General features: G+C 33.3%; 3 protein-coding genes and 1 long non-coding RNA gene across 6 annotated transcripts; 3 read left to right on the top strand and 1 right to left on the bottom strand.

The window, feature by feature from the left end:
• Positions 1-26,510: 26,510 nt before the first annotated feature.
• On the top strand, positions 26,511-36,617 carry LOC145637053 (alpha,alpha-trehalose-phosphate synthase [UDP-forming] 1-like). The gene is made up of 20 exons (XM_081688568.1): positions 26,511-26,850; positions 27,090-27,187; positions 27,335-27,711; positions 28,146-28,260; positions 28,628-28,729; positions 29,761-29,911; positions 30,652-30,740; positions 31,329-31,377; positions 31,624-31,724; positions 31,844-32,031; positions 32,142-32,265; positions 32,700-32,870; positions 32,953-33,075; positions 33,170-33,257; positions 33,338-33,468; positions 33,581-33,679; positions 34,154-34,475; positions 35,192-35,658; positions 35,787-36,326; positions 36,408-36,617. The coding sequence occupies exons 1-20, from the start codon at positions 26,511-26,513 to the stop codon at positions 36,615-36,617; spliced, it is 3,885 nt and encodes a 1,294-aa protein (XP_081544694.1).
• A 388-nt stretch (positions 36,618-37,005) lies between these two features.
• LOC145636168 (glutamate receptor 2.7-like) lies at positions 37,006-48,273 on the top strand. 2 transcript variants are annotated; one of them, XM_081687643.1, is made up of 8 exons: positions 37,006-37,880; positions 41,613-42,025; positions 42,285-42,640; positions 42,752-43,292; positions 43,898-44,216; positions 44,546-44,676; positions 44,764-44,943; positions 47,699-48,273. In XM_081687643.1, the coding sequence occupies exons 1-8, from the start codon at positions 37,616-37,618 to the stop codon at positions 48,143-48,145; spliced, it is 2,652 nt and encodes an 883-aa protein (XP_081543769.1). In that variant the 5' UTR covers positions 37,006-37,615; the 3' UTR covers positions 48,146-48,273. The 2 variants fall into 2 exon arrangements, with proteins under 2 accessions (XP_081543769.1, XP_081543768.1); XM_081687642.1 differs by having other exon boundaries at positions 37,007-37,880; positions 44,546-44,943; positions 47,699-48,272.
• A 1,873-nt stretch (positions 48,274-50,146) lies between these two features.
• Positions 50,147-57,169, top strand: LOC145635011 (glutamate receptor 2.8-like). Its single transcript, XM_081686321.1, has 6 exons — positions 50,147-51,038; positions 52,666-53,526; positions 53,853-54,328; positions 54,417-54,732; positions 55,215-55,615; positions 56,761-57,169. The coding sequence occupies exons 1-6, from the start codon at positions 50,768-50,770 to the stop codon at positions 57,067-57,069; spliced, it is 2,634 nt and encodes an 877-aa protein (XP_081542447.1). The 5' UTR covers positions 50,147-50,767; the 3' UTR covers positions 57,070-57,169.
• Positions 57,170-59,750: 2,581 nt separating this feature from the next.
• LOC145635010 (uncharacterized) lies at positions 59,751-62,723 on the bottom strand. Of its 2 annotated transcripts, XR_014113735.1 has the most exons (4): positions 61,265-62,723; positions 60,844-60,973; positions 60,163-60,315; positions 59,751-60,063 (listed from the first exon to the last, which is right to left on the bottom strand). It is a non-coding gene; the product is annotated as an uncharacterized LOC145635010 (long non-coding RNA). The 2 variants fall into 2 exon arrangements; XR_014113734.1 differs by lacking the exon at positions 59,751-60,063 and having other exon boundaries at positions 60,075-60,315; positions 61,265-62,719.
• Positions 62,724-72,089: the final 9,366 nt, after the last annotated feature.

Raw genomic sequence — 72,089 nt, 5'->3', positions numbered from 1 at the left:
CATGTAATTCATTAATGGGAGAGGAAGAAGAAGGATGGTCGTTCTTGTTTCCTCTCACACTATTATCCTTCAGAAGGTCATCTTCAATGTCAATGCCTATATTATACACAGCCTTAAAAGTATTCAAATTGTGTTGATATTTTAAGTGCTTTGAATACTCCCCTTGGATATTTTTGTTAAACATCCTCACAGATTCTTTTTCGGTAGGAGCCTTGACCATATTAGCGGAAGTTTCCCTCCATTTTTTGAAGAAAGACGTGAATCCTTCGTTTTCTTTTTGTTTTAACATCTCAAGTTGTCTGTGGTCTGTTTCGTCTTGAATGTTGCACTTATATCTATCTATGAAAGCGTTTGTTATCGACTCCCAAGAATAGGTTTTCTCTTTTCCAAGGGAAAGAGCCATTGTTGACAAACTGTCTCAAGAGATAAAGAAAACAAAGAATGAAAGATTTTCTTATCAATCCCCTTAATGTTCATTATGGTTTCAAAATATCTTAGATGAAAGTAAGGGTTATCTGTTGCCTTGAATTTTGGGATGTCGTTGGCATTGAACTTATACGGAAGAAGTTCCTTGTCCAGCGAGACCCCTTGTGAACTAATGCCCTGAAATTTATAGTCACTAGATAGCTTGCTCAAGCTTTCTTGCATGAGGTTCATTTGTTGTTGCCTCACAGGGTCATCAATTTTGAGGATTAAAGCCTTTAACACCCCAGTCACGTTAGTCAATTGACTCCTAAGTTCATTAACCTCTTCTTGACTTGCTATTATCTTTTTAGCTTTCCTCTTTTGACAAACACTACTACAAAACTTGAAAAAGAGACCCCTAATAAAAGACCCGTTATTTGAATAACGGGTTTGTTTGGTATAAAAGATCACATATTAATTATAACGGGTCTCTTATATGTATTAGAAAAAAAACCATAGATATAAGAGACCCGTTGTTAAATCTGACGGGTCTTTTACCTTTACTCCTGAATCTTGAATGCAATAAAATGCCTCTTTTATTTAAGTCATTCTCTCTCTTCAAACCCTAACTCTAAACTAAAACCCTCATCCTCTCTTTGAACCTGTTCCGCCGTCACTCTCTCTTCCTTAGCTTCCTGCTTGCTCTTTCTCCTCTTAATTTTCTCAGGTTTCAAAAAAAATGCCAAGTTAATTATATGAAGATGTGGTAAACAAGCCATATGAAGAAATATAAATACTACCGGCACTGATTAATTTCAATGGCGAATACCTCCATTTTTTCTGGTAAATAAGATTTTGTTTCGCTATTTTTCAATTGGTGAGGTATTATTCTTATGGAATAATTTATACTATTAGATCTTCAAGGGATCTTCAAGGCTTTGAAAAATTATTCATCCTAATTTTTTTTTAGACAAATTTTATCCATTGTCTTTGTCATAGTACCGAGTAAATACATATACAATTAGTTCTTCATTGTTATTTTCGATGTTTTATTGCAAATTTCTTTGATTGATTGGATGTTAATTGCGATGAACATACATGCATAGTACAATACTGATTTCATGGTTGCAATAATTGTATGCTTTTATAAATTGGATTTATTGTGGCCTCTAGTTGCTTGTAAAGTGGTGATTTTTTATAATAATTTTTAGTGCTCTTCTATTTTCTTTGTTTTTGTAAATTATAATGGTTCATTATTTTGTTTTGTCAGATTGCTTGATTTCATCTCACAAAATTATCAAACGAAGGGAGAGAATGGAATACTCAAGCCTTTTTTTTTTGAGGGAATGAATACTCAAGCCTTGATGTAATTACAATTGTAAAATTTAGTAACTTTGTTTTTTTTTTTGTTAATTTGCTGGGATTTTATGTTGTTGTTTTTTTTTTTAATTAATTTATTTATTTTTGTTTCAAATCAATTTTTATTTATCCCATTATTATTCCAGTGTTCTTGAAGTGTAACTTACAAAAAAAAAAAACGAAAATAAGTTTAACTTACAATATACTTCTAGTAGAATGAATTTTCTGCCATTTCGCATTTCGTATAAAGCGTAGAATACGAAAAATTCAAAATTTAAAAAAAAACCAATTTATTTTTTTTAAAAAAATTTGAGAGCGAAGAGACCCGTTAACTAACATGACAGGTCTGTTTGATACCCACTAAACATACCCCATTTCTCAAATAACGGGTCTCTTTCCCTTCAAAACTATTAATCTCAAAACACATATAACAGACCCCGTATCACTGACAACAGGTCTTGTTGTCCTAAAAAACAGACCCCTTTCAATGAACGGGTCTCTTTATCAAAGAGGCCCCTGAGATAGAGACCCGTTCTGAGGCAGTTTGTCAAGCATATTACAACGGGTCTCTTTGCCAATTTTTGTAGTAGTGAAATCGGTTTATCAAAAATTAAGATTTGAATAAAAAGGTTGTCCTTGATTAATCGCCCTTCTCTCCTCGACCAAGAACTGTGGAAAAGGAATTTGAGGATATTCATTGTTAATTATTTGAATCAACTCTATTCAACATGCATATATGGAAGAAGTGAAGAAAGATGATGTAGATGGAGGGATATGAAGAATTAGGAATGGAATGTACCCCCAACTCAAATGACGAAAAAACCGACTCATGCTTGAACCTAAGACATGGTCATGGTGTACATATATATAAAGTGGGTGCTTTATTGTGAGTGCAAGTGACATGTTAAGACTCGTGTCATGACCATGTGGCTAGACTACGTGACTTGACTCGAACAAAGACTAAGTTAAGACCTCACGTATATGCATTAAACTGGACAGGCTGTGGTATTTTAGTCATAACTTTTTATCTGTGACTCTGATTGGAATGAAACCAACGCCAAATTAAAGATAAAACTCGGGGCTACAGATCCATTGGCTGTAAAACTCGTAGTTCTTCCTAGAACTCCGGCTATGACCAAAACAAGTTGACGTTTGTGCAGTATACGGGAATAAAAATCCGGGTTGACTTAAAAGAACTATGACTCGATTTTATGCATATTTATTAGCTCAAATTAATTAATTAATTAAACAAAGTCCTTTAGTCATTAATTAGTTTATTAAGACTTATTTACAAACACAAGTCAAACCAAACAGTTAGTTTAGTCACATAATAAGTATGCACAAGTAAGAGATGCACAAGTAGTCAAGTAGCTAGTCACAAGATGATGCAATGAGTTTGCAACCTAACCATGGCTCTAGTTCTCTAAAGTTCGGGATATGGGTTAGTTAAAGAGGGTCCATGGTTAATTGTCCGGATGCACCGCGCGGAAGCCTAACCGTGAAGGGTTGGCGTGAGTGGATGGGACACCGCGAGTTTTAGAAAAACTCGCTTCCATGGTTTGGTGAATTCAACATTCTCGGATGTACCCTTTGTTGCTCAGAGTGTTCAATCAGGTAGATGGAGCATGAATTCCCAGGGGGTTATGTCCATATATAGAACACATATGGGTTTCAGAAAAGTGAGAAAAACTCAATCAGGAAGTAGGATCGAGCAAACAATGCTAAAAACTGGTTGAAATTAGAACGCATATTTCTGGCTCGGTATTGGAAGAATTTGGCGCCAGCAAACAGAGGTTGGCGCCGGATTTTGGCTGTAGCGCCTGGCGGCAGGGCTGTCGTCTGGCGCTACAGTCAAATTTCTGGCGCTAACTTATGTTCGCTGACGTTAATTCCTACATGCCTCAGCAGCTTTCTGTGCTCGATAAAATTTTCCAGTTTCGTGCAGTGTTATTTCGGCCCTAGTTGTGAAAGATATTCCTCAAATTTCCTACGTGTAAAAATCCTATGTTTTAACTAATTACGGATGGTCTTTCCAATGAGATATTTTTTTATGCATATGAAAATAATGTTAATCAAAATTACGCACATGAAATACTTAGAACGTTTCGACTCTCATCCACTCATTCTAAATCATTTCGGAAATAAATTTCAGGAATTAAAATAGAAATCTTCCCCAGTGGAGTCGCCAAAAACTGTAGGAAATATTTCAAGCATTAATCCCTAGCTTGAACCCCACTGTGATCATACACTAAAGTACGGTGGCGTCCAAAGGGAAAGAAAATAGAGTAAAAGAGTCGCCAACAAGTTTTAGGAACTTGTAAACCCTTCACGAGGTGAAGGTTACACCCCTTAACCATCCAAGAGATCGTCAACTCCATAAGGTCTTGAACCAAATAGGGTTCGGGGATGAAGGTACAAATCCAACCTAAAAGAGATTGAACCTGCCCTAATAATAGGCCTCTACTTTATTCTGATCGTATTAATGTACGCTTTCTGACTAACATGCAATCAATAGGATTACCCTAAACCTGTTTAATCTATGTTGGTTGAATATTAATGCACAAATAAATCTATTATTGACGATCACTTGAATTATAATCAAATTAACCTTATACAAGATTATTAATTATCTTATATAAGCGTGATTACAAGTACAAAATTCCCTTTAAACATGCAATAAAAGGCGTGATCAAGCAATAACAATAAATATAGCATCAAGCAACATAATCATAATAATTAAAATAATCATGAATCATCACCATAACAATTATAATCATAATATTCATGTTAAAGCATAATAATAGCAAAATCCTAGGCATGATACTAACAAGATTAATAACAAACCCTAGCATGTCACTAAGCAATAAAAATCAAAGCTTTAATCCTAACATGATACTAACATGATATATATTATGAAGAACATAAAAGGCATCATACTTTTAATCATACTTGATATTAAAGTTACCCTAGACATGATACTAGGAATCAAACTAACAATCTAAGCCTGATTTCTATATCATAATATCAATGTAAACAATTAAAGCACTTACTTGGATGCCTTGTATCTCTTTCTAATAACAAAATACACACATTAGTAACTTCAAAGAAAATAATAAACAAAAATTAAATTAAATAATTGAAAGAGAGATTTAGGACCAAACCCTCATAAATTAAACCTTTCACGTCTAGGGCGAAGGCAACTTCGAATATGGCTAGGTGTATCTAAGTCTTGCGAATGCGGAATTTTGTATTTGAGAAAAGGCTATTTTAGAAAAGAGAGAGAGAGAGAGTAATCAAGAGAATCTTGATGAGAGTTGGTGAATGAAACGGGGTTTTTAGAAGGCTGTTTATAGAGAAAATCAGCCAAAAAGATAAAAAATCGAAACAGAGTTCTGACGCGCATAAAACTTGATTAGCGTCGGCGCCGAAAATTAGCGCCAGACGCTAACATTCGCGCCAGGCGCTGAAGGTTAGCGCCAGGCACCAAACCTTAGCGCCAGGCGCTAATAATCAGTTTCACGCGTTTTGTTTTTATCATATCTTTTGATCCGGAAGTCAAAATAAGGCATATAATATGTTGTTGGAAATCTATTGAAGTCTACTTTTCAACCCGATTAAAATCTTTTGTAAATAAAAATATATGACCGAAATAGTGGAAGGGTAAGAGTTTTGGATAGAGTTTCATGTCTCATTCATATCTTTTTCGTTATAGCTCGGATTTAATATTATAATATATCATTGGAAAGATAATTTAAAGATCTATCCAACCATATAAAATTTGGATAAAGATTATGAGTCATGAAAATAAAATCTGAATATATTCCATTTCGTACAAAACAAGGATTCTCAAAAGCAGTAGTTTTATTCAATTTCAAACTCTTTAAAACATAATTATCACTCCTAACTCCATTAGGATTTAAAAGAACCTTATAGAATATTCTAGAAGACTATAATCAATCCTAATAGCTTTAGGAATGATAATTAATAATAGGCCTTCCTCTAGATCATTGGGCCGCATATAAAAACCAAATCGGGCCTTGTTTAGTATTTTGGCCATAACTTCCTCATTATTCATCAGAATTGGGCTTATAATATATCGTTGGAAAGGTCTTTTAAAACCCCATCCAACTAGACCATTATTGGACCCTTATCATGGACCAAACTAAATTAGAATACACGTTTTTCAAAAATAAGGTAAGAAAAGAAATATTTTCAAAAACAGAAAGAAGAGATATTTTAATAAAAACATCATCATCACTAGACTTTTCACACTTTCGCTTTATTCGATAATTAAATGACGTGAAAGGTATTCATCACTGGGTTTGGTTTTGGGGAGACACAAATGGGTGTCTACACCTTGCTTCACGGGTTGTTATTGTTTTTGTTGAGTTTTTAGGTCCAAAGACGACCATTTGAAGCATAAGGATGATAAGTCGAGGTTAGAAGCCGAGACAAAGGAGTAAAACCGAAGAAAAGGTGAAGAAGAGGGCCTAAGAGACCCTGTACGGCCGTGCCATGTCCTGCACGTCCGTACAGGAGTGTTCTAGCAAGCCAAGCTTTCTGCCAGAGCTTGCACGGTCGTGCAAGATCTCAGCACGTCCATGCAAAACCTCCTTCATGTCCGTGCAGTACGTCTGCCCAGCCCAAAATAGAGTCAAGACTAATTTGTCTGTCTTGGGTTGCACGTCCGTGCAGATAGTGGCACGTCCATGCAGAGCAGGCTGCACGTTCATGCAAACCTGTAGCCGTGCCCAACTCTTGTTTTCTCTGTCTTTTTAATTTGGGGGTCTTATAAATAACCCCTTGAGCTCATTTGTACGACATCGAAGTTTTTAGAGCTTTCTCTTAGTTTGTAATCTTGGAAACACAAATATTCTCAAATCATTAGTTAGAATTTAATTATTAACTTGGAAATTTCAATCTCAATCATTGTAGAAGACAAGTTCCACCATTGTTATTCAAAGTTGAAGCTTCTAGAAAAATCTCTTACTCTTCTCTTCCATTTTAATTGCCTTGATTGTTAATTATTTTGCTTAATTCTTGTACGCTTAGATTGTTAATTAGCTTAATCTTTAGTTGAATCTTGTTCATGAGTAGCTTTAAAACCTTAATTTCTTTAATCTCCATGGATTGTGAGTAGTCTAATTTTCTAGGGTTTGGGTAAAACCCTCAATATAGTCACTAATTACTTGTTGCATGTGTTAATTTGGTAATTGTTGGGTGTTAATTAGTTGAGCTTAAGTGGTTTGATTACTTAGTTCTTGTATATGGCCATTGCTAGAACTATTATCCAAGCTTTCTCAACGAAGGATCGAGAGATGAACTTGAGTTAGCTCCCTTATGCTTAATTGACTTGAAATGCCATGAGAATAGGAATTCCAGTCAAGGGAATGTTTATGACATCGTGATTATGCTTTAATACTTGTTTTATGCTTTGTAACCACGAGAGTAGGTTGTATTCATGATTCAAGTAATCCCCTATATTATACCCTTAATTTACCATTGTTGCTACATGCTATTTGTGATTTGTGATGAAGTTGAGTGGTATATTCCGAGCCTTAGAATCCGCTAAATATTGTTAATCACCCCTTAGTCTTAGTTGATTTGAATTCGTTCATGTTATAGAAAACCAACCCAATATTGACTTCATTTAGCTTATTTAAGCGGTAGTATCTTGGTGGTTGATTCAATGCCTCTCTTGGGTTCCGACCCTTTCTTACCCTTGATATTAGCTAGTGAGACCAAGACAGGAATTTTATCTTTGGTAGGCTCGACGACGGCCTATCATAAACCTGAACGCGTTTTATCTTTTTTAGGGCCGTTATTTCACTGCGACGCGATATCATGTCCCGTGTCACGGTAGACTTTGCCGTGCCGCGCCAACATTTGCCGTGTCACGGCGCCCCAAAACTAGGGTTTTATCTTTTTAGGGTTTCGTGTGTTCCCTCTACTCATTTTTCCTATAAATACCCCCCTCCTTTCTACAGTTTGGTGCACCAAATCATTCTATCTTCCTCTCTTCTACACCAAAAAAATCATTCTCTTCTCTCTCTCTCATACTCTAAGCCTTAAATTTATATTCTTATCTACATCATTCGTTCCTTAAGCACTCCAAGGACTCCATACTTAACCCGAGGTTCCGTGCTTAAACCAAGGCGTGAAAGGTATAATTGACTGAGGGTTTGGACCAAATCAACTCTACTTTTTATTTAATTTAATTGTTTCAATTTGATTTATATTTTTATTAAATTTGCTAACAATTTATTCATGATATAGAAATTTTAAGGAACGCGTGTAATGTGAGTAATTAATTAATTTAATTACTTATTTTATTTTTATATTTCTAGTATCATGATTAGGTTAATTTATATTTGATTTGACTAACAATTTATTGTTAAATTAATTCCAATATTAATGTTTATTCTATTATATATTTATTGATCACCATGTTGCATGTTTAAAGGGAATATGTAATTGAAAGTCACGTCTAATAAGATAATTTGGACAACCGGTTTAGGTTCCTTTTTAATCTTATTGTTTAATTAAGTGATCACAATATTTTAGAATTATGTGTGTGCATTAATATTTTACCAATTTAGCTTAATATTAGTATGGAGAAAATTGAATATTTTGTTTGCATGCCAGATCGCAAGAATCACTTTTCATTATAAGAATCGAGTAGAGGCAATTACGGGCGAATGTGACTCCATAATTCACTTTGTACCATCATCCCCGATCCTCATTTCGTGGTTTAGAACCATATGGAGTTAGTAATCTCATAGATTATGAATGGGGTGTAACCTTCACAAGTTTATCGTTGTTACCTATCATTGTCCCTTTATTTGTGGTTGCCTTTTATGATCCGTAAACGGTTTATAAGTTCCTTAAAAACTTGTAGGTGGCTCCGTACTTTCCTTGTCCCTAATCGTTGTCCCTAATTGTATATGTCAAATCCCACTTCCTATGAGTGTCAAGCATATTCAACATGCTTAACGTAGGTGACAGGTTATAGTCGTATCACCTAATCAAAAGTAATTCCTAAAACCACTAACTAATAATAGATAGGGAAGTAGGGTCAAATCCATAGGGAAACTGGTCTTTCTATTCCTAATTAGTTAATTCAAGCAATCTAAATTATAAAGTAACCAATATATAAATTTGGATATCTAATATATAATTGTAGAGTAAGTTAATGAGGTTTCTCCAAAACCTCAATCCTCCACTCTCATGCACTCCCCTTTTTTTTTTTTTTTTTTTTTTTTAGGGGGCACTATCCTCCAAATAACTTCCTCTTAAACATATATAAATAACTTCCACTTCTACTTTTTTTTTTTTTTTTCCAGATTATCCATTTTCCTCAATACTACAAAAAAAAAACAATAAGTTACCTATTTTAATATATCCACCAATATTACAAGAAATCTATATTATTATTTCACAGTTTTTCCTAACTTTTCCGCATAACACATCAAAATCAATTGTTAAAAAAAAAAAATACAACCACCATAAGATCCACTATTTTCCTTAAAAAATAACAATTGTTTTCTTTTATATTTAATCACTCAATAGCCACCTTTTTATTAATTCAATAATAATCAAAATCAAAATAGCACATTTTCTATTCGGCTAGCCACACTAACTAGCTAGGTGACCCTTGTCGGAATAACCTTTGACTAAGTAACCCCTGACAGACTGAATAACCTTTGACTGAGTAACCCCTCACTGACCGAATATCCCCTGACTGATAACCCTCAATTAACCGAGTAACCCCTAATTGACCAAATAACCCCTGATCGAGTAACCCCTAAGTTAACCGAGTAACCCTTAACCAACTAAGTAACACCTAAACAAGTAACCCGGCCACACGGTGTGGCCAACCACATATGAAACTTTGTGAAACAATATATACATCATGTTTTCTACCCATCCCAATGATTTTGTTTTTTTATTTTTTTTAACAAGGAAACTCAATAATTACCAACATTTCACTTTGTGTTGTTTTCTTTCGCGTATAATATAATTTGTGCAAATGATAAAAAATAATAATAATTTGTGCATTAGCATGGATATGCTCATTGGCTAATATTTCTACATAACATTCAATTAAGTACCTTATTATTAATTCAATAATCATCAACACAAAATAAATATATAATATGTTTTATGTGGGACAACCCACCAGTGTGTCTGCTTGCACAAGAACAAAGTAACCCCAATAACATTGACAGAGTAACACTTATAATACTAACGGGGTTAACTCTATAAAATTGAATGGATAATTAACCCCTATAAAACTGATAAAATAACTCCAATAATAGCTGGCCACACGGTGTGACTAGCCACATATAAGAGTTAGTTACCATATAAAATTTAACTTACCGTATTTGAAATAGATTTTTTGTTAGGGCCGGGTAATGCTAATTTACTTTCTTTTTAGTGTTAAGTTGGGAATTTATCAACAGTTCACGAGTAAATTGGTGCATTAAATGTTAATTTTATGTCTATTCTTGCATATATCTTTTTCCTTTTTGTTATTAGATTTTTTGTAATATCATTCTGTAAAATATATATCTCGTGCATTGCACGGGTACACTCTAGTAAAACTAAACTACGGAGATTAAGAGTAAAGAGAAAACAATGAATAAAAGATCTAGGGCATAGGTTCACCAATAAATAATATTCCAGGGTAAAACATAATAATCAATCACCAATGCATAAATTAATCAGATCATAAAGGGCTTTCGCTACGTATTACAATCACAGAATTAATCTACCGGTATTAAATCTCATCTCTCGAATCTCGACTTAACCATTTATAAATTAACCTGCCTATTAAAACTAGACCTAAACATCAATTCTCATCTCTCGAATCTCGAATCAATATTGTCAAACTCATGCATAAAAGATCTGCGCAAGTCTAGTCACAGAGCATTAAATCAATCAATAGAAAATTAATCTAGCATTGACAATTAACAACAATAATTTACCCCTTCATATTATTTATGGATCCCCATAAACCCTAGAAAGAAATCTACTCACGCATAATTAAATCTAAAATAATCAAAGCAATAAAAGAAGACATAATAGAATAACGAAATAAAATTGCTGAAATTAATAAAGAAGAAATCGTTACCGAAAACGACGGAAGTACAAAGTTGAGTTAAGAACAAGAGTAAAAGTTGAGAGAAGTCTAGAGAGAGAAAATATTCTAATTAGAGAGAGAAAGTCTAAAAGAGAAGGTAATCAAAATTACGTACAAAAATCGTACTTAAAACATCCCTAAAACAAATCCTAATTGAAAACTAAAACCTCAGCTCCAAAAACACGCGCCCGATCGGGCGAAGGGCCGCCCGATCGGGCCCGCCTTTTTCTTCACGATCTTCCTGGGCAGCCGCGCCCGATCGAGCTTATGCTCACCCGATCGGGCGCGCCTTCTTGCTGGTGCTCTCTTCCGTGCGCCCGCCCGATCGGGTGCAAGCTTGCCCGGTCGAGTCCGGTCTCTTCCTCGAGGCTTGGACTTTGATTGGGCTCGATTCTTCGGCCCAATCCGGATTTCCTCTTCGGGTCTTGAATACTCAGTCCAAATGCCCCGGTATCACATACCGAGCCCTTAATCACCGGCTCTAACCGGTTCTGGGCTTCAAAGATGGTCGTGTCCTCCTAATGCTCGTAGTTGCTTCATGAAAAACCTGGAAAACGCTCCAAATGTGCAATTTCCTACAAAACTCAAGCAAAACTACAAAAACACTATAAAACACCAATTAGTAATAAAAGTGGCTCTAAAGAGCCAAAAACACTACTAATTATGACCAAGGGACGGGGTAAAACACTATATAAATTGGACACATCAGTACGCGCGCTTCAAACGACGCTTTTCACTTTTTGTTACAAAGCATCAATTTAAAACTATTTTTAAATATAAAAAAATAAATTTGGTCAATAATCTCTATTTTTTTTATTTTATCTCAAATCAAGAAACTCAATTTTTTTTTAATTATTTATGACTACATTTTTTTGGTCTCTTATTTCAAAAAAAATTCTTCATTATTTATGTAGGAAGAAAGATATATATATTCATGATTTTTTTTTACTATAAATTATAATTATATACATCAAAAGTAATTATTTATATAGGAATTAATAGAAAGATATGGTTAGATATATAAATTGGTAGATATATTATTTTATGATTTTTTTCCCTTAATTTTGGATTATTTTGTGTGTGTATATTCTCTATCATATTTTTTCAAAAGTTTTTTTAAATATATTTAAAAAAGAAAAATACTAAGGGCGTACCGGAAGATGACACGTGTCATTAATGGTGTTTTTTTACTATGTATTTATTGATTGATTGATTTGTGTACAAATAATAATCGTATAGATTTTTCGATAATGAAGATAGTATATTATAATAGGCCAATTAATGAATGACGTTATTAAAAGTAGTATAAGTGAGAATCAAATTCAAACATATTTTCCATCCACATAAGGAATATATTTTGAGTATTAAGAGAGATTTGAGTATATCATTCATATGGATAGTTTGTTAATTTTCTTTTTTTTTTCCATACTTTAAATCGCCTAAATTTTAACTAAAGAAAGATTTATCAATGTGTGTTAACATTTTTTTCGAATCAATATATGTTTACATAATTTACTTGTTCATTGATATTTGGTAATATACTACTCCGTATTTTTTTTAAACCCGATAATATAATACTTGTACTAATTTTAGTGGAAAAAAATATAGAAATATTTGTCAATTACTACCGCAAGTTAATACCACTTTGTAAATTACTACCGCAAATTAAAAAAAGTTGTGAATTACTACCGCAAAATTTTTTAAGATGTTGCGATTACTACCAAACCCCCTTAAACCCAACTATGACGTTATTATAGCTCTTTAACCCCCATTAAACCCCTATTAAAGTGATATAATGACGTCATAGTTGGGTTAAATGGGGGTTTGGTAGTAATCGCAACATCATAAAATTTTTTGCGGGAGTAATTCACAACTTTTTAAATATGCGGTAGTAATTTACAAAGTGGTATTAACTTGGGGTAGTAATTGACAAATTTTCCAAAAATATAAGTAAATACATAATTTTATTTTGCTGAACTGAACTTATTTTTACTGAACTGAACTTAATTTTACTGAACTGAAATTATTTTTACTGAACTTAAATTATTTTTACTGAACTGAAATTATTTTTACTGATTTTCTATTATAATTCTTCTTTAAGAAAACTGAACTTATTTTTACTGAACTGAAATTATTTTTACTGAACTGAAATTATTTTTACTGAACTGAAATTAATTTTATTGAACTGAACTTATTTTTACTGAACTGAAATTATTTTTACTTAATATTATTTTTTTAAGGTGAAGAGAACAGGGCCTAAGATTGTGACTCCTAAGTTACATTACTTCCAATGGCGGATCTTAGACTAAAAAGTATGGGGGGCATTCATGTTTTGAACTTAAACTAGTTAGTGACCTGGGCGATCCCTCGGATTTTTTTTAGATGATTGTGGATATAGTGGTTGCTTATGATTTTTAATATCATTATCCCGTATTACATAAATTAAAAGAATAATTAAAACAATGTTCTTCTCGAGATTTTTTGATAATTTAAAAAACTATAATTTTTTGAAATCCTAAAACGCAAAACTAATAGTTAGATGGAGTAAATAGCAATACTGCTTGGACTCTTATCCAGCAAACATTATTCATTGGGATATACTAAGGGCCTGTTCTCTTTCGTTGAAATTCAGTTCTGTTCAGTTCAGTTCAGTTCAGCTCAGTTCAGTTCAGTTCAATTCAATTCAGTTCAGCTCTTAATTTATGTCTAATGATATTGCTAATGATATAAAGCCAAATTTCATTCTTTTAAGCTCTTATTACAACAACAACAACAACAACAACAACAACAACAACAACAACAACAACAACAACAATAATAATAATATTAACAATAATAATAATAATAATAATAATAATAATAATAATAATAATAATAATAATAATAATAATAATAATAATAATAATAATAATAATAATAATAATAATCATCATCATCATCAATAAATAATAATAATAATAATAATAATAATAATAATAATAACAATAATAATTGAAATAATAATACTAATAATAATAATCAATAAATAATAATAATAATCATCAATAAATAATAATAATAATAATAATAATAATAATAATAATAATAATAATAATAATAATAATAATAATAATAAAAATAATAATAACAATAATAACAATAATAATAATAATAATAATAATCAATAAATAATAATAATCAATAAATAATAATAATAATCATCAATAATTAATAATAATAATAATAATAATAATATTAATAATAATATATACATTTGTATATACACATATGTATAGTAATAAATAATCAAAGATCACTAATCCGTAGTTAAAAATCACTAATTAATAAGTTCAGTTCAGTTCAGATCAGTTCAGATCAGCTTAGTTCAGTTCAATTCAGTTCAGCTGAGTTCAGTCAATCGGAATAGGCCCTAATAGTATTGTTTATCAAGCAAATCATATAAAGAGTCCAATATACATAGTGTGTTCCCTTTTTTGCTTGTCATGCTTCTTCGTAAAGTGACGACCTCTAAAATTAGCCTTGAAGTCTCGAGCAACACTACAAATAAAAAAGAATAAAAAATTATATAATCAACTGCAAACTGAGAGGCCAAACTGAGAGGAATGCACATCTAATTACTTATTTACATGATAGAAAATAAACGGTGACAAACCTTCTTAGGGACTGTTCTCATTGACTGAACTCAGCTGAACTAAGCTGAACTGAACTGAACTGAACTGAACTGAACTAAACTAAACTGAACTAAAATGAATATTTTATAAGAGAAGGAAATTAGGAGCTGAGCTGAACTGAACTGAGCTGAGCTGAACTGAACTGAACTGAATAGAACTGAATTTCAACGTAAGAGACCAGACCCTTAATAGAATATACTTCGTAATAAGTAATTGATTGTGGAAGGTAGATGTGCACCAATATAATAATTGTACACCTATAGTCCTATAGATATAATAAGCATGTATTTTTTTTTAATAAGGAGATAAGCATGTATCTACAACATATAGATTAAAAAAAAAAACTAACGAACTAATGATATACAGTATAGAAACTGATTTTCTTACAAAAATGATGCTGAAGAAAGTGATGCCACTTCAAAAGTACCCTTCTATAATCTCTCTTACAATATTATAGAAAATTATGTGCTACAATTTTACTAAGAGCAATCATTGTAACAAATCTGGTACTTCTGACCACCACTAAGGTGGCAACAGGTTGACCACATAACCACAACAGCTAAAGTTAGTATTTCTTCTTCAATTTTTCAGAGCTTATTTTTTTTTTAGTGTTTGATTTTATAATGATAGGTTGATCACACAGTCACAATAGCAAAGTGATTTATTTTATAAGGTTAAGTGTCAAAGTACTACTCCATAATATCAAACATTTAATTCAGCCATTAATTTCATAACTAAGCAGTTATAAAATGGGGCAATTCAACAATTATCAGTAATTACTTTACTATTTTAATGGTTTGAATACTTCAATTGAGTAAAAAAAAAAAAAAGGATTTTTGCACTCCAAAGATTAAATACTCAACCTGACCAATAATGGCAGTGAAAAGTTAAGTATAATGCTCTCTCGACAACTTATCCACTTTGCCACGACATGTTAGGATTTCATCACTCATATCATTGAGGGCCTGTTCCGATTGACTGAACTCAGCTGAACTGAACTGAACTGAATTGAACTGAACTGGACTGAAATGAACTGAACTGAACTGAACTGAGCTGAACTGAACTGAACTGAACTGAACTGAACTGAATTGAACTGAACTGAACTTATTAATTAGTGATTTTTAACTACGGATTAGTGATCTTTGATTATTTATTGATTATTTATTACTATACATATGTGTATATACAAATGTACATAATAATAATAATAATAATAATAATAATAATAATAATAATAATAATAATAATAATAATAATAATAATAATAATAATATTATTATTATTATTATTATTATTATTATTAATTATTGATTATTATTATTATTATTTATTGATTATTATTATTATTATTATTATTGTTATTATTATTATTATTATTTATTGATGATTATTATTATTTATTGATTATTATTAGTAGTATTATTATTTCAATTATTATTGTTATTATTATTATTATTATTATTATTATTATTATTTATTGATGATTATTATTATCATTATTATTTATTACTTATTGATTATTATTATTATTATTATTATTATTATTATTATTATTATTATTATTATTATTTATTGATTATTATTATTAGTATTATTATTTCAATTATTATTGTTATTATTAATATTATTATTATTATTTATTGATGATTATTATTATAATTATTTATTACTTATTGATTATTATTATTATTATTATTATTATTATTATTATTATTATTATTATTATTATTATTATTATTGTTGTTGTTGTTGTTGTTGTTGTTATTTTTATTATTATTGTTGTTGTTGTTGTTGTTGTTGTTGTTGTCGTTGTCGTTGTCGTTGTAATAAGAGCTTAAAAGAATGAAATTTGGCTTTATATCATTAGCAATATCATTAGACGTAAATTAAGAGCTGAACTGAACTGAACTGAACTTAGCTGAATTGAACTGAACTGAACTGAACTGAACTGAATTTCAACGGAAGAGAACAGACCCTGAGTATAACCAAAACCAATTTGCATACCCGGTATAGCTTAAGTATCCTAGGGAGTAATAGACTAATAGTGATGCCTCACTATGGCGTAGCCCATCACTATTCTCAATAGGTCGATAAGTGTTGTTTTGGAATGACAATTTTACTCAATATTTTAGGGACCTAGGGTTTCTATGTTGTTTAATTTAAGTGAACGTAATTAATCATCGCAAAATTCGAAATTCTAAACATGCATCTAACATATAATTCACATATTTATATATATATAATCATAAATATATATATCGAAAACATAAACAACGATGCATGTGGCAACTAGCATGACCCCTTTGTCTTCAAGGGACATCTTTAGCCACTTTATGGCTTCGTCTTCCAAGAACCTCCGTCTTCGAGACATAACCAAAATAATGCAAATACTAGAAACTATGATTAGGACTAATCTAAATATTAAGGTACAAAAATACTCAACGGTTCGCAGACCGTATTTAAATTTACAAAATACGAGATGGAACGCAGTCCGTATTTTCTATCCTAATCGGACCCCACTAGTTGCCATTTTTATAAAACCTGCGAGAGAATATACAATCCATTTATCCATTCACTATTTATGAATGGCTCATGCATTTTACAACGATAAACAAGAAACAATGCACAAACACGCGTAAACTAGTAAGTAATTTAGGTCGTTAATCCAATTAACACGCCTAATTAAAACTAGTCAATCTTGTTTAACCGATTATGTAATTTAGCGCAATTAAAATTGAAGCTCCCAATAAATTCCGCATCCATCCAATTAATTAAGCCGGTAAACCCAAAATTTTGCTTATGTCGCTCAAAACTGAGGGCTAGCCTCAAAAATTTAATTAAAATCATTAAAACCAAATATAATTAAATTAATTAGAATAATTAAAACGGCAAAATCCGCAAAATAGCATTGCCTTAAAAGCCGGAGCTAAAGTGCAAAGTGTGGGGTTGTGCGCATCGTGCCGCAATCACGTAGCACACCCCACACGCACTCCCCGCAATAGCACCAAGCACACACACTTAGAGCTGTCAAAAGCTGACCCGACCCGAAATACCGACCCTAACCCGACCTTTTAACTAACCCGTCTAAACCCGAAAAAATTGTGACCCGAACTCGACCTAACCCGACCTGAAACCAACCCTAGACCCAAGTTGACCCGAGTATTTGAGACCCGAACCCGAACATTAACCGACCTAGAGACGACCCAACTCGTATGTAACCCGTAAATTATTGACCTGAACCGAAATTGACCCAAACCCGTTTTAACCCGTCAAAACCCGAATTCAATCCGACCTGTTCCTAACCCGACCCGAATTCAACCCGCCCTGTTCCTAACCCGACCCGAATTTAACCCAACCTGCTACAAACCCGAATCAATTTTAAGAGGTTAGTTTCACAACATGATTTTAGGGACGAATTTCAGGGACGAAACATGTTTTCCGCAAATTATTGACTTGAACCGAACTCGACTCGAACCCGAGAATGAGACTCGACTTGGAATGACCCGACTTGATTATAACCCGCAAACTATTGACTTGAACTGAACCCGACTTAAACCCGAGAATGACTCGACCTGATTATAACCCGTAAATAATTGACTTGAACCGAACCCGACTCGAACCCGATAACGACCCTAACTCGTTTAAACCCGTAAAGACCCGAATTTAACCCGACCTATTTTTCACCCGACCCGAATGTAACCCGACCTTTTACTAACTCGACCTAAACCCGATAAGATGTATGACCCGACTGAAGCATGACCCAACCCGCATATGTTATGACATTAACCCGAGATGACCCGACCCGAGATGACCCGACTCACACTAACCCGACCCGTTTACCCGAATTGACAACTCTACACACACTGCTCGCACTCCTTGCACCACAGCAGCAGAGCACGCACACACTGTTCACACTACGACAGCAGCTTGCACGCGCACAGCACAACCGCAGCGAGCTGCTGCCTGGTGCTGCTGTGCTGCTACTGCTGCTAGGCGCACTAGCCACGCTGCTTTGTGTGACGTGCACCAAGCGCACCAACCCTTGGCAGCCACATGTGGGCTTCTTGACAACCCGACACAACCAAATTTATTCTTTAATCTCTCTTACAATATTATAGAAAATTATGTGCTACAATTTTACTAAGAGCAATCATTGTAACAAATCTAGTACTTCCGACCACCACTAAGGTGGCAACAGGTTGACCACATAACCACAACAGCTAAAGTTTATATTTCTTCTTCAATTTTTCAGAGCTTATTTTTTTTTTAGTGTTTGATTTTATAATGATAGGTTGATCACACAGTCACAATAGCAAAGTGATTTATTTTATAAGGTTAAGTGTCAAAGTACTACTCCATAATATCAAACATTTAATTCAGCCATTAATTTCATAACTAAGCAGTTATAAAATGGGGCAATTCAACAATTATCAGTAATTACTTTACTATTTTAATGGTTTGAATACTAAAGTGACAAACTTCATTATGATTACTTATTCAACTAATATATTATCATCTCAATTATTCAATATAATAAATTACTATTAATTTACAAATCAAGGCAATTAAATGATTTCCTATAATAGTCAAGACAATTAGAAATTAAACCCAACTTAATTTAGGATACCATGATTAATAGGATTAGATCGGTTACCTTTTTTTTAGGGGGGTTTGCAAGTATATGTATCTTCTTGGTCCATTGTGATGTACTGTAATTTGAACCCCATGCTTTTACCCATCCTCGACTACGATAGCCATGGCCTCCCGTCCTTATAACATAGACCAATTGATTGTACGAACACCGCCCATTTGATATGTGTCGGAATTTTCCTTGGTTAAACCATGAAGATTCCATTTATTTTTGATTGACAATTTTGGGACTTTTGGTGGGTTTTGTGTGAGAAACAATGGATGGTAGATGAAGTTAGCCCATTGATTTCTTAGGAAAAAGACAAACATTTTAAAATTTTCAGCTAAATTGGGTATTTGAGTAATGGTTCTTTTAATATGGTGAAACGGATCGAATCTTGTTATAAACATACATTTTTGTTATATTTCTCAATACTCAACACCTATTACACATGTCATCGATTATGTGGCAAATTAAAATATGACGTGGATTAATAACAAAAAGCTAATGACACATGGCGATATGGCAATCCTTGCCTTTGAATTTTAATAATAATATTGATAACGTTTAACTAAAATTTTAGATATATCTAACTATTAACAAATAACAATAATCTGACCAGCGTCAAGTTTAAAGCAATAAAGTCAATTGATCCTACCTAACTTTTAAAAGCTTGATTCTTACATATATTTAAATTATGATAATAAAATAATTAATCAGTATAAAACAATTTGCAAGTTTGATCTACAAATTTAATTTACACAAAATTATATATGCCAATAGATGCAAGCAAAATATTACAATACATGTACAATATATTTACAATATATATACAAAAATAATTTAATTTAAAAATACATACCATTTTAAATTTGTAGTGGATAAATTGTGAGTTGTGAAAAAAAATTTATAATATTATGATTCGATTGATAAAAATACTCTATATGTATTAATGTTTCCTTGACCAAAATTTAAAGTCTTATTATTAAATCTACATTTAGCATCATTTGCATGGTAAAATCATTTAACAACTCTTATTGTATTGTAACTTTGTAAGGAATAGTATACATATAAATGTAAAAGTATATCGAGACATAAACCAAATCTTTTCCAAGGAAATATCTTTCTCTACCCAATCTTTTTTCCCTCTATATAGTTGATATTACACTTAACTCAATTTCCTTCAAAATTTTTGTGAGACCTTAATTTCATTTTTAAATTCTTTTAATTTGTCTATTTTTCTCAATTTATGCTGAACAAAATAAATTAATAATACTTTACCTTTTACCTTCTATCAAACTCAAATCTACTATGAATTATAAAAAAAAATAATTATTTGGCATTACTAATAGATTGTTGAATTCGTAATTGTATTGGATGTACCTTCACTAGTACAGAAGGCCAGGTACTCTGCTTCAAAATCAAGTTCCTCATGTACACGTCATATGTAATTATGACTATCATAAAAATATAATCTAATAATACTTTTGTTACTCGAGTATATATTACCAAAGAGATAAATCTAATATAATAACTTGAGATAATTAATCAATGTGAATACTCCTCAAGTAATTAATATTTTTACTTGATTGATATACTCCATAACAAGAGAGTGAGGGATAGACGGATAGCTCAAGTGGTTAGAGTTTCCCTCCCGCCTAAGAGATATTTTATTTTACAAATTAATAACTTAGCCAAATTTTTTTTAATAATTAAATATAATGTTAATTAAATAATAGTTATTAAAAGTTACCGTGCATAAAATTGGACCTAACCTAGTAAACAAAAAACTATACACATATATATCTCGTATAAAAAATTAGATAAAAAGCGGTATGTTTTCCAAGTTTTGTAGTAGTGACTGATAAGAATACTAGTATATTATCCTGTAAAAAAAAAAAAAGAATATTAATATATTCAACCAATAAACTAGCTTTATAACACTTATTTTATTGATATTGCAAAGCATGTATATCTTGTTTTTAGCTCCAAGGATATGTATCCTAATTCCTAGCCTTTTGTTGTAACTGATTACATAATTCTAAATGCATAACTTAGCTTGTCTTTAGTTACAATCTAATTTTTGGTATCAGGCGATGCCCCAAATTATTACATAGAATTGATCATTAAATTAATATAAGTTGTACTTTATGTTTCAATTTTTTTTTTTTTTTTTTTTTGTAATTAAATTCATTGTTCATATTGTCATCTATTACACATTAATAATTGTTTTTAAAAGAGTGCATAAAAAATCACATAGGTGGGTGGTAACTGGTAAAACACTTACACTGTGTTTGGATAAAAAAGAGGAAGGAAAAGAAGGTGAGGGAGGAGGGAGGGGAGGGAAGAATGTTGAATTTTCCTTCCAGATATCTCAATTGTTGGAGGGATCAATTTCCTACAATTTAATCATTTCATTTCTCTCCCCTCCAATTCCCTTCCTTCCTCATTTGTTATCCAAATAAAAGATATTTCATCTCTCCATTTTCCTTCCCTTCCTTTCCCTCCATTTCCTTCAATCCAAACACACCCTTAGTTCTAGAATTAGAGGTTGTGGATTCAAATCTACTTAAGAATATATATATATATATATATATATATATATATATATATATATATATATATATATATATATATATATATATATATATATATATATATATATATAGTATAATTACCTATCGATTCTATGTCAATAATACAAGTTCTCATAACCATATCTCTAATCAATACTATTATTTTAAAACAAGAAGTTGGAGGGACACTTGTTCTCTTTCTATTTTCATGTTTTATCATATTTTCTTTAATTGAAAAATAAATACATAAAAACCTCTTCCAGCCCATCCCCTAAACATGCCTATTCAAGAAAAAAAAAAAAAAAAAAAAAAACCAAGGAAAAAAACATATTAAAACAAAAATTAAATCTTAGGTGAAAAGACACAAATGAAATTGGTCAATTCTAAAGGGATTTAAAACATCTGTGAGGGTTTTCTTTATTTAATACAAATAAACAGCACAGATTTAAGACTAGTTCTTATAAATAAGTAAATAACCAATGTGATCAATAATTCACTTGCTTGAGCATTATCAATTTATTTGCATGAGAATATAAGACCCACCAATCCATTTTTTTTTTTTTTTTCTCGGGACTAATCTACTTATTTAAACAATATTAATTTGCATTATAATTAGTGTAGTCATAGTGGTACATCCTAATCCGAATTATTGGTAGCTAATGAATCCAAAATACTCACACTCCCTTGAATTTTATTTACATAAAGCAATATAATGATAATGAATTAGTATATAGTGTGTGCGTACCTTATAATTACTATGGGATCTAAATAATCGGTCATGAGTCTTGGCTTTAATAACGTGTTATGAAAATGGAAGAATATACAAGAGATTATGAGTGAATTGATGTGTGTTTATGTATTCCATGAATAAGTCTTGTGTACAATGAGCGTAGATTAATTTTATTGGAAAACAGTCAGTTCGAGCGAAACTTTAACTATTTTTATGGTAACTTTAATAATTTAAAGGGTAATTTTAAATTGTCGTTGGTTTGAATTTTATTTTAATGTGTAATTTCTTATAGATTCGTGATTACATACTATAAAGACTAATATAATTAATTTAATACATTATAAATTTTTTATAAGATATAATTTATTAATAGAAAAATAATAACTTCTGTAGTATAAAGGGTAACTGGTAACTTTAGAGGATGATTTGTGTTATTACATATGATAGGGTATATATACTCCCTCTGTCCCCGATTGATAGTCAGTTATGCCATTTTTTGGCACTTAAAATGTTAGTCACATTTGCTTTTTTCAAGTACCATTAATATTATTTTTTTTTACTAAAATTCTCTAACATTTGCAAAAATATTTGGGCAAATTTAACTTTTCAATGTAAATTTTACTTTCCCATGTACGTTAATTACTTTCTCTCTCTATTTTTTTGCATACTCAATGTAAATTTACTTTTTCAATGTACTTTATTCTCATTAATTCCCGTGATTTTTCTTCAAAAGTGACTATCAATCGGGGACGGAGGGGTATAACTACGGGTTGATTGGATAAGACTAAACCATATATATAGAAAATATTCTAGAACGATACAAAGAGTATATTATTGGGCGTCCACATAATATCTTAACACCCTCTTTCATTTTATGGCTTTTATCCTATACATTTTTTTTTTAATTATGTATATTTATTAATTCATAATGAATTTTATGCTATAACTAATATGCCTAAAATTTCAAACTTTAATAATAATCATAGCTCCATCATTTTTTTTTTTTTTGGTGTTTAGAAATTTTTAACCACTTGATCTATCCCTTTCTCTTATACCTCTATCTTTGTTAACCTAACATTTTATCATCCATTCTTTTAAATTGACATGTTATACTTCCAATGGACAAATTTAACAATTAAAATTTTAAATTATTATTAACAAGTTACTAACATCAAAATTCTAATATTATACAAATATATATAAATATTAAATAGAGATGATATCAATAAGTTCTCATGAAAGTACATCTATTAACTATTACTAAAATAGAAGTTGCTATATATATATATATATATATATATATGGTAGCCAATTAAATACGAGATTATAAATTTATTTTAGAATTAAATAATTTAAATGACACGTAAGAAAAATTGGCGAATAGAATTTCCCAGTATAAATTAATTAAATGTAAAATATTATCTTTTCATATAAGGAATTTAATCTAAATATATAACAAATTTTAGTACATAAATATATATATTAAAAAAATTATTTAAAAAATTTAAACAAACCGTGCATCGCACGGACTTCCTCTAGTTCTTATTTATATTCATGTATAATAACGATTTATTTTTAAAATATACAAATTAAAAATAGGTTTTATAGAAAACGTGCGTCACACGGGTTCTAACCTAGTTTATCCTAATTACGATATGAAATATGTACAAATTCGAAATATGTTGAAATGGAGAAGGTATAAGAACCGTATAATATATTGTGTATCTTACACGATGATTTACGACCCATATATAATACGAAGTACTCCCTCCGGTTTTTTTATATGCATCACTTTCCTTTTATGGGTGTTTTTTTTATATGCATCACTTCTATATTTGGTAAAGTTATACTATATTTTATTATTTCTCTCTCTTACTTTAAACCCCACTCAAATTATTTTATCATTTCTCTCTCTTCTATTTCCCCACTTAAATAATAAAATATCTATTCTCTCTCACATACTCTCTCTTTCATGGTCCCCATCATACTTTTATTATAATAATTTATTCATCAACTCATAATATTATATTTATCTCCTAAAACTATGTGCATTCCCAAGTGATGCATAGAAAAAAAAACAGAGGGAGTATATGAAGTATCAATAGAAACTTAAAATCAAAATCTTGTTAATTAACCCATACTAGAGTGTACCCGTGCAAAATGCACGGGATATATAAGAAAAAAAATATTATTAAAGAATAAATATATTTAAAATGTGGAAAGTTGATTTTGATGTTGTAATTTAGACTTAAGCTGTAATGGTTGGTTTTGGATTGGTCGGTTCTGTTGAACCCTAATTAGCTCTGTTTTACTGAGTATTAATAACAATCGTATTAATAATGTGCTGACACCTGATGTGCTATATTGAAATATGATATTCTAAGCAAAGCTTAGAAGCTCAAAAAACAGGGTCTTACTCTTTTATGCCGGTAGCCACACAATGCTATTATGGGGTTTACTTTTTCAAAGTTATAAAGGTTACCCATTCAGTGTTATAGGGGTTACTCGTGTTACTCAGTTAGTGTCATATGGGTTAGCGTCTTGCTGTAGGAGTTACATACTTTGTTCTGTTGCAAGTAGTTATTCGCTGATGCCAGTTGCACAAAAACGTGCCGTACATTTTCCTTTTGATTTTGATGATTAAAGAAATGGAAAATGTTTGGAGGGTAGTCCCTAAAAAAATGCATATAATTAAAGGGTTGGGGATTTAGAGTACTGTAATTGAAGGGTCGGGGATTTAGAGTACTTTTTTTTTTATATGTTATACTATGTACCAAAAAAAAACACACACACACACTGACACACATAAAGTGACATGTTAGTAGTAGTCCCATAAAAAAATAAAAAAAAAAAACCAAAAAGAAAAACAAAAAAGAAAGGGTGAAGGAGTAGTTATTGTTTTTTTTTTTTTTAAAAAAAATGATAAAAAAAATAAAATAAAGTAGTGGGATTGGTAGTTATTTTTTCCTTTATTAAAAAAAAATAAAAAAATCTCAAATGCATGAGAGTTGAGGATTGGGGATTTGGAGGGCTCTCGTTAAATGACTCTACAATTATAATATAGATATATATTTATATGATTTATTCGATACGTATTAATGTTTAGTTAACAAAATTAAAAATCTAACTAAATAACCACATTTGGATTATTTGCATGGCAAAAACCTTTGAATATCTCTTATTGCGTTGTAATTTTCTAAGGAACAAGATACATATATGTAACAGTATACGAGACATAAACATAACCCAAATCTTTTTCAAGGAAAGATTTTTCTCTATCAAATCTTTTGCCCCTCTATATATATTTGATTTTACACTCAACTCAATTTCTCAAACAAAAATATTTTGGGAATAACTCATATTTCTGCTTTAAAATTCCGGTGAGACCTTAATTTAAAATTTGAATTCTTTTAATTTGCTCGTTTTCTATCAAATTCATGCTTGAATTTGTAATATGTAATATGTAATATGTAATCAGGGTTTAGTATTTAAGTCAGTGTTTTAGGTTGGTTTTGTGATGTATGATCGAATTCTGGTTATTTTTAATCTCCCCTGTTTAATTTGGATTTTTAACAGTAATTTCGTAATTTTTTTTGTTAATTGTTTCGAGGTTTAGTTCAGTGCATTAAACCCTTATTTTAATCTTTAAAGTCTTCTTTTTAGGGTATATTCAATCAGTTATACACTGTCACCAATCTTAGTTGATAAAATTGTTCATACTGCATTTTTACATTATGTGTTACTACATTAATTCTTGTTACTTTGATGATCATATTATATTGCATCGCATCACCATACATGTTTTAATTTTGTCACATGTATTAGGCTTATCGAATTTGGTTAAAATGTGTGGTGTAACATGTGCAAATGCAACATTGTGATTGTTCTGATCTAGAGAAATAATATGTAGGTTGTGATGACTGATTCTGGTTCGACTAATTTTGGTCTGATAATGGTTCATTTTGACAATGCAGCCTAACATTTGGTGTAGATTGCTATGGGAAGAACTTTAAATGAAAAAGAAGTGAAACAATTTAATCTATTTCATCACCAAAATAATGGAGGTGGTAGAAATGAAGTTGATGATGTAGCAGATCATTATGGGGGTGAGATGCTTTACGACGGTGACAATTGTGTTTCGACTTATGAGAAAGATCATCCAGAAATGAACTTTGGTGGTACAATGTGGGGTGAGGGAGGTCAAGAAGAAGATAAACAGTCCGGAAAACAAAGATTGCTGGTTGTAGCTAATAGGCTTCCGGTTTCAGCTACAAAGATGCAGAACAATGAGTGGAAGTTAGAGATTAGTGTGGGAGGCCTTGTCAGTGCACTTCTTGGTGAGTCTCAGATTATACGCTGTTTATTGCTCATTGATTTAAATAATTATCGTGATTGTAATTCCATTTGAAGATTTTGAATGTATTTGGTTCTTTTGTCTGCTTAAATTCATCCAATTGTAAGCTCGAGGCTGTCATTTATTAAGTGTATATTGTTACTTCAGTACATCTTTATGATCATTCTGAATTGCGTTAGAGAGAGAGAGGATGGTAAGTAAATTACTGCGTTGTTTTTGCAGGTTTGAAAGATTTTGAGGCTAAATGGATTGGATGGGCTGGGGTAGATGTACCGGATAAAGCTGGACAGGAATCACTTACAAAAGCCATGGCTGAAAAGGTTTTGACAGTTCTAAATTTGTTTGTAGTTTTACTTTTAATTAGCTCCTGAAGCGTGTAACAAAATGGATAACTCTTGTGTTGATTAGCTCTAATACAACTTGTCATACATTTATCTCATTGTGTTTTTTTGTTTTGATTGTCACAGAAATGTATACCGGTTTTTCTTGATAAGGAAACTGTTAACCAGTATTACAATGGCTACTGCAACAAAATCTTGTGGCCTTTGTTACATTATCTCGGTCTTCCTCAGGATGAAACCTATACCTCTGAGTCTCATTATGATGTGTATAAGAGGGCAAATTTGTTATTTGCTGAAGCTGTGACCAAGCATTACAAAGAGGGTGATATTGTTTGGTGCCATGATTATCATCTAATGCTACTTCCACAATATCTAAAACAATACAACAGTAAAATGAAAGTTGGTTGGTTTCTGCACACACCATTTCCGTCTTCAGAAATACAACGTACCTTGCCTACTCGATCAGAATTGCTGAAATCTGTTCTTGCAGCTGATATCATTGGGTATGCTTTTGGTCTACTATACTGTCAGATATGCTACACTCAATTTATTAAAATAGTGCTACTTTCCTATCCATTAAAATAGTGCTATAGAAGTTAAATAGAAGACTTCTTCTATGGTTGGCATTACATCCTACAATTTTTTATAGTTATAGTCATACATGCAGGTTTGGAGTTCAAGTGTATAGATTTTTCTTTATAGCTTAATAGGTTTTACTTTCTTAAGTTTTTCAAATAAAAAAAAATATAACAATCAAATATGTTCTGTAAATTGGTCCGGCCAGGTAAAAGCTATCCACAGCCATAGGTAGTGAGCATCCTCTGCAGGCTGCAGCTACGTGCTAGACATCTGTACTATGTAAATTCTATCATGATAGTGTTTTTAGTTTTAAGTTTTCGTGTTTTGGGGTTACTAATTGGTGAGTTTTACCTTGTAGCTTTCATACATATGACTATGCAAGGCATTTTGTCAGCGCTTGTAATAGGATTCTGGGACTGGAAGGTACTCCTGAAGGAGTGGAAGATAGGGGGAAACTTACCAAAGTGGCAACGGTATGACAATTGCATAATTTTGTTATTGTTTACATTGATTAGCATGGTACCTAATGAAAGGTGAAGTTGATGAGGGACAACAAAAAAAATTAAAAAATTAAAAAACTAAAAATGAAAATAATAATTAATGAAAGTTTAAGTAATTGCAGGTTCACTGAGATGTACTTAAAATCTTTGCTAAGCTACTTGTAAGCTGTTCTCTAAGTATGTGATTATTAGGAGTTCAGGAAACATTCTAGCTTCCAAGAATTAGTATAATAGACTATACAGATCAGAATATGCTTTCATATTCTGTTAACATTTTACAATATATGTTTGACAGCAATCATTCTGATATGCCCCTATCTTCTTTACATTTATTATGCAGTTTCCTATAGGGATAGATGCAAATCGATTTATTCGAACACTTACGCTTCCAAAGGTGCAAGAATACTTGTCAAATTTAAGGGAAAGGTTTGCTGGAAGAAAGGTAAGCCTAATTTATTCTTGGTTTTCTATGATTATGATATTTGACAATGCCTGACATGCACAATTGGAGTTGATGCAAGTATACGGGTTAATATGACACTTTCTGGACTCCCTGTTAATTGTTCTTAGGATCCATCTCTTGCATTGATATTTGTCTCTGAAGCCATCTAGCAGACCGTGTGTTGGTGCCACAACTGCCACCTGTGGCAAAATATTGTCATTTTCTAGATGATTACAGCACATTTGTTCCAATTAATCATTCAATCAAATTCTATCAAAGGACTTGTGAACTTTGCATTAGAGAGCTACTATGATGTTCTAACATGTGGATGCCTCATGCCATTCAATCCTCGATGTATGTTAGTTGCATTGGAAGCAAGATAAATAGCGAACTTGGTATCTTAAATGAATCTAAATCAAGAAAAGCCTGTTTTAAGTGTCAATTGTCAGAATGACCTCTGTATTTTTATATTGATGGCTAAGTTATACAAATAATATTTTGAGGTCTAGTTCATGGAAGTATCTTCTTCTAGCTATTTCGCTATTTGGAATGTTTGCAGACCATTTTAAATGGGTTGTGTCTCATTTAAGCAACTTCACATGATTTATGGGAGTAGATACATTGGAACTCCAATATCTTTGGTTGCTCGATCTGTTTTATTTAGTTTTAAGTTTTAACATCCATTGTGTTTGAAGTTCACTGCTCAAAGTCCAATCAGACAAATTCTTTTAAGAAGTTTTTGACCTTTCTCTCCAGATTCTCTTTGAATATTTTCCCATCAATTTGAGGCCTTTGATAATTTGTTCTTGGGTAATATTTTAATATGCTACTGATTACTTTCATTTTAAGTCGGAACAATCATTATTTAACATCATTGTAAGTAAGTAATGGATTTTGAAGAAGAAAAGTCACTTGGACTTGTATTTATCTCCTAATACATTTTTTATGTGCATTTTTTCTATAAGCCTTTTTGATTGATGGACAAGGACAACTACTTGTTACCTAATTCAAATGCATCTTCAATATGGCAGATAATATTAGGTGTTGATCGCCTAGACATGATCAAAGGAATCCCTCAAAAAATACTTGCCTTTGAAAAGTTCCTTGGAGACAATCCAGATTGGTCTGACAAAGTTGTCCTGCTGCAAATTGCTGTGCCAACAAGAACTGATGTTCCTGAATGTATGCCAAGTGTTTTTCTTGTGTTTCTTTTTTCTAGCTACTTAGTTCAATTTGCTTCTATTTACTGTTAGATGCAAATTTCATGCCACTACCCTATATCAGTATGGGAGCCATTTTTACACTTGGAACCATTTACACCTATCAATGAGTTGGTTACACTTATAGCTCCCAAATCCTACTTTTTTCTCAGAAGCCTTTTCAACTTTATTTTTTGCCTCCATAATGATGTTATATGTGCACTAGCAGATGTGGAAGTCTAGAATATGAAAAACTGTAACACTGATGAAATTTAAGCGCATAATCGGAGAACATACAAAGGATAAACACTTCTTTGTGTAATAATGGTGTCTCTGTGGTCCTTTGTTACAGTTTAGTTTATTAAGATAGACAAGTAGAAGTTGCCAGAACTGCAAGTGTTGTAAGATTTTAGTCATTCTATTGACTAGCTTCCATGAAAGTCGACTGCATTTTGTAGGGATGCAAGATTGTTTTTCCTAGCTTAACATAAGCATTAAATTTTGTAGTTGCAATGTTCTAGTGATTTTATTTACTATCCAATTGCCACTCATATGTATTTTCCGGTTAGAAAGACACTGTCTGTAAAATGTCTTTTTTTATAATGTTGTTGTTATTCTGAATTATATGAAGTACATTGTTGTGGAAGTTGGGATTAACGGAACTGTAGTTGACAAGATAAACTTTAGATATCTGATATAAGATAATTGCTTCTTATTTTGCAGATCAGAATCTTAGACGCCATGTACATGAAATTGTTGGGCGTGTCAATGGCAGATTTGGAACACTTTCCTCTGTCCCTATAATTTATTTGGTTTGTTCTTTCTAAAAGCTCCAAAGTTGTTTATTATGCATGCATGATAATTGAGTTCAATGAATTCTAAATTCCAATCCTGTTCCAACTTAAATTTACCAGACTTTACATAGCAAACAACATATAAATTATAATTGGACTTTGAAGTATCATGTTCATCAAGAATATGAACTACTGAGTATTAAGCATTGAGAAATGGATTGTAATAACATGATAGTCTTTCTTGTATGCCCTTTTGTAATAATTAAACTTATTCCCCTAGTTACTATTGTTACACTTGTTTGATCACCTAGTAACTGTACTCTGTAGTTTTATATTTTCTGTGTTCCTCTAAAGTTGGTTTTTACCAGTTTAACCTGAACCTGATTCCTAACATATGATGAAGCTAGCTTAATTTTTGTTAACAAGTGGAACTTTTCAAGAGCAATAAGTTCAATCATGCATAATTAGTATTTGAATTAGGAAAGGTGTTTGTAAATATGGGATAATGGCCAAGTATCCCTGTTTTTTAAAAAAATATTTTTGTACATTATTTACATTGTTGTATGTCTGCACATATTTGAGTATTTTATTGTCTACATTCTGCAGGATCGTTCTCTCGACTTCCAAGCATTATGTGCTCTATATTCTATTACTGGTACTTGTTCTTATCTTTGATTATTAATTTCTATAACTTTTTTTTTTTCTTTCTATTTGCAACATGTTTTCTTGGTTTTTAAACGTGTTATTTAGTAACCTATCATTAAATTATTACATCTGATTTCTCCAAATGTTAATATGGCATATTTCTCAACCAGCTTAATGTTGTGGTGCAATGATTTATCATTGACCTAGTTGTTTTTTGCTGATGTGTATTTACTTATTTTGTTTACTTTTGTTTTAGACATTGCACTTGTCACATCTTTGAGGGATGGGATGAATTTAGTGAGTTACGAGTTTGTGGCTTGCCAAGCTTCAAAACAAGGTGTTCTCATACTTAGTGAGGTAAAGAAAGATCAACATTTTCAATTTTGGTTTAAATGATTTTAGATGGCATAGAAATATAAAAATCCATTTTTTTTTGAAATGAAAAAGTGTGTTACTAATCTTTCAAGCCACTTCAGTTTGCAGGTGCAGCACAGTCTCTGGGGGCGGGAGCCATCTTAGTAAACCCCTGGAATATTACAGACGTTTCTTCTGCAATTGCTTATGCATTGAATATGCCGAGTGAAGAAAGAAAAATGAGGCACAAACTTAACTTTGAGCATGTAACAATTCATACTGCCCAAGAGTGGGCCACGATGTTTGTAAGGTATGTGATGGATTGCATCACATGAAATCGTATGCTGCTTCTATATTGATGTAATTGATCAAATAAACTGTTTTTTGAAACATTCTTTGGTTACCATGGTTCATGATTAGGGAGCTCAATGAAACTGTTGTTGAAGCTCAACTACGTACAACACAAGCATGGACACAGCCATTACTTCCAGTTAACAAGGCAATCGAGCAGTTTTTGCAATCTGATAACCGACTGCTGGTTCTGGTATGTCACTCTTCACCCAGGTCATCCACCAATTTTCTTGATCCTGAGAAATTTCCCTGCGCACTTTAGATGGTTCCTACATAGGTGGGCCAGAACATTATAAATGGAAAATGTAACTAGACATATGAACACAAACACCTTAGGCTTGATAACTCCTAAAATTCTTTATAAAGAATTAGCACTGTTTGTTCAATTACCTTTTTGTACTTACACTACTCACAAATAGGGAAAATTTCAATTTAAGTATATAAATAGATCGAGCAGCAAAAGGAGTCCTGTGAAGATAATATGAAATATAACGGAATTTTTTCTAGTTACCTTTGTCTGACATTGCCTTTGATAACTATGTTATCTTTTGCATCCCATTCAATTCTTGCATAAATGTCAACATTTAAATAGCTTCTTTATGACCCTTTGCCCTTGTTTAATTATAGGGATTCAATGCAACTTTGTCATCAGTCGAAAGTCCAATAGAAAGAGGTAAGATTATAGACTTGGGTTCTACCTTGAATCCGAACCTGCAAGAGCCACTGAGAAGGATATGCAGTGACCGTCAGACAACTATTATCGTGCTCAGTGGAAGCAAGAGAGATGTCCTAGACAAAGTATGTATTCTCCTCTCTGATCTGTGATAGCTGTATCCTAATATCCTGCCAAAGTGTCAAGCACAAGTTAATTCTGTTTTAGGTATTTGATGGCTACAGCATGTGGCTAGCTGCTGAAAATGGTATATATCTGCGACATACATCAGGTAGTTGGAAAACAACGATGCCAGAATTCTCGGGTATGGAATGGGTTGACAGCATTAAGGTATTACTGAAAAATCGTATGTATTACAAAGTACAAATATTGTATCTTGTATCTCTGGCTGTGGAGTAACTTTGGGTCATCTGTCCCTTTTTAGCATGTTTTTGATTATTTTACAAAGAGGACTCCTCATTCATTTATTGAGGAACGTGAAACCTCACTTCTATGGAATTACAAATATGCAGGTATGGAGTAACTTGTTAAGGATTATGACATATTAGTGATTCGAAGTGTTATTAATTTGTCTATTTCTTCTCTGTAATAGATTCTAAATTTGCAAGGCTCCAAGCAAAGGACTTGTTGTTGCATCTTTGGACGGGTCCAGTTTGCAGTTCTTCTGTTGATGTTTATCAGGGCGCACAGTCTGTAGAGGTCCGAGCAGTTGGATTAACAAAGGTTACATTTTATTTTGGCTAATATGGATTGCTCTCGAGTTTTGAATGTTGTTTATCTGAGTGTGCTTCATTTAACTTCTGTGTGTTGTACTTACAACTCTTGTTGAATACAGGGTACAGCAATAGATCGTATACTAACGGAAATAGCTTACAGTACAGTCATGGATAAACCAATAAATTATGTCCTTTGCATAGGGCATTTTCTTGGGAAGGTATGTTCTTTGGACAGGACCTTATACATTCTTCTTCACACATAGGTTACGTAAGATATTAAGAGTAAATCATCTTAATTGTTGTCATTTTCTACTAGGTTACTGTAATTTTTAACACTACTGACAGTTCTGAATGTGTGTTTTATGTACTTCATAGCTAATATCATTGATTGTCTTGTTTAAATCAATCATTGAGTTTAGAGGGTCATAAGGAAGATTGCGAGAAACTAGAATGTATTTCATATAGATCATGATCATCTCTGTATGGCATGAATGTAGGTCCAAGCATGTCATTCTGTTAAAATCTGTTAACCAATAAAAATGAATGTAAATCAGTGGAAATTCTTCTGACAAACTTTTTTTTCTGACAAAATGGCTTAAGAAATAAGAGTAAAAATAGTGACAGAGCACTTCTTTCTACCTATGATGGGAAAATTTCCAAGTTACTAACTATCGTCATCAATTGTCTATCAGGACGAAGACCTCTATTCATTTTTCGAGCCAGAACCTCCAGTTCAGCCTTTAGAATTATCAAAATCTAAGGCAGCAGTTGCAGGAAATGGATTAAAATCATCAGTTAAATCAGATAGTGCTGGTGCTCATTGCCGAATTGCAACGTGCTCAACCGTGGAGAGTGTGGTGACATATGAGAGCACAACTGTACTAGATATCAAAAGAGAGAACTACTTTCCTTGTACTGTCGGGAGAAAGCACTCAAGAGCCCGGTATGTTCTGGAGTCGTCTAAAGATGTTGTTTCGCTGCTAGAGGGGCTCGCTGAGGTCTTACCACCATTATGTGAATGACTGCGTAACTTAGGAGTCTTAGGACCAGAGAAGTGAGAATTAGATAAATAAAGAATAATAACTTAGGGAATGGTTGCATTCTTATGCGATTTCATAATTGATAGTTAGAACAATAATGGGCTCAGTGCAGCATTTCTCTTTTTTGAACTCTGATGCCTTATCTCAAGCAATAAAGTTCATTTGCTAATTTTGGTTGTCATTTCTTTAGTTCCTTCATTTTCAGGTCAATAGTTAAAATTGACACCATAATTTTAATTAGTTTAGCAATGACATGTTTTTTTATTGCAAAAAAAAAAAAAAAAAAAAAAAAAAAAAAAAAAAAATAAAGAAGCAATGATATGCTTTTTGTTGGTGTTGTTCTTTATGTGTGGTTCCAAATCGCGACATTATTTACATTCTTGATAGATTTGGTAGTAAATTAAATATCACGTCTCTATGACTATTATTAAAGGGCACGGTCAAGGTGCTACGAAGTAGTAACTAGTAAACATGCATTTTTACCTACAGGTAAAAAACTAAAAGTCATTTGGATAAATAATCGAATTGTGCTAGTTCTTTTTAGGAAATAACACAGAAGATTTGTACCATAATCGAATTAACATTAAAGAGAATGGTTCTCCCAAATCATTTATTTGACATTTCTTATTAACATCCTCCAAATTAATTAAGACCTTGGGCTCCGTCAATATCTCATCTTTTTTTTTGCAGATGATGCTCTCTTCTTTTTCAAAGCAAATGAGGATTCTTGCTCCACTTTCGCAGAAATCATAGCAAATTTTGGCCAAGCTTCTGGCCAACAAATTAAATTTAGTAAGTCTTTTGTTAAGTTCAGTCCTTCCGTCACTCTTGTTTTGGCTGATACTTTTAAGAACATTTTACGAATCCCGATGGTCTCCAACTTTGGGAAGCACCTTGGGGCCCCTGTGGACTTACAGGGGAAAAATGGGGCTTTTTTTGCTAACTTGATTGAATTGGTGAAGGAGAAAATCATGTCTTGGGCGTACTGCAAGCTTTCTGAAAATGCCAAATTAATTCTTATTAATTCGGTATTATTGGGGATCACAACTCATGTTATGAAGTCCTTCAAAATTCCTCTGGCAACCGCAAATAGGACAAAGGCATCCATTGGGTTAAAAAGAAGATCATTCAATTACCAAAAGGAATGGGAGGCCTGGGTATTCGAGCTATTTCCACCTATAATGATGCTCTCCTCTTCAAGCAAGTCCAAATAATGCACTCCAACCACTCTCTTCTGGCAGCAAAAGTCTATAATGCTAGTTATAAATGTGTTCTCTGCCCGAAGGCTACCTCCGGTCCTACCCCAGTCTCCTTTTCCTGGGCTAGGAAAGCTATGCATCACCTTTCTCTAAAAATGAAAAAAGGTTTTGCATGGATAGTTGGCTCTGGGAAGGATATTCTAGCTACCAACTCTAATTGGGTTCATAACTCTATCTCGATTGTTAACTCCAACCAAAACTTGAGGGACAGCTCAAGATGGAGAGTTCATGAATTTATCAACCAACAGTCTCGTTCATGGAAAGTTGATTTGATCAGACATCGGTTTGAATGGGAAAGTGCTAGGAATATTTTGTCAGCTGAGCTACCGCAGGAAGAAGAAGAGGACTTCTTATATTGGCCATGGCATGCTTCGGGCTCTTACACTGTCAAAACTGGTTATGCTTTCCTTGCTGGCCTCACTGGGAGCACAGATCCGGCTCATAGGAAAGAGGCATTTAATTTTTATAAAATTATCTGGAGGCTGAAAATTCCACCAAAATGGATCCTTTTCTGTGGAAATCAGTCAATAATGGGATATCAGTCAGGAAGAATCTTGCAATTCGTGGTTTATCCCCTCATGGTTGTTGTGAGTACTGTGCAGCGGAAGAGGAAGATACTTTACACCTTTTTCATAATTGTTCTATAGCAAGGTATGTTTGGACTAACTGCCAAATACCAGGCTATCAAAATCTTACTGGATCAAATTCCTGTGTGGATTGGATCCAAAGCAATATCCTGCTGTTTTATAGTCAGGATGGAACTGAAAGTTGGCGGATACAACATTTTGTGGCAAATCTCTGGTCGTTATGGACTACAAGGAACAAGCGAATTTTTGAGGGAGACAATGGCTATCTAAGATCTTTCTTCATTAATTTAAATCTAGCTCTTACGCTTGTCCAAGATTTTAATAAAATCGATATTAGGACCGTGGGGAGTTCAACAACAAAATTTCAAGATTCTCACCATCCCCCAGGTTTTCTTCAGATTAATCTAGGCATGGTTTCCCGCCTCCTCTATTTCGAAGGCACTCCTAAGCCCTTTACTATTCGAGTTGATGGATCTTGGCACAAATCGTCAAAAATGTATGGAACAGGCAGGACGATCACTTTATCTGACCAAAGGGAGAGAGACGCGGGGGGTACTTCTGGTATTGCTTCCTCGGCCCTTCATGCCGAGGGTCTTGCTTGCCTTTCAGCTTTGGTCTGGGCCCGAGAAAATAGATATATATCCATACAGCTATTTACAGATTCTACTATGATAATCAACTCACTATGCAAAGAAGGGGCTTTATCAATGGACCTCTTCTGGATAGTTAAGGAAATCCGAAGGATAGGTAAATCTTTTCAACATTGTGTATTCCTAAAAGTCGGGAGAGAAGATGTTCATCGACCTCACATGCTTGCAAACCAATGTCGACAAACGGGTTCATGTTTTGCTACCTCCATTCCTTTTGATGTTTTTTAATACTTTTTCCTTGCTGTTTTCTGCTATTGTCAAAAAAAAAAAAAAAAAGACAAATTAATTAAGACCCAATCGTACTCTTCCTTTTGCTTGTACTTACTCAACTATTTCCAGGAAATATCTTGGAAAAATACTTAGTATAGTCTTGTAGAATTATTCTAATATAAATAAAAAATTGGTATTTTCTTCTTTACATATTTTTTTGTTCTGTGGCTTATATACCATCTATACAGTCTATTCTTCATATTTAAATTTAAACAACATACGTCTTGACTAGATTCATGTGTCACCCTTCTGGAATCATATACACTCGCTTCTTCTCTTTATCTTAAACTGAAAAAAGAGCCAAAATATATACTACTTAAAAAAAAAAAAAAAAAAAACCCTTAAAAAATGGGTTTGAATGATGCAAGTATATGGGTTGTTATAGGATTCTTAGTTATCTTACATAGATGTATTGTTGCTGCTAATGACGGCAACACCTTGATGGTAATGAATATAGGCGTGTTCGTTGATCCGAATGCTCGAACCGGGAAGGAGCAAACGGTTGGAATAGAGATTGCAGCTGAGGATTTCAACAACAAGTCTCAGAATAACAAGGTGGAGTTGCATTTTCGAAACTCTAGTAGGAGCAATCCTCTTCAAACAGCCTATTCTGGTAAAGTTTTTTTCCACTCCAAAATTAAGAGGAATGTCTAAAACTTGACTTTTCTTCTTTTAGCTAGATATATGTATTTGTTAGGAAAGATTAGGTGAATATTATTCCTTATTATCATATATATTAGTTTCCTTAATTATAGGCTTAATTGACTCAAGATAATATTTAGAATATCTGTAGTATATGATTTGAGATCAATGAGAACAATTCAAGCTTTGAGCCCTAAACAATTTCAGTATTGATTGGTTTCTATGAGGCTCACTACAATCTTGAAGGAAAAAAAAATAAAAAAAACCAATAATGTTTATGTGGAATTTACATTTTTTGGCTGTTGAAAGTTTTCTTACTATGATGACCTGAATAAATGTAAGGCCCTGTTCACTTCACCTAACAAAAATAATATGCAGTAAAAATAGTTACAGTCCAGTAAAATTAATTTAAGTTTAATTCAGCAAATTTAAGTTCAGTTCAGTAAAAATAATTCTGGTTCAATAAAAATCATTAAACTTAAAGAAGAAATATAATAGAAATCCAGTAAAAATACTTTCAGTTTAGCATATATGATTTCAATTCAGTAAAAATAATTTAAGTTCAACAACATTAATTTAAATTCTAGTAAAAATAATTTCATTTAAGTTAAGTAAAAATAATTTCATTTCAACAAAAATAAGGTGAAGTGAACGGGGCCTAAGGGCATGTTCACATTTACTGAACTGAACTGAACTGAACTGATTGGAGTTTAACTGAATTGAATTGAACTGAACTGATTGGAGCTGAACTACACTGATCTGAGCTTAACTGAGCTAAAATGAATATTTTATGAGAGAGGAAAATTAAGAACTTAACTGAATTGAACTGATTGGAACTGAACTGATTGGAGTTGAACTAAACTAAACTGAAATTAAGTAAATGTGAACAAGCCCTAACTCTTTATATTGTTCTTATGGTACTTTGTTAGAAACAATTATCATAATTGCACAATATATTTTATCTTAATGCTACGTTTTAAAGTGGTTATTATCTAATTAACAAAACTGGTGTCTATAAGTCATTTTGAACCTGATGCCTTTTTTTTTTCTTCTAACAACTAGTGAGTTGACTTCAAATTAAATGGAGCCAAAAAACAGGAATAGAGGGAGTACAGTGTATTTAAAAATATAGATGTGATAGATATAAACTAATAACCTTATAACCCTATCATATTAACTCTAGTACTATGTCCAAGGAGCAAATTAATCAAATTACTCTTTATTGTTGGGTTATAAGTTTTTGGAAAATTTGTCTTGAAGGGACTTATATGTTTACTATTTTGTCTAGAAGGACCTTATATGCTGAAAGTTGCCTAAAAGGACCTTATAAGTATGTTTTGTTGTTTGGAAGGACCTTAACATCGGAATTCGGCATTTGACTTTGATTCTCGGTCATTGACCCCCCACGTGCATGTCACATAGCATTAAAAAAAGTACCCTCTCCCTTTTTTTCCCCTTAACATTGGAATCCGACATTTGACTTTGCTAGTGTTTTGAAGGCTAGGGTTGGAGGGAAAAGGGGAAAAAAAAGGGAGAGGGTAATTTTTTTAATGTCACGTGACATGCACGTGGGGGGTCAATACCGAAGAATCAAAGTTAAACGCCGGATTCCGATGTCAAGGTCCTTATAAACAACAAAACATACTTATAAGGTCATTTTAGACAACTTTCAACATAAAAGGTCCTTCCATACAAAATAGTGAATATATTAGTCCCTTCATACAAATTTTCCTAATTTTTTAAATACTTCAAATGTCCATGTTAATTTTTACAACTTTTTAAAACATAACAAACTACTCCTTATTAAACTTTCAAGGGTTTTATTATTATTATTATTATTTTTTTTTTTTTTTTTTTTTTTTTTGAAGGGACATTAAACTTTCAAGTTGATTAAAAAAGAGTTGTCTTGCTAAAGGCCGTAAAACCACAATTGAATATGGATGAAGATTGATTCTATAATTGACTAGTCCTAGCGCACAACAAACAAAGATCCTAAATTACATAATTTAAAAAAACAAGAAAAACTTATCATACGAAGGACCACGAGAATAACATCGATAACTTTCTGGCTTTGGTGTTTTTATTCTTGGTCTTTCCAATTTTGTCGCTTATACATGCCCGTCAAGTGACTTCGCATTGTATCCACTAGAATGATGAATCCACGAGACGAAAAAAAAAAAGTCATTTTCTAAGGGTAAGCCAATCTATAATTAAAAGGAAAATTTGTTACAAAGGACCTTTTAAGTCCACTATTTTGTGAGAAATGACCTTTTAAAAAAAAGGTGGCAAGGAGGGACCAAATATGGATTTTTTTTTTTGTGAGGAGGGACCTATGCCCGGAATTCACCTTAGCCCCACCCCTTTCACGGCAGCCTCCTCTTTCCTCCACCTGACCACCCCCACCCGCACCGCCTCTATCTTCCCGCTCCCCTTTCACGACAAACTCACCACCCCTAACCACTCCCTCTACCTCTCCACTGCCAGCACTGACCTCACACCCACCACCCCTTTCACGACAGCCTGCTCCTCCCCTTTCCCTACCCCCACTCCCTTTCCTCCACCCTGATTACTATAAAAATTCATGCGATTTCCTCCACCCTAATCCTAGAATTTAGGGATTTAGAGAAACGAGAAACGAGAAACGAGAGGGATGAAGTCAAATTTCTGAATGAGTTAATGAAGGGTATGGAATTGGATGAGTTTTTGAAGAAATTGGGTTCAATTGAATGAATTCAGAAGTTTTGAAAGCAAATTGGATGTAAAATTGTGCAAAATTTGTAGAAACGAAGATCAGTCTTCGCGCAAAAGCAGAGAAATGAGAGGAGAAAATTAAAGAGAGGGAAAGACGGTGGGGATCGGAGGGTCACCGGCATGGGGAGGCTTGGGCGCCTGGGTCAGCACCGACAGCGGCAGGAGAGAGGGGGTGGTGGGTTGTGGGAAAGGCTAGGTCGCTAGGCTACCTTGAAAGAGAAGGGTTTTCGGGATAGAGGAAGGGATTGCTGCCATGAAAGGGGTGGGGCTAAGGTGGTCAACACCGGAGTTGGCGGCTCAAATCCTGCTTTCCGGGCAATGGTCCTCTTCACAAATAAAAACTCATTTTTGGTCCCTTCTTGCCACCTTTTGTTTAAAAGGTCCTTTCTCACAAAATAGTGGACATAAAAGGTCCTTTGAGAAAAAAATTTCCTAATTAAAACTTATAAGATGTTTCTAAGAAATTATATATGCTACTGGCACCTTTCTCAAACATTAGAAATATGTGCATTATATTGTTTGAACTCATGACCAACAATAATTAAGTTGAAATTCTAACCATCATGTATTAATCGGGCAATACACTAATTTGTTTATAATACCCCCAAGTGTAAAAGAATGTTAGAGTTTTTGACTTGATTCCAATAGATTTTGGAATGGATTATCATCGCTCACTCTTTGTGGCAAACTTAAAAAATCTCTTGTAGCTTAGTTTGTAACATATACAACTTAATTAAATTAGTAATCATGATCTAACCCACCTTATTAAACATAGCCCACATATTAGTAACACAGCAATGGCCATTAGAATGACTGCATTCTTATCTACTATGGAATTGGATACTTACATCTAAATTTAACCTAAATGTATATATATTTGTGCATATTTTGATGAAAACGTTCTTACAAAACTTGGTGCTTTTATTTGTTTTGACATGTAATTGAAACACAGCAATTGAGTTAATCAAAGAAAAGAAAATTGAGGCAATAATCACCGGGACAGAAAACTCCGAGGAAGTGGCATTGATGGAAGAAATCGCGAATCAATATCAAGTGCCAGTTCTTTCTCTCGCAGCAGCTTCTTTAAGATCATCGTCACAAGTGGAAAAACACTCTTTCTTGGTGCAACTAACCAACGATTATTCACCGCAAATTAATTGTACTGCGATGTTGGTTCAAAATTTTGGATGGAAGAAGGTAATCGCGGTATATGAAGATGGTGAAGATCTTAGTACAATATCTTCAATGTTGGATCTCTTCTCTAAAGAGCTTCAAGGAGTTGGATCAGAGATTGAACATCTTTTAGCCTTGCCTCCCGTTGGTTCTGTGCCCTATTCAAAGGAACTGATCGAGGAGCTAGCTAAGGTATGTAATTAATGTAACCTTCAACGTAACAAAATTAAAATTGTCACATTTAAGAATTCGTTTGGTACAACTCATTTTGTGTATGTTAGGTCGGACCATATGGTTGCTTATAAAATAAACGAAACAACCTCTATAACACTGACCAAGTAACCCCTATAATACTGATCAGATAACCTGCTCAATATAAGTAACCCCTATTACATTAATGTAGTAACCGTTATTTATTAGTAACACTTTCTATATTGATTTTCTTGTGTAGGTATTTAGCATGCAATCGCGTGTGTTTGTAGTCCTTGACTCTTCCTTGCCAATGGCGATTCAGCTGTTTAAAGAAGCCAATAATATGGGGCTAATGGGAAGAGAGACGGCGTGGATTGTTACAGATAGAATTGCAAGCCTACTCGACGCTCTTAATTCTTCTACAAGATCTTACATGGAAGGCACACTTGGGATCAAGACTTATTATGATGAATATAGCCAAGATTTCATGGATTTTAGTCGTGCATTTTTATTGAAAATGATAGCAAAATATCCAAATGAACAAAACTTTCATCCTGGAATTCATGCTTTACGAGCATATGATGCCATCACAACCATTGGATATGCATTTGAGAGGTACGTAAATATCTCTCTATTTTTTTGTTAAAATTTCAATAAATTTGTCCAATATTTATAGGTGTAGTAAGGGTGCAACATTACCATGACATGTTTGTGTGAATATAACAGGAAAAAACGTCAGGACTACAATATATCACACGCGTTAATGCATGAAATTTTGTCTAGTAAATTCACCGGATTGAGTGGCAAAATTTCGATAAAAAATGGAGCATTGGATGAAGATGTTATTTTGTATAGGATAGTAAATGTTTTTGGAAAGAGCTACAAAGAACTCGATTTTTGGTCCCCGAAAATTGGTTTTGTTGAGAAATTAAGAGAGGAAGATCACAAAGAAAATAGTAGTGAGATTTTAAATAAAATGCTAAACGGAATAGTAAATTGGCCAGGAGATATTAAACATAATGTTCCAATAGGTTACACGATGCCAAGTACAATGAAGCCCTTAAAGATTGGAATTCCTGGTAATCCACCTTTTGACAAGTTCGTCATGGTGGAAACTTTGAATAAAAACAAGACTACTTACACAGGCTTCTGCATTGACGTGTTTCTTGAAGTAGTCAAGATTGTGGAAGAAAGTTATGGTCTTCCTTATGAGTTTGAAGTTTTTAATGGCACCTACGACGAATTAATTTACCGCGTCCATGACAAGGTAGGTATACTTCGAACTTGTTTTCTTCAACTAAAATAAAGCAATTTGATGTGATTTTAATAAGTTTTGATCTGGTCTGATTTGATCTTATTTGAATTTTGATTATCTAGTCCGGTTTGCTATGACATGATTTATTAATTAGATTAAACTTTGACTGCATTTTACTACTAATTTATAAAGAGAAATATTATTAAATTGGATCTTGTTACATTCGCCTCATCATGTACTTTTCAAATATGTAACTTACATAATTTTATTTAATATACAATTAACGATACTTAGCAATAAGTAAATGATAATTAAAAGTTCTGATCTAATCCGATCTGAATGTTTCTGATTTAGTCAAATATGATGTGATATTACTATGAATAAGTAACAATTTAAGAATTTGAAACATATTGCACAGAACAAGTCCTTACTCTGCTCTTATAGACTTGTTTCATTACACACATTTGTCAATGCTTTTCTGTAACCATTAATATCTTTAATCACACATTTGTAAAATAAGTACATGTTAAGACGTACACATTAATATGATTTTATGTCTCATAGCGTCAGTATCCTTCAATTCGATATTAATTGGTTATAATTTATCATGATGGCAGACATATGATGCAGCAGTTGGTGACATAACAATATTGGCAAATAGGTCAAATTTTGTGGAGTTTACTCAACCTTACACCAAATCTGGGTTGTCGATGATAGTGCCTTTGAAATCCAAGGACTCTCATAAGGCAAAAATGTTGATGAAGCCTTTCAGTTTGAAGTTGTGGTTGGTTATTCTTTGCACCTTGTTATATACCATGTTTGGTGTGTGGTTGATCGAGAGTCAAATTGCCAAAAATTCAGACTTTGAAGGGAGCTTGACTAACCAAATAAATTCTGCACTTTGGTACACTTTCAGCTCCATTTTCTTTGCCCAAAGTAAGTATTTATAGAAGACTATACCATATACTAGTAGTTGTTCTCAAAAAAATTTATTTTCATTCATCATCACAAATATGGAGTATTGTTTAGAATAGGAGTATCTAAATAAAAACAAATGGAAGCTCAGTGAAGATTTGTTTGTAAGGAAACTAGTCCAAGAATTGAAGTATATAATACTACTATGATATGTTAATTCCAACTAACCTGAGAGTCAAGGATAGCTCAAGTGGTTAATTCCATCCTGGTTATTCTCAATTCAATTTAGAAATGCGTACTAGTTAGGTGGGACATAATTATCGAGAGTAATAATAATTTTCCTTTTGTAGGGGAGAACATACAGAGCAATTTAACACGCGCACTGGTGGCAGTATGGATGTGTGTGGTGTTTGTAATGACATCAAGCTATACGGCAAGCCTAACAGCAATGCTCACGGTTCCATTGTTAGAGCCAATTAAGGTGAGAAATGTTGAATGGCTGAAAAAAACAAACTCCAAAGTAGGTTGTGATGGGGGCTCAGTGTGGGATTACTTAGTAAATGTGCAGAAATTCAACCCACAAAATATAAAGAATGTTAGCAGCCAATATGACTATCAAGAGTTATTCGACAATAATACAATTGTTGCTGCCTTTCTCGAGCTTCCATACAAGAAACTCCTCGTCAACCAATATTGCAAAAGCTTCACTAGCACCAAGCACACCTTTGGATTTGGTGCACAAGGCTTTGTAAGTTTCTACGAAACTTATTACTAATACTCTTTATGTTCGTCTTTTGAGTCATTTTTTTATAGCGTGTTGTCATACATTATAGGAAAATTTGTCTTGATGGAACATATATGTTCCCTATTTTGTTGTTTGGGGGGATCTTGAGGTTGAAATCCGGCATTAATTAAGTTTATTCTCCGACGTTGACCTCTCAGGTCACCTTAAAAAATGATTCCCCCCTTTTTTTCCACAATTTCCCTCCAATTCCTCCTTCTCTCTCTTCTGATCTCCAAATGGCATGACACAAATCAAAATAAGGGAATTTGAGGAAAATTATGGAAAATAAAGAAAAATGAGTCATTTTTAAAGGCCACATAGGTGAACACGGAAAAAAAAGTAAATTATTATTGGATTCCGACCTCAATGTCCCCCTAAATAACAAAATTAACTTATAAGGTCCTTTTGGACCACTTTAAACATATAAGGTACTTCTCGATAAAATAGTGAACATATATGTCCCTTCCAGACAAATTTTTCTACATTATAAGTCATGGTATACATTATATGACTAATTACAAACCACCAACACATAAAATTCGGTTTTTATACATTTAAAAATAGTGTATACTGTATATAATGCCTATTTAATAATACACGTAGAAAATATATTTTTTTTTTTAACACAAAAGGGAAACTATATTATATTAGGATGGTATTAAGAACCATCTTACAAAAGATAGATAATCTGGGCGCATGAGTAGCAGCCCATAATTACCTATAGTAGCCTTATAAACTATCCGAGAAAGCATATATAGATAAGAGTTTGTAAAAACAGCCCAAAAGTACTACTAGTAATATAAACTAAAATAAAGTAACTGGTAGCAGACCACACATGTTGAGCAAAAGGAATTGAAGGAAGACTGCTGAAACCCAAACTAGGCTGCTATTGGTTCAGGGATCTCTGCTGCATAGGCTTCAAAGGTTGCAGGAGGAGGGTAATTATAAGGGACCCTTTCACCGACCTTGATCTTGGTTCTGGCCATGGTAGCTAAGATGTCAGCCACAAAATTACAAGACCTGTTAGCATGAAAATCGAAACAGTCCAGTTCCTTTCAAGCAATGAAGCAACATCCCTAATTATATTGCCCAAGTCACTCTCTTCAAAGGTTTTTGGGTCCTGGAGCATTTTAGTTAGAGCTTCAGCATCAGTTTCGAGCTCTAGTTGCTTTATATCTTTGCTCCAAGCAGTGAGCAGACCCTCCCTTATAGCAAGAAGTTCAGCAGCTGCTGCAGACATGGCATTAAACCTGATAGCAAAGCCAACAATCCACATTCCCCTATCACATCTTATAACACCTCCACCACCAGCATTATCAAAATTCATCCAGGTAGAAAATATAACCACGAATCATCAACTAGCTATGCATTTCTTACCCTATTTTTTTTTACTTAATTAAAGAATCTCTTCAAATGCATTGCTTCGGTCTTTTAGAGGAAGGCCCTGTTCTCTTCACCTTAAAAAAATAATATTAAGTAAAAATAATTTTAGTTCGGTAAAAATAAGTTCAGTTCAGTAAAATTAATTTCTGTTCAGTAAAAATAATTTCAGTTCAGTAAAAATAAGTTCAATTCAGTAAAATTCAGTTTTCTTAGAGAAGAATTATAATAGAAAATCAGTAAAAGTAATTTTAGTTCAGTAAAAATAATTTTAGTTCCAGTACAGTAAAAATAAGTTCAGTTCAGTAAAAATAATTTCAGTTCAGCAAAATTAAGGTGAATCAAACAGGGCTGAAGTCTTGCATGCAATGATCTTATGAAAAGTTTTTGGATAAGTCAATTAGTTGATGATAAATTATATTCTGCAATGGATAAGCCCTAACTAAAAAGGTTTCTCGAATGTTTCGAAGTAACCTTAAGATAGAAGGAAAAAAGGTGACTTTAGAGTTGTGGTCAAAATCTAAGATGACAAGATTCTTGGTCGTACAATGTAAACGATTGAGGTACCAAGAATTCCAAATGCCCTTAGACTTACTTAGAAGTCAACAATTGTATGCTTGAATGAACAATGTGTCATTTTAAAATGATGTACATAGACCTAATAAGGTTGCATATAAGCTGCCAAATCTATAATATTAATTATTAAGTTATCCATCATGCATTATTAAAATCAAAAATCAACATCAATTTTAACTTACTAACTACCACACCGGAATCTTTATTAGTTGGTTAATCCCAAGATTTGAGATCAAATCTCTTACACACATTACTTTCTTTACGACTTTTTTTACACAAACAACAAAGTACAATAACAATTAACAATTGATTTTATCTCTAAATTCGTACTCTATCAATCATTATTAGATTCTAAAATTAATACAACTTTTTATATGTGGTTTGCCGCATTGAAAAACCTCTGCAAAATTAATTATCTCATAATAGGTAATGATAAAATATGTAAATGTTGAATACAATATTATCTCACAATAATAAAAAGGATACGTAGATAAGGTTGAATTTCATCAACTAAATTCCATGAAAAGTTAGGTAAATTATAGAGAAGGTAACATTATATTCCTAATTCATCAATATTATTGAAAGATTCGAATGTCAAAGTAAGTTTTACGTGTATTATTACTCTTTTTTTTTTTTCCTTTGAGGGGAATGTTAATTATAATTACTTCTTTGAACATGTTTTTGTACATGAATAAGCATTATATCTTTAACCCTAGCTTTTTGATTATTTTTTTTTAATTTGTTCTTATATAATTCCATACAGGTCTTTCAAAAAGGCTCTCCAATAGTAGATGATGTATCGAAGGCCATACTAAAATTATCAGAGAATGGAGTGCTAAAAGAATTGGAAGACAAATGGTTTTCCAATTCTGAGTGTCCAACTTCCTCAAATGTTGTTGAGAGATTAAATCCAAAGGATTTTGTCGCACTTTATATCATATATGGTGTAATTTCTATCGTATGTTTATTTTCTTTGGTAGCTTATATGATCCGGAGATATCGAGCAGCGATTGCAATTTCATCGAGTGATAGAAGCATTGGACATTGGAATTGTATCATTTGGATGTTTAAGTTTGTACAATTTTACCATGGAGGAAATCACAGAAATTCTCAGATTACACCTATTACGGAAAATTTACCAAGCGAAACACAAACAGATGATTGTGTTGTTCAGACGCTGGAAATTCCTACCGTACTACTTAGTAATTAAATACATAAACATCTTTCTATGTAACGCATACTTACTATTGAATATATATGACAACATTATAAAGCTGCTAGTGATTTGAATTGAAACTGTTTTGAATATGCAACATTTTACCGCTGTAAACTACTCATATGTAGTTCCTTCATTTTTTTTAAATAATATTTGTTAGAAAGGGATTTATATCTTCACTTTGTTGCGAAAAAGACATTATTACGTATTCAAAGTAGTGAAAAAAATCTTTATATTATAAGTACTTTTGTTCTGAGAAAGGACCTTGACGTCAGAATATGGTAATTGACTTTACTTTTCCGATGTTAATCATCACGCACGTGACACTTGATGTTTTTAAAAGATCCTTTCGAATATTTTTTTTTCCCTACATTTTGACATTCTGTCTTTCTATCCCCAAAAAAAAAGTAATAGGTGCTCAAACACTTTACCTGTTATTTTTTTCCCCACGTCACACTTACCAAAATTGCTAGAAATCTAAGAAATCGGGCCCCATATGAGTTGAGTCGTCGTACCCAAAATTCTGTTATCACATATACATATCTAGATAGGTGCTCGTAGTTATTTTGATAGCGTCTCATGACTCTTATCTCACTTTGTTTTAGGCTAAAAAAGTAATACTCGTTTTAAGAAGACGTGTTCAGAACGAAAACTAAGCTAAGTTCATGTGGGTTTGAAAAAAAAAAAAAAGGCTAAGTTCATGTGGGTTTGAAAAAAAAAAAAAAAAAAAAAAAAAAAAAAAACTAGCTAGGAGAACTAATAAGTTGATATAAATGATTTATTATGGGCCTGTTCTAATAGACTGAAATCAGCTGAACTGAATTGAACTGAATATTTTATGAGAGAAGGAAATTAGGAGCTAAACTGAACTGAACTGAACTGAATTAAATTGAACTAAAAATAAACATATGAGAACAGACCCGTATATAACAAATCAGCTAGGACATTCATTTTTGAAATTGCATAAATTAAGATATAAATTATTGAAATTATTCATTAACAAATAAAGAAGATAGTTGAGATAAAGGATTAGTTGATTTAAAGCAAATAAAAATAATAAATCAATATAGATAAATAAGACATGAGTTTCTATTTATAGAGACTAATATAGATTCATAAGAAATGAGACTTCTATTTACAGACTAAGTTATTAATTAAAAGGAAACCTTTTATTTAAGGACGGAGGAAGTATATACATACTACGTGTTTTTTAAAATGTTACACTAACCGAATGCTACCATGTTTTTTAAGTGTTATAATTTCTTGTTTTTGGCAATAAGCTACATTTTAATATTTTAACTTTCTCCTAGTATAATCCCCACCAAAAACTACTATACTTTTTTTTTTTTTTTGAAAACAAAACTACAATACTTTTATTTCTTTTTTCTCACATTTATTACTCTATAATAAGCTAATCTCACTATTTTTTTTTTCTTAAATCTTCAACTACCTCACTTATTATTTTTTTTTTAAAAAAAAATAGTTAAATTGTCTAAAAATATGCATCACTGAAAGTGTAACATTACTCAAAAAAATCACAAATGAACGTGTAAATGAAGTTAATAGAATACAAAAAATATGGAGTAAACGAAAGTGTAATAGTTGAATAATTAAATCAATAACAAATCGATTTGTCTTATATGTCTTAATTATTGAGTAGGACCTGGGTTTAGTTTTCCTTCTCAACACGTTACACGTCTTCTTATTACGAGTATTATATTATTTTTTTTTTGCCTAAAACAAATTGAGATGAGACGTTATCAATTAGATTAATAACTGCAAGCACCTATCTACCTATGCATATATGATAATAGTATTTTTTTTTTTTTTGAAACCATGATAATAGTATCTTGGAGACGACGCGACTAAATACATACGATTTCTTAAATCCCAAGCAAAAAAAACATTGTTCGTTGTTTTATAAACTTATTGTATAATTAGTTATTCAACAACTTTTTTGTGTGGCTAGTCAGTAGTCATACTATGTGATTACTTGTTAGGATTCGTATTCAGGGGTTACTTATATAGGGGTTATTTGTATGAGTTATTTATTCAAACAAAACTTACTCAGAGGTTATTTATTAAATGAAACTTACTCAGAGGTTACTTAGTTAGGGTTGAACTTCTTTATTTGTTTTTCTTTATTTTCTTTTGTTTTAATCTTAAATCTTTTCCCCTTTGGTATTTCATTGGTTAAGATGCAAGTGATGACATTGGGGTTTTTCCCAGCCATCTATATTTGACTGTATGAGCAATCTTTTGCCTATTACAATGTATATGAACTTCTATTATTTTTCAAATTTAGATATTATCAATTGATCTCTTACAGTCCTACATATCCAACACGTTATAATATCATAAAAATTAAATCTAAGACAAAAATGTACGTAGTATATTAATGCATTTGTATTAATTAATGAATGAATGAATAACTACTCCAGCTGAAGGAAAATTCTAAACTCTTACCCATAATTTTCAACGAAAGGAATGGAAAAGTCATAGAAATGGACCATTACATTTTCCTCAAACAAAAAAAAAAGGACCATTACATACGCACGGTCTATAATCTATAGATGACTATATCTTACAAAGAAAAACCTCAAGGAATGAACAACCATGGACTCGAAAATTTTCGCGTTCATGAAGCCGAAGCTTCACCCCCTCGTATTATTATTTTCACTCTACTTGTGTATAATATTCTTGGTTGAAGGACAAACCTCCGTTGTAGGTGATGATGGTGTAACTACAAAAATTGGTGCAATACTCGACTTGGATTCTCGTATGGGTAAAGAACAGAGAATAGCCATTGAAATCGCGGTTGAAAATGCTAAGATTTCTGTTCATTTCATAGATCACAACCAAAGGCCGCTTCAAACTGCTTTTGAAGGTTGGTTGCTTCATTCCTGATTTTATAGCCTTTGTTTCGTAACCATGAAAATTGCCTTATGTGTTGCTTCCTGATCCACAAATGTAAGGAGGGAAGGGGAGGGAGTTGGAGGGATCCATTTTTCTTTCACTTTTGATAAATCAAATCCCTTCATTAGATAGATTTGAAAGGAAAATGGAAGGTCTCCTTGTCCCTCCCCCCACCTTCCTTTCCCTTCCCTCTTTTTCCTTTCCCTTTACTATTATTATCCAAACATAGTGTAAGTGTTATGAATTAGCACATGTTAAAAAAGGAAGAATTAAGGATAATTTTGGAGGAATCTAGGCCAAGCACACACATATCCATCACAACTCTAACCAACACTAAAGAACGTAATTGTTTTTAGTTTTGTGAGGGATAAAGAGTAATAATTATGTCATAATTTGTTTAAGTAAAAAGGGATAATTTGTAGTGTTGAGGAGTGGGGACAAATTTTCTTTTCAAATTTAGGATTGGAAAGTGAAGTTATTTTAATATATAAATGGATGATATGATTGATAAAAATTAGATATAAGGATGAAATTTTACAATTATGGTGTGCTAAAGACATACCCAAAATTAATTTAGACTAGCTATAGTATTAAAGAATTTTTAACTTATACATTTTCTATACTAGTCCAACTACAATTTATTGATAGGATGTATGAATTTTAGATTAATATAATACTCTGTAATATTAGTCCAACTACAATTTATTGATAGGATGTATGAATTTTAGATTAATACTCTATAATATGTATGTATAAATTTTAGTTTAATATGATGAGAGTTGTTATAGTATATGATTAGATTCTTGTCTAGTTATCTTATGGAGTATAAATCTTTATTGGTTATAAAATATGTAACAATGCCAATATAATTTTGTCTCATTGCATGTTTTTGACCTTTCTTCATCTATCTACTTCATGCTCAAAGGACCGTTATGTCTTACTATGAAAAATTATATGTGTCCTTAATTATGTTCATGAAAGTGGCCCCGACCCTTATATTACCCTTTAAATTAAGTAACATCAGTAGATGCTATTCACTCAACTTGTCAATTTTCTTGTGTCTATGACTTGTGCTAATTATGGAACAAAAAGTATTACCTGTATTCATGATTTTGATACAAAATATGTCCATTTTAAAAAAGTGAAAAACATGAAAAAGTAGAAGGAAGAATTGGCCTAAGGTGGACAGAAAATGAAAGATTTTATGTAATAATAATTATCTAAACAATTTGATTTTTAGCTATTTATAAATTGATGGAACATGTTTTATTTACAAGAGAGTAATACGGAGTAATATAAATGACATTGTGAAATAAAATAATTTTTAAAAAGTATTGAGTCTAATGACCTTTTGTTTTTCATTTTTTATTTTTCTAATTTATTTAAAAAATAAATAATCTTTTTTAATTTGTTGATTATATACCCTATACACTATTTACTTATTTTTCACACCCGACATAACCAACAACAATAGTAGGCATATATAGAATAACTTTTGTGATGTATGACTATCATTCAAAATTTCAATCTTGATAAGTTATATGTGATATGTGATATACATAATGCATATGTTATTAACATTAGAAAAACTCTTGCAGCTGAAGCACTAATCAAGGAGAAGAAAGTGGAAGTTATAATAGTAGGCATAGAAGATTGGCAAACTACAACACTAGTAGCAAAAATTGGAAGTCTAGCTCAAGTACCAGTTCTCTCACTTGCTGCATCACCTCCTATCACCTCACCATTCGCATCACGCCAATGGCCATTCCTAGTCCAAATGTCTCATAACACGATTCAACAAGTCCAAACCATAGCATCCATCATTCAGAGCTACCTTTGGCGTAGGGTCATTGTTGTGTATGAAGACGACGTTTCCACGAGTTGTGGTAATTGTGGCAAAATCTCTCTTCTCACTACATCCCTCCAAAACATCGGATCTCAAATCGAACACCACCTTGTTCTTCCACCACTTGGATCAACTACCAATCCTAGAGGTACTATAAGCGAAGAATTATTGAAGTTTGCCAATGGAAGATATTATTCAAGGGTTTTCATTGTTCTTAGAGTATCACTTCCTTATGTTAGCCTTTTGTTTGAGGAAGCAAAAGGGAATGGACTAATGAGGGATAACTCGGCTTGGATACTTTCCGAAGATATTACTAATTTTCTTCCCTCTTTGGACTACCCTACCATGTTAAATATGGAAGGTGCTATAGGAATTATGGCCAAGTTTGATAACTCTACAAAGGGTTTTGAAGTATTTGATGCAAAATTTGGGTTCAAATTTCTTCAAGCATATGAAAAAGAACGATATTATGAACCAAGTTTTCAAGCTCTAATTGCATATGATGCTATCACAACCATTATCAAGGCTAAGCAAAGCCTTAGTAACAACATTGGTGATCATATTGTTACATCTAAGAGCTTCCTCCAAGAAATTTTACAAAGTAATTTTACAGGTAATATTTTATTCTTGATTCTCTTTTGAAACTCCCTTAATTTATCTTAAATGTTCTTTCGTCTGCTCACTTTACTCACCTTTTTCAAACTTTTTCAAATGATTAATTTGTTATGTCATTTTCTTTAAATTGTACGATTTCTTATGATGAATATATTAGCTGACTCCAAATCATTTTGGGATTAAGGCTTCGTAATTGTTGTGTTGTAGATACATACTTTTTCCTTGCTTGTTCTTATTATATCTACACTATACATTTACATGTATCTATACCTTATGTCTTAGCCTTTGTATATTTTTTTTACATGTTACATGCCTTATCGACAGGGTTAAGTGGTAAAGTTATCTTCGACCAAAAGCATCATGATCTAGGAGTGAGTACTAGCACTAGACTAGTGAACATTGCTAGTTCAAATTACAGAGAAGTATTGGATTTTAGTAGTGATGATATTGAAGATGAGGATACCGCGAAAACACTAGCAAATGTAATAAAATGGCCAGGGAACTTGACCGGTGCCATTCCAAAGGGATGGGCGATGCCAACAAACGCAAAACCAATTAGAATTGGAGTTCCAATTTCTCTTAATTACAATAACTACATCAATTATACAGGGAGTAGAGCTCTTGATGGCGATTTTTGTTTAACAAGACACGTTCCGAATTCAGTCCATAATAAAGATTTCAAAGGCTATAGTGTTCATCTTTTCAAAGAGGTTCTACAACACTTGGATTATAGACTGCCTTATGTGTTCATTCCTTACAATGGCTCATTTGATAATCTTATTGGACTTGTGCATAACAAGGTAACTTATTTTTTTCTCCAATTGGAAAAAATTGTAGTAAAATGTAAGTCAATTTTTTTCATAAAACGTTTTTTTTTTGTTTTTACAGTGTTTTGATGCTGCAATTGGTGATATAACAATATTAGGAAGGCGAATGGAGCTTGTAGATTTCACTCTTCCATATAAAGAATCAGGATTATCCATTATTCGGCCTGCATCCAAATCTTACAATTCTCACGGTCCATGGATATTTTTGAAGCCCTTCACAACAAAAATGTGGATAGTAACGTTCTTCATATTCGTGTACAATATGATTATCATATGGGCTTTGGAGCATGGAAGTAACTCGGAGTTCAGAGGAACATGGAGAAATCAGCTCAGTGCAACAGCTTGGTTTACCATCAATTCTCTCTACTTTGCTCTAAGTAAGTGTACCAAACTCTCCTCCCCCTCCTTCTTTAGGTTGCTCAGGCTCGATGTTCTTATTTCTTCTATTTTAATCTTATACATACTCCTTAGTATTTTCTTTCCTCTTTCCCATCTCATTACTACCGAAATTTCTCCCTTTATTCGTTCAATTCTATTGATAAGGATAGAGTGTAAAAATCAATATTGGGCTTCAAACATCAGCTTAAGTTAGCAAAAGTTTAAGCCCAGGGTTGTTTTTTTTTTTTTTTTTTTTTTTTTTTTTTTTTTTTTTTTTTTTATTTATTATTATTATTATTATTATTTTTGGTACGTAATAAAGGCCAGAAATGGTTTTTATATACTCTACCAATTTGAGTTGTTGTGGGCTGAAGTCTGCTCTGCTATGTCAGCAGCTCAAAAGAACATGACCTAACTCATGTATTGAAAATTACGGTGTATATGACCAGTTACTTATAGCAATTATGTGTTGGTATATTAGCGGAGACAATTTCCTCCAAACTAGCAAGAGTGGTGGTGATAATGTGGTTTTTCATGATAATGATATTAACCTCAAGTTATATTGCCAATCTCACTTCCATGATCACCAACGATCGACTCAATCGAACATCAATCGACGTTGAGATGCTTCAAAGAACCAATGCTAAAGTTGGTTATGATAAATCATCATTTGTAAACACATTTTTGGAAGATCTTCTTAAGTTTAATTCTACAAACATAATTCCCATGGAACCAAAGTTTGAGGATAGTCACATGGAATTGAAAGCAAGAAATATTTCAGCAGCATGCCTAGAGTACCCTTATGCACAGCTCTTTGTCACAAAGTATTGCAATAAATACATCATGACTAATCCAATCCACAGATTTGGCGGCTTCGGATTTGTAAGTTTCTTTGCAATTTACTTTCTTACATACATGAATTACTTCAATATATTATTACACATGAGAATTTGTCTTGTCAATTAATAGAGGTGCTATTTCGGGTATCCGGATTGGATTCGGCAACGTCAAATCGGGTCTAATTTTAAATTTAAGTCATACTAAATTATTGTGTTAAAAAAAGTTATATATCTATGAGTAATATATTTCAGGTAGGTTTCGAATCGAGTCGGTCAAATAAGATTTTGATACCTCTATGTCAAGCAAGTTTATGGTGTACATACAATGATATTTAATCATGTCAAGTCAGTTAAAAAGTCAAATTTATTCTGTATGTGAATCGAAGTAACTAATCATTTTGTATACTAATACACAATAAGCCTATCGCAGGGAAGTTTTTACAAATGCCTAATTTGATGAAAAATTATCTAGCAATGCTTTGATGTGTAGTTTATTAGAGATTCACCTTGTAACATTGAGATCACAAGGTTTGATCGTATTTGACGATACTTGGGTGTGAAAATATTATGTCTTTCTACCTTACATTCATGTTTCTAGCCTATAAATACTTGGCCAACCTAAGCTAGTAGAAAGAAGAGCACCTTTAGAGAGGTTTAACCCTACTAGGGGCACTCACTTTAGGGGACGGGATGCCCTTAGTCAATCTCCACTAATTCCAAAAGTGAGTACCTTGCTTACCCGGGCCAGATTTGCCTGTGAGAGATTTAGGCTCATTAAAGCCTTTTTTTACCAATATAAAAATAATCCTTGAAAACTTCATTTTAGTGCTCAAGTATGTTAGACTCTATGGATGGATTTTTTATTTTATTTTATTTTATTTTTACCTAATAGACTCTATGGATTAACTTAAAGAATACTCCTTGTGATATTTTTTAAAAATTGAAATAATATAAGGACTAAAGTAGAAATATGATTGTAAATCACAGTTTTAAATTATATATGTTCTAGGATGTATGACAGTTTATTCTGAAAATCCCAAAATAATATAAATAATGTACGTATCACAAAAGTGTATCAAAGGAAGAATATCAACCAGTCAATCCATGGCATATATGATTGAGCTCGCTCTTCTAAGAACGCAACTTACAAATATGAAGTTTCTTACATTTTGCTAATTAAAATTGCAGGTTTTTCCCAAGGGTTCTCCAATTACAGATGATGTTTCTAAGGCTATACTAAAGCTAACAGAGCTTGATCGTCTCAAACATTTGGAGAAAAGGTACTTAAATATAAATAGGGATTGCACCAGTAATGCCGAAGACTCTAACAACAGTAATAATGGACAACAAAGCAGTTTAAGCTTAGAAAGCTTTCAAGTTCTCTTCTACGTTTCAGGAGCAGCAACTAGTATTTGTTTATTAGCATCTTTTATTCCCTTGTCCAGAAAATTCTGTAAAAAGCTGGTAACTCGAGTAATAGGTCCTAGTAATAATTAATTTAAGTTTGATAAAGGATTTTTTTGGCAATTACCACTAACAGTTGGTGTTTTAGTTTTTATGACCTACAATTTTATTTTTCATGTTTTACCACCTACTATTTTTGAAAAATAATAATTTCCCACCAGACTGCCCAAAGCCTCCTACACGACGTCATTGTGGGCCCCATCGACGGATAGTTTTTTCAATTTTATTCCTTTATCTAACCTTGTTCTTCGATTTTTGGATTTCAAATCCAAATTATGCAAACAACCACTAAATTAAGTACCTAATTTACAAAATTGGGGCTAACTATAAGATGGTGTTTATCATTTAGGGTTTAAAAATGAAATTAGTAATTTAATATTATTTAATGATTGATTTATGAAATTGGGACTAGTTTGCGTCAATTTCACGTATTATATAAGTCTTCAATAGTATTGAAATTGATATTAATGCTCATAAATTATTATTACTTATTGATATGAAAAATTAGGGTTCGTACGTATTTTAGCGATATTTAAACTCAAACGTTTTTCTAAATTATGATTTACAATCCTAAATTGAGCATATATATTATTTCTATATAGAGTTAATCAATGTAACTAATGCTTAATTTAGAAAATTATCTCAGTTTAAAAAATTCCCTAAATTTGGGATAAACCCTAAATGATGAACAACAAATTATAATTGACACATAATAGTGACTTAACTATGTTCGTGTGAGCTTAAATTATGTTAAATTGACTACTAAATGCTTTTCCCTTATCTAAATTAATTTTTTCACCTATTACCCCTTAGTTTTTTTGTTTATTTACTACATACCTCCTGAAATTTTTTTAAATTCACAATATACCCTTGAGTTGTCACAAAAGTTCACCATTTACCCCTAATGACAACAAGATGAATGAAATTTAGTTAATTATGCATTAAAACCACCTTAGATCTCTTCCCCCATCCCTAAAACTACTCATCTCCTTTCTTTAACCACCGAAACCACTTCAACTCTCCATAATTGTATCCGTATGATTGATATTGAGGATGAGAAAAGGAAATTTAAATGGGGTGGGAAAAAGAAATGTGGGTGGTTTTAGGGGTAAGGGAATGTATTTATGGTGGTTTCAAGTTATAATTAACCCTAATAACCGATGAAAATAAAATAAATTATTAGTCATCAAGGGTTTATGGTGTATGTTTGTGAGAGCTCAGAGGTATATGATGAATTAAAAAAAAAAGTTTAGGGGTATATGGTGAATAAACAAAAAGAAACTCAAGGGCATATGGTGAAAAGACCATTAAATTTATACTGAAAAAAAAAATCATTGAACATGAGAATCGAGAAAGAAGAAGGCATGATGATGTCATGTATGAGAGTTCGTTTGGGAAATCTGGTGGGATAAAAAAAAAACCTGTAGATGGTTATAACTAAAACAACAATAGTAGATGGTTATTTCCCAAAAAATCCTTTGATAAATTGTAATGTTTTTATTATCTTTTTGAAAGTTGCGAAAATTATTTTTTTGTATAATAATATATATAACATAGATAAAATATGATGCAATGTGTAATAATAATAATAGTAATAGTAATAGTAATAGTAATAGTAATAATAGTAGTAATAATAGTAGTAATAGTAGTAGTAGTAGTAATAATAATAATAATAATAATAATAATAATAATAATAATAATAATAATAATAATAATAATAATAATAATAATAATAATAATAATAATAATAATAATAATGGCTATGGTTTCATTCCCTTCTCGTCTTCTTCACTTAGGGAATTAGAGAAGGAAGTTGTTGTGTTGCTGAATCGAAGTCAAAGGTTCTTGACAACGCAAGACATTGGCCCGTGCTGCAGCTAATATCTTCACTAGGGTAGGCTTTCCTATAGCTAGAGGAGTGGGGCCCATATTGTATCTCGGTTTCCCACTAATTTATTTGAAATTTCTCTCCAGTTTTAGGCGACTAGGGCAGGGTAGGATTCCACGTCAATTTTCCGGCGTTTTGGGCAGATTTTCCGACGCGATCAGGTACTCGGTGGTTTTGCATTCAAGTCAGGCGGTTTTGAGGTGTTTTGGTGCAGTTTCCGGGTGGAATTCAGGTTTCAGGGTTATTTGGTGCAGTCTTCTCGGGCCTATTTAAGGCGTTGTATTGGCGGTTTTCAGACCTTTTTGCGATTGTTTTCCGGCGACGGTCTGTCAAGTCCTTTTGGCTTCGCTTTTTGGGTTGTTTTCAGGCGATTTGGGGTTATGTGCGTGACTGTTTTCATGCGTGTATCGGGCTGTTTTCAAGAGATTAACTAATAATTTTTTTTTGCGAACATTTCTGGTCGAATTTTCAAGCAGTTTTTTGGTCGGTTTTCTGCCACACTAGTGGAAAAAAGGCCATTTGTAACGGGCAAAAAGGGCCCATCCGTAACGGGCAGCGTCCGTCACGTATGCAGCCGTTACGGATGGGCATTGTTATTCGTAATGGGCACTGTCCGTTACAAATAATAACTTATTCGTAACGGGCACTTCAAGTGCCCGTTACGAATAACGGGGTTATTCGTAACAGGCATATGTTTTGCCCGTTACGAATACCTTGTTATTTGTAACAGGCATGTATCTGCCTGTTACGAATAATTTGTGCCCAATTTTTAAAAAAAAAATCCAGCACATTCATGTTGGATTTCTTATAGCTTTGCTTGCACAATCATTTTATGAATTAACTAATGAGAGAAATTATGTTTAATGCATGGTATAGTAGAAAATCTCATATACAATCATCAATGTTCAATTATCACCTAATAATTAAAATAAAAAAAATATTTTACAGTAGAAAACCAAGCTAATAATTATCACCTAATAATTAAAATAATCCACTAGCTCAACACTACAACACTACTTCGATTATTTTACAGTAGAAAACTAAGCTGCGAGGAGGAGCAAGGGATATGGTGGGGCAGCAGGGATGGGCAGTCGAGTGGCAAACTCTAGATGAACCCAAAACATTCCTCAAATAAACCCCTAAAAAGAAACAGATCCATAAATCAAAAGCAACCCAAATTGTATCAATTTGAATCAAGTAATTCAATGAAAAAAACGGATGTTTAACAAACTATATACCTTCTAACTGCAGAGCGATTCCAAGAATCTTGTAACGAAGAGACCCACACTGAGCAATAGCACAAAGACCCCCCTATTGTTGTTAACCTTTTGGAAAATTAAGCCTCTTCAGCATAATCAAGCTAAGCTCCCAAACCCTTCTTACCTTCAATTCTAGCATAATTATGCAAGTTCAGTACTAAAGTCGGTTGTCTATCAATCAATGCTTGACGCTTAGCTACATATATATAGTAGCTATCTTATTCATTCCACAAACTGGAAAACTCATTCCTCAAACAATAATAGCATTCAAAATTCAATATAATACTTCTATATAGCAATTTAAAGTCAGTAAAATCCACAATAATCAAATTCCATTTCATAAGCACATTTTGTAGGGTCTCAAGTATAAATCAAGTTTTATATTTATCCAACTCATGTCGCACACTATCAAGCAACTATAAATCTATAATATAGTACTAATCAACGCTTAGCTACATAAAAACCATTAAATTTCATAGCTTTGTAATTTCATTCATAAATTATTCAATGAAAAAAAACAAGGTAATGATTGATTTCAGCCATGGTTAATCAGATACAGAAAACAAAACTAGTGGTAATCACTAAACAGTAACATTAGTGTTCATAGACATTTAAGCATTCAATTGCAAGCATTCAGAACTTGAATTTTAACAAACTAACCTCAAGATATCGTTTCCTAGCTTCATCAACCCCATATAGTCAAGCTTCACAAAGGAAACACCAAATTGACTCTGTATCATCTGGGTTGTGAGCTACATTCAACCTGAATTGCTCTGTGCCTTCTTCAAACCTATCAATAAAGCATTTAATTTCTCTCAAAATTAAAAGACAGAAACATGTACTTTTTGCAAACACCAAATGTTCAAAATTGCCACATTTTGTGTCTTAAAGTTAAGTGTTTGTAAGAGGATTGCATCAACTATACTTCATACACATTATACAACAAGCACAAAAGGCCAAAATCCTACATTCGTTATCACCTTATAAGTTATAAATACAGTAAAAAATAGAGCAAAAGCAAATCTCAATGGTAATAAGAGATTTAAATTATTTTCCACTAAATTAATTATGAATCATTTACATCTTCCACCATTATTCCGAGTTGCTCCAACTTTGATCTCAAATTCCATGGCTTCCTTGGCAACCAAATTCTAGCATTTTGATTCCTGCAATTTGAGATCAAGAATACAAATAGTTAAAAAAGAATTGTAATATTCAGTAGAGAAGCCATAATAAAATTGGGATTGAGATTAAAGAACGAGTATAATCTATATACCCTAATAATTACTACTTATATCACCAACCAAATTCTTCTTATGAAATCCCTTTGACAAAAATAACTTGCATCAATTAAACAAATAGTATAACAGCTAAAGTGTGAACCCTAATATCCTTGTAGATAATTACCAAGGCACGAGAAGGAAAAAAAAAAACACGGACACACACACTATGCTTCACACACACAGACCACACACACACCATGCTTTAGCTATATGCTTCTTGCAGGCAATGTAAATATTGTAATTGTAGACTGATTAACCTCCAGTCCATAATGCTTAACAAGGAATGATACTTGCATAACAAATGCAGATTATATTAATTATCTTTACAAGAATTCCTTAATAACTTAAATTTTATAATTAGATTTTGAGTCTACTTATTAAGATTACCCAAGAAATATATCAGATTATATTGAGAAATGCTTTTCTAGTGTCTAAAATTTTGTTGATGATTTTGTATCTTGTAGATTTCAGTAAAGCCACCTGCAATATACAATATTCAACATAGAAGTGACAAGCTTCAAGAATTAATTTTGTATCCCAATATTAACATGTGAAAAGGATATCAAAATTCACACTTTATTTTGATAAGAAATCCTTCTTCTTTCCCCACCTTCCCACCAATTATTTACAAAAATCTCATAAAATAAATCCACTCACCAACTAAATTCGCGAGCTCTATTAACATGCACTAAAAAGGTTGTCTGTTTTAAGAGAAAAGCAATTGTATCATGAAATCAAAACACCACAAAATACAAGTATATATCCCTTATTTAATCTTATAGCCTGGGAATTTAAAGAAGTTTAGTGATAAATTGAACCTTGATCGACCATCAATAATCAATTATTTTTACCCAATTTACTCACAAATCATCCTAATAATCTATAAATTCAATGAATCACGCATCAAATTAAAAAAATCTAAATAAAATTACAAGTATAAAATCGAGGACAAACATCAACAACGGAAAAATAAAATAAATTTTAATAAAACATTAACCTTTTCAAATGAACATCTGTAATTCGAAAGCTAAGAAACACAGATCTATATAATTTCAAGAAATACTGACATTTAAATGTTGTCAAATTTTAGTAATTTGCAGTGCTGCATGTAATTGAGAAAGCCACAATTTTTTTTGGAGAAAAATTGAATTAAAATCGAAAATAAAAAAACCCTTGGTTAGAAGACCATGAAATTGTAAATTTGAGCAAAACAAAAACTCAAAAAACATGAAAATAATGAAATAATTTAAACAGAAAAGAAGAAAAAAGCATTAAACTTCAAGAACATCGATCATTTCGAGAGGGGGAAACGATGAAAGGTGATGGGTTTGTATCAACTCCTTACGCCGTTGCTAGGACCAACCAACTCGATCTTGAATTGAGGAAGAAGAGAAGAGGAGGATAGAGGGAGAAAGGCGAAAAGAGGAGGAGATCAAAGAGAGAGAGGAAGAACAGAAGAGGAGGAGAGAGAGTGTGTGTGTGCAGCTGCAAAATAATACGGAGTAGTTTAAAACCCTAGCTGCTTGATTTAGGTGTAGCTGACTTTGTATTTGTCCGTTACAAATATCCACGATTCGTAACGGACATTTCTTTGTCCGTTACAATTATAAAATATTCGTAACGGGCATTTATTTGTCCGTTACAAATGAGTTTTTTCTGTAACGGACATATATTTTGCCCATTACAAATACACTTTTTGTAACGAATTTCATTATGCCCGTTACAAATGAGCCGTTACAAATGAAGTTTTTTCCACTAGTGCTAGTTCAGTTTCTTGTGGTTCAGTAGCGTAATTTCGGGCAGTTGTGAGGGTGCGTTTTTTTGGTTGTTTATGGGCTGTTTTGGTCAATTTTCAGGCGGCTTTCAGTTGCGTTTTTGGGTGGATTTAAGGTGCGATTTTGCTCTGTTTTCAAGCGTGGTTTTGTTCTGTTTTTGGGTGCGTTTTTGGTGCAGTTTCAGGCTTTTTTTGGTCAGTTGGTGTAGTTTTCAGGCGGTGGTTTTGGTGCAAGTTTGGGGTGATTTTTGGTGCTGTTTTTGGTGCAGTTTGGGTGTGTTTTTGGTGCTGGTTTTTTTGAGCAGTTTCAGTGTGGTTTTGGTGCAGTTTTGAGGTGATTTTTGGTGCTGTTTTTGGTGTAGTTTGGGTGTGTTTGTGGTACTTTTTTTGGTGTAGTGTTGGTGTGATCTTCTCGTGGCAAGTTGAGGTGGGTGTTATGCCTCCTATTGTTTCGTTCCATTGCCCATTTGTTGGTCTTAATGGGTGCTGTGATGGTCGGGGTAATGGGCTCACAAAGACCTCTTTGCTTACTCATCTCTGGGATCGTCATTGGTGTGCAAATGCGCGAGATTTGACTCGACACTCTCTTTCTTCTAATTTGGCTATTTTCTTGGAGGTGGAGTCAACCTTTCGTCATATGGGCATTTGGCTTTTTGGGGAGTGTTTCAAGACACACACTCTTCGTACGAAGTGTTGACATGATCCTGATGATTTTGTGGCCCCTCCTGATTCTGGGGATGGTGTTGTGAATTTTGTTCTTTATGGTTTACCAAGACCGTAGGGTCCTTCGATGGCATCTGATCTTGTTCCTGGTGTGCCTCGTGAGCCTCATTTTGCTTTTGAAGTTGCTCTTCTTGATAGTCTGCTATCTAAGAGGTTTCGTTCGGTGAAATTTATTCCTTCTAAGTGTCGATTGGGTTTTTTTCAGGTTCTCCAAGGGGCCCTTGATAAGGTGATTTTCCAGCCTGATGACATCTCTTGTTGGGTTCAATTGCTTGTGTTGCCTCTCTATGTCCTTAAAACCTTTTCTTTGAGGGTAATCGAGAGTGTTCTTTGGGTGTTAGGCGTCAGCGGCAGGAAGAGAGTATCACTTCTGCTATTCGTTCTTAGTGTGAGCCTGGTGGTTCTGTGTAACTTGTGCGCGACACGTTAGCTGATGTATCTCCACCTTTATTGGATGTAAATGAGGACGTTGATTTGTCTAAGCGTAATATTAAGTAGTGTAAGAGAAAGATTTCTGACGGACATTACACTGCTGCGGTTAGGGTTCTTTCGTCTTCTGGTCTTGCTCCTTACAATGATGCTACTCTTGCAGATTTGCAAGCTAAGCACCCTTCCTTTCCAGCTCCTTTCTTACCGGATATTCCAATTGATCAGCACCTTATTGCTACTCCTGCTGTTGTTTTGGATCAGATTAGGGGTTTTCCGCGAGGTACGTCATGCGATAGAGACGGCTTGCGTGCTCAACACCTTATGGATTGTTTGAGTGGTGCTGCAGTTGCTAGTTCAGATGAGTTGGTGGCCTCTATTACGCAGGTGGTTAATCTTTTTATCGCTGGAAAATGTCCTTCTAAATTGGGTGAATATATTGTTAGTGCTCCTCTTACGCCTCTTGTTAAGCATGGTGGTGGTAATTGGCCTATTGCGGTGGGTACCGTTTGGAGGCGTCTGGTTTCAAAGGTTGGGGCTCCTTTAATCGGTCTGCGTCTGGGAAGCTATCTAGGAAGTCTTCAGTTTGGTGTCGGGGTGCCAGCGGGAGGTGAGGCTATTCTTCATGTTGTTAATTGTTTAGTTGAGGCTCGTGGTAGTGATCATTTTGGCCTTTTTATGTTGCTGGTGGATTTCCAGAATGCTTTTAATTTGGTAGACTGTTCGGCTTTGTTGCATGAGGTTCGTCTCCGTTGTCCAACTCTCTCGCGATGGGTTGAATTCTGTTACTCTACTCCAGCCAGGCTGTTTTACGGGGAGCATACCTTATGGTCATGTCAGGGGGTGCAGCAGGGTGATCCTCTAGGTCCTTTGCTTTTTTGCTTTGGTTCTTCATCCATTGGCGTGCCAAATTAGGGATTCTTTTGATTTATGTTTGCAGACTTGGTATTTAGATGACGACACTATTATTGGTAGGAAAGGTTTTGGAGTTGATTTTGGCGGAGGGACCTTGTCTCGGACTCCATGTCAACATTGAGAAAACATAAGTTTTTTGGCCCTCGGAGGACCCTCATAGCCGTCTCGTGGGTGTCTTTCCTCCTGATATTGGTCGTCCTGTCCATGACGTTAAGTTACTGGGTGGTCCTATCAGTGATGATTCCTCTTTATGTGGTGAGCTTGTTACGTAGAGAGTGTCGAAGACCATTGTGCTAATGGATGCTGTTGCTAAGCTTGATGATCCCAATGCGAGTTGTTGCTTCTTCGTGCATGTACTGGGGTTTCAAAATTGTACTTTGCTACGCGCACTTGTCCTCTTCGTCTTTTTATAACAGCACAAATTTCTTTTGATGTTGCCCTTTGGGCTTCTTTGGAGCGCATTGTTACTGCTTTGGGGTCTGGTTTTGGTGATTGGCAATGGCGGCTTGCCACCTTACCTTTTGCTTATGGTGGTTTGGGTGTCTATTCGGCGGGTGATGTTCGACACTATGCTATCCTTGCGTCGCGTCTGCAGTCTTCTGGTCTTCAGGCTACGCTTCTTCGCAATTCTGGTATTAGTGGTCCGGGACCGACCATCGATGGTGCTCTTAGTCTTTTTAACAGGACTGTGGAGACTGACTTTATAAGTAACCGTATTGAGATCGCTGCCCCCAGACTCATGAAAAAATTGGCAGATATATATTTCACAAAGGTCATTGCATCTACAGATTCCACTTTCTCCTTATTTGCGCGCCAGGTTGCCTTATGGAAGTCCCAATAGGGGGATCACTCTTCGGCCTGGTTGCGGACGATCTCGATATCGGGTTTGGGTCAGACTATGAATGGTGAGACTTACCGTAGCGTTCTTTGCCACAGGTTGGGTGTTGCTTTGTTCTTCATTTCAACACCTTGTTCTGCTTGCTCGAGGTTTTTTGATTGGGATATATATGGTGATCATGCAGTGCCTGTGCTGGGATGGTGGGTATTAAACATCGGCACAACGTTGTTCGTGACACCCTTGTTGATATTTGTTTTCAGTTTGGGATTTCTGCTCAAAAGGAGGTTAACGTTGGGTTGACTGGAGGGAACGACAGAGCTCTTCGACCAGCAGATGTGTTGCTTTATTCCTGGGATAGAGGCCTTGATGTATGTGTTGATTTGACGGGGTCTTCACCTTTGACACAATCGGGGTTTGTCTGACTTCGTTCCTGGTCGTGTTGTGTCTGCGGCGGCTCAGCAGAAGCGAGACAAGTATGGGGCACGTTGCAGGGCTATTGGCTATGGTTTTCTTCCTTTCTCCTTTTCTTCGTTGGGGGAATTAGAGAAGGATGTTGTTGCGTTGCTGAAGCAGGTTCAGGCGTTCGCTAAGACTCAGGATATTGGTGCTCGTGCAGTTGCTCACATATTCAGCAGGATCGGGTTCGCTATAGCTAGAGGGGTGGGGGCCCAGATTGTATCTCGGCTCCCCACCAATTTCTTGTAAATTGATTGACTTTGTAAGTTTTTTGAAATAATAATAATAATAATAATAATAATAATAATAATAATAATAATAATAATAATAATAATAATAATAATAATAATAATAATAATAATCCCTCCGTGTTTTTTTAAGTGTTACACTTCCCATTTTCGGTCGTGTTTTTTTAAGTGTTACACTTTCTTTTTTTGGCAAAAAGCTACATTAAAGTATTATATCTCTCTCCTCCCATGGTCCACACCCAAACCCGCTACTACTTTTTTTTTTTTTTTTTTTTTTTTTTTTTTTTTTTTTTATTATATCTTTCCTCTCACATTCATTACTTTTCAATAAACTATTAACCCCACTATCTTTCTTTTACAATTTTTTAATACTCCAACTACCCCACTTACCTCTTATTTTATACTCTCTCCGTTTTTAAATACTTGCTCCATTTCTCAATCCGCGGAGTTTTAGGAGAAAAGGGATAAAGTAATAAAATATGGAGATAGTGGGGTTGGGGGAAGAATAAAAAATTGTAGAAAACAAAAGTAGTGGAGAGAATTGGAGGAAAGAGAATATATGTTGGGTCCACTAGGTGAGAGAAATTAATTAATTATTGTAAATGCTTTCCAAATAAGGAAATGGAGCAAGTATTTAAAAACGGCCGAAAAAGGAAAGTGGAGTAAGTATTTAAAAACGGAGGGAGTATAAGTCAATTAAATTGCCTAAAACTATGTGCCGGTCAAACTATAACACTTAAAAAAACACGGAGGGAGCAATAATGATAATAATAATAAGTTTTAATGTTGCAATTTAAATTTATATTAAAATTATAAATTAAACGGATGCGGAGGGAAAATTAAAGAAAAAATTTCTATTAAAATTAGGTTTTTTTTGTTTTTTTTTTAATTATTTTTTTTTTAATTTTTATAATTACTACGTACAATTGTTCCTATTTTAGCAATTACCACCTATAGTTTAAGTTTTTTTTTTGTTTTTTGTTTTTTTTTTTTTTTTTTTGTTGTGAATTTTGCCAACTACTATTTTAAAAACATCTAAGCGTCCAATCTACTTGGCTCTAAACTGAAGTGTGATATCATGTGGAGCCCACTAACTACCTTCTTACCCTATTTCCCTCCTTTTCTTTCTTTCTCTATCAATTTCTCATTCTCCTATATTGTACTCCTCTCAATATTGGGGAAAAACTTCAAATTAAATTACATAATTATGTTAATTATTATGAGAATGAGAAATCGACTGAGAAAAAAAGAAATGGAGGGAAAAAGGTAGGAGGTAGTTAGTGGGTTCCACATGACATCACAGTTGAGTTGAGAGCCAAGTAGGTGGGAAGTTTTGAGGTTTTAAAGAGTAATAGGTGGTAATTGCTAAAATAGCAACAGTTGCTAGGTGGTAATTGTCTAAATTTCCTTAAAATTAATCTGTACTACATAGCAACATATTAAATGATTGGAAAAATAAACTTTAATAATACCAACTATTTGGTAAATTACTTTTAATAATCCCAACTAAGATTTATTATTTAATACTCCTAACTATTGGGGATGTTTGCTAGCGGTGTTCAAAAATACCCGATCCGAGTGACTCGACCCGATGACCCGGCTCATTTTAACCGGCTATTTTTCTAAATTTTTCATCTTAACGGGCCGAGTACCCGACCCGATAAATTTGCCAGAAATTGGGTCGGGACATGGGCCATCTCATTCATTTGGCGGGTGCCCACTGACCCGAAAACCTATATTTCATACTTGTATTTTTAATTTTTGGTTTTAACAACTGAGGTGTGTCAGTGCGTGACATATATAGTCACTTTTAGCCTTGTAGGGTTTTGTTTTTTAAAATACACATGTTTACCTTTTCCTTCTCCAAGAAGCCGCCCAACCCTTAGGGGGTGTTTGGCAAGTGAGAATTGAGGATGGGATTGAAAATTTTAATCCCAATTGAAAAAATAAGTCTTGTTTGTTTGGTGGGAATGGGAATAAAAAGGGGTTTGAGAATGAGATTATTTATGGGTGAATTCCCACCATTTTATTACCTAGGGAGGGTAGGTAATAAATGGATGGGAATGAGAATATGGGGAAAAAGACATTTTTGCCATTAATGAAAAAAATTAAATAATAATTTTAATAAGGGTTTTTTTTTGTAAAACTGTTATTTATTCCCTATATATTCCCACCCAGTATCCAAACAAGGTATTGACATATTTTCATGTATTTCCATCAATTAATTCCCAATCTCATTCCCACCTTTTAATCCCCAAACTCCCATTCCCACAATCCAAATACCCCGTTATTTCTTCAATTTTCTTTTTACATTCCTAGATCTAGACATCCGGACTCTCCTCTTTCTTTATACAAATAAGCTCCTCAACCCACTATCTTCTCCAATTGACAACAGCGGTAACCGCGCAGCACAAAGCCACCATTGAAATCAAGTCATATACCTCAGCTTTATTTTAACAAATTTGTTTAAATGCTTTGGTTTTCATTGAATTGAGTTTTTATTTATTATTTTTTATTAAATTAGTACTTTTGAGGTTGTAGTACGGAGTAGTTGTAATAATTTTTGGATATGGTTGGTTTTTTTTTTTTGTTTGGGCTTTGTTGACTCGTTGTGGCAGTGGAAGCCATTGCAAAAAACATAATTTTGGTGGTTATGGTGGGTTTGTTTCACATTTTAAGATTTAATTTACATTTAATTATTATTTGTAACTCAAATGTGCTAACTTTGTACTACTCAACTTTGTATGGGCAAGATGTTTTTCAGGCTTTGTTGTATTTGGTTAATTTCCCATTTCTATTTAAAAAAAAAAAAAATTAAGCAGGCAGAATTATAAATTTCGGGTACCTTGTAACCCGACCCGGAAAATCCGGGTACTTTAAACCTGGGTACCCGAGTTTCTCAGGTCAGGTCATGGGCCGAGTTCCTAAATACCCGAAGATCCGGGTACCTAGGAATTCGGGTACCCGAATTCCCGGGGTACCCGGATTTGAACACCCCTAGTGTTTTCCACCAATAGTCCCAACTGGTCAACACAAAGTCAATGACCTGTTATAACATGTTAGCATGACACGTGTTAACATGTGATTGGTCTAAATTTTAAAAATAAAAAAAAATAAAACAAAAAAAAAGCAAAAAAATTTCCCAGCCACTAACAACCATCGCCAAATCCTAACCCCACATATTAAGTTATTAACACGTCAGAAACCGGCCGATGACCCTAATTAACCAGCGAAACCGATCATCCGGCCTTCCACGACCCTAATAGACCTAGCTCCGACCCCTGAAACCACCTACCTAGCCACCCCAATCCCAAAACATAGCCTAGTATCATTAGACTTGTTTGTGGTTTTTGTGATCGGGGAGGCTGGGTAGGCGGTTATGGGCCTGGGCTACACTAGTTGGGGTTTTAGAAGGTCGGATGGCGAGTTTCGGTGGATATGGGGTGCGGCAGACCAATTTTCGTCAAGTTAAGGGTTTTACGTACGGTGGGGTGGTTTTGTTGGATTTCGACGAGTTTTGGGGATCGGTGTGGCGGTTTCGAGGGTTGGGGCTAGATCAGGTTGGGTTGTGGAAGGCCGACTAGCAAGTTTTAGAGGTTTCGGTAGTCGGGGGTTTGCTGGGGAAGTGGTTTCAGTGGTCGGGGGTATGATAGGGAGGTGGTTTTTGGTGTTCGGGGGTATGCTTAGGAGGTGGTTTTGGTGGTCGGGGTTATACTGGGAGGTGGTTTCGGTGGTTGGGGGTATGCTGGGGAGGTGGTTTCGGTGATCAGGGGTAGGCTTGGAGGTGGTTTTGGTGGTCGGGAGGTTGTTGGGAGGTGGTTTCAGTGGTTGGGGGTTGGCTGAGAGGTGGTTTGGTGGTCGGGGAAAGGTTGCCGACCGAATTCCGGTCAGGTTGGGTATTGATGGGGTGGCTGAGAATTTTTGGGGATTTTATTGTTATATTTTTATTTTTTTCCAATGGCTTTTGCTACTATAACCTTCCCAACCACTATGGTGGTTTGCGATAGAATTCCCAAGACGAAGAAGGACGTCACAGCAAGAGTGAAGACAACTAAAAGCAGTGGTCTTCGACGATATTTTCTAGGATGAGAAAATTGTCAAAACTGAAGATGGCTACAAGCAGTCACCTTCGGCAGAGTTCCCTAGGATGTGGAAGATTGTCACAACAAAACTAAAGATGACTACAACTTGTTAACTTCGACGACGATCCGTAGGATGTGGAGAGTTGTCACAAACAATCAAGGATAGCTACAATTAGTGGTCTTCGACAATGGCGTTCACGAGGCACCGTGGAGGTTGTCACAACAAAAATGTAGCAACAAAATCGGTTACTCCAAAGACGTGTGCTCGACGGTGCAAGATACGCGTTTCTTAACTCTTTTATTTGTTTAACGAATGCTAGTTTGCAGGTATTGACGTTACAAGAATGATTTAGGATCGCAGAACGTCCTGAATCATTCTCCGTCCCTATCGCTACTTTGACTTTTGTTTTCGAAACATGCGTTTCTCCAAACTTAGTCAAAGTGGTTGATTCTGTAGACACCTAATTGTGTATCCCCAAAACCAAACCAATTGATGAATAATTTTTGCGTCATTGATTATCGAACGAAGTGAAAGTGTGAAAATTCTTGTGATCTAGTCATTTTTAATAAAATACTTTCTTTCTGTTTTCAAAAATGTACTCTATTTATGAAAATAGAAATTCCAATTTAGGTTGGTCCATGATAAGGTTCCAATAATAGTGTATTTAGATGGGGTTTAAAAATACCTTTCCAACGATATATTATAAGCCCAATTCCGATGAATAATAAGGAAGTTATGGCCAAAATACTAAACTGGGCCCAAATCAGATTTTACCTACGACCCAATGATCATGTGGAGGGTCCAAAGGTTTAATCCCATTCCTAAAATAATTAGGATTAATTAGAAGTTTCTATAAGTTTATAAAAGATCTTAATCATCCTTTTTTAAAAAGATAAGATCAAAGAACTTGAAATTGAATGAAACTTCTCTTTTTGAGAGTCCTTGTTTTGTGCAAAATGGAATATGTTTAGATATTATTTTATTGCCTCATAATATTTATCAATATCTTGTTTGGTTGAATAGATCTTGAAATTATATTTCCAATGATATATTATATTATTACTTCCGAGCTATAACGAAAAAGATATGAAAGAAATACAAAACAATATCCGAAACTAACACCCTTCCCCTATTTCAGTCATATCTTTTATTATACAAAG

The sequence above is a fragment of the Chenopodium album genome, chromosome 6 (genome assembly GCF_948465745.1).
Source record: "Chenopodium album chromosome 6, dcCheAlbu1.1, whole genome shotgun sequence".
Taxonomy (NCBI): Eukaryota; Viridiplantae; Streptophyta; class Magnoliopsida; order Caryophyllales; family Amaranthaceae; genus Chenopodium; species Chenopodium album.
Note: the sequence above shows the minus strand (reverse complement) of the source record. Positions and strands in the feature narration are given on the sequence as shown.

What these genes read in the sequence shown, in the direction of transcription:
- LOC145636168 (XM_081687642.1), top strand. Translation starts at nt 37,616, where the DNA reads ATGGGTTTGAATGATGCAAGTATATGGGTTGTTATAGGATTCTTAGTT. An exon ending in TTTACCGCGTCCATGACAAG is followed by an intron (nt 43,293 to 43,897) that starts GTAGGTATACTT and finishes TCATGATGGCAG; the next exon opens with ACATATGATGCAGCAGTTGG. An exon ending in CTCCATTTTCTTTGCCCAAA is followed by an intron (nt 44,217 to 44,545) that starts GTAAGTATTTAT and finishes TTCCTTTTGTAG; the next exon opens with GGGAGAACATACAGAGCAAT.
- LOC145635011 (XM_081686321.1), top strand. Translation starts at nt 50,768, where the DNA reads ATGGACTCGAAAATTTTCGCGTTCATGAAGCCGAAGCTTCACCCCCTC. An exon ending in GCTTCAAACTGCTTTTGAAG is followed by an intron (nt 51,039 to 52,665) that starts GTTGGTTGCTTC and finishes AAACTCTTGCAG; the next exon opens with CTGAAGCACTAATCAAGGAG. An exon ending in TTCTCTCTACTTTGCTCTAA is followed by an intron (nt 54,733 to 55,214) that starts GTAAGTGTACCA and finishes TTGGTATATTAG; the next exon opens with CGGAGACAATTTCCTCCAAA.
- LOC145637053 (XM_081688568.1), top strand. Translation starts at nt 26,511, where the DNA reads ATGGGAAGAACTTTAAATGAAAAAGAAGTGAAACAATTTAATCTATTT. An exon ending in TAGGGCATTTTCTTGGGAAG is followed by an intron (nt 33,680 to 34,153) that starts GTATGTTCTTTG and finishes ATTGTCTATCAG; the next exon opens with GACGAAGACCTCTATTCATT. An exon ending in GAAGAATCTTGCAATTCGTG is followed by an intron (nt 36,327 to 36,407) that starts GTTTATCCCCTC and finishes ATTGTTCTATAG; the next exon opens with CAAGGTATGTTTGGACTAAC.